Source organism: Syzygium oleosum, unplaced genomic scaffold (assembly GCF_021117445.2).
Source record: "Syzygium oleosum isolate NSW1041296 unplaced genomic scaffold, Sole_v2.1 Sole_v2.22, whole genome shotgun sequence".
Lineage (NCBI taxonomy): Eukaryota > Viridiplantae > Streptophyta > Magnoliopsida > Myrtales > Myrtaceae > Syzygium > Syzygium oleosum.
The window spans coordinates 992,874-1,064,962 of NW_026607506.1; the positions used below are offsets into that span (position 1 = coordinate 992,874).

Here is a 72,089-nt window from a genome sequence, read left to right on the forward strand (position 1 = left end):
GCAAAAGGCAATCAAATGCCTTTGATATTAAGTGCAATGAACGCGCCAAGGTTCTTTCGTTAAATCCACTAACCACTGGTCCGCTTGCAATGGGGAATGTATCTCTTGTTTTAGAGAAGTTAATAAGTGGGTCACGAGGAATGGAGATAGCACTTCTTACAAATGGGTAGGTTGTTTATGCATGGCTTAACGATATGTGAGGTTTCATGTGATTCCAACAATGATGCGTCTTTCGATGGCTAGAGACCGAAGCGAAAATACACTGTCTTTATCTTTGTGACTCGCATCGCAATTACATATCAGGTTTATGCGGTCTGTAACCTTGATTCCGCGATACTAAAACCCGCGTGGAATAGTGACACTTATGTGCTTTCTTTCTAAGCCCACACTTTAAGAATCGGGTGTCTTTTGATATGTATTCAACCAAAAGTTGAGATATTTTAGTTTACCAATTAGTGAAATTTAGATTGGAGCATATAAAAGATGACATGTGCTCCACTTTTGGTCTTCACTTCGATTATCTTCACCCTTGACATTAGCTAGTTATGACGAAATCTATCTAATATATTTCCTGCTATAAAGGAAATTTGCAGTATGTTAGTTCATATAATTTTTTCTTGTCAACAATTGAAAAATCTCACCTGCTTGTGTTGTACGTTTGTCTTATTTAGCTTTATATACTTCATCTATATGGCAAAGGGTCATTATTAACTTCTTTATCCTGAGTTCCAAACAAGATGAAAAAACAATTAAATAGATTCTTTAAAAAAAAAAAAAGATTAAGCATTTCTCAATTTTTATGTCATACCGTTGGACTTATGTCAAGAAGACCAATATATCATAGCCGCATATTGCCCGCATAATGTGTAAAACATTAAAAGTACATTTTTTTCGGGAAATTCGATTGCTAACGAAGATAAAGCAGTAGTTTTATGGCTCTTTAATGCTTTGATACGTGATGATCATCGCTATTCTTAAGGTATTATTTGCCCTCACTATTATTGCTGCCGAGTTTAAAATAAATATACCTCTAAGATATACACCAAAGCCAATGAGAAACGAGTTCAACAATTACTCAATTTCTCTCTTAGAATTTTACCTTTGAATGTATTGTGAAACTTGTGTGTGAAAAGTGAAGAAGAGAGAATGTTGTGTAGAATAGAGAGTTGTTATGAATAGTTATTTTTGAACAATTGTGATGAACAATATATGATTTGGTTTTATTTACATACAATCAATTAACACATCTCGTGTGATTAGGTACCTTATTCCCATCATCACCAATTTTCATGATCAATCATCACCACTTTTCATGATCAACAATCACTTCTTTTCATGTCAACAATCACTTCTTTTCATATCCAACAATTGCCTCTTTTCATGTTTAACAATCACTTCTTTTCAAGATAACAAATTATTTCAACACATCTTCCCTAGTCAATTAAGTTATAGTTTCAAACTATCGAATTGTTTTTCTATTTTGTTCCATCACTATGTGAGGGGCATATTACCCCTAATGTGAATGTACTTGCCATTTTCTATACGATAGATGGAAGATGCGACTCTCATCGCAACAAAATAATTATAATACCAAGTCATGAAAGTAATGAGAACTTTATTCCATAGAAAAAACTTACAAGTATGGCAAAAAATCTATCTTAGCCCTAGCCTCCCAAGGATTTATTGAATAAACGAAAAGTCTATCGTAGCCCTAGGCCCAAGGGTTTATTCAAGAACAAAATAATCATATGGAAATTCAATAAAGAAAAGACAAAGGTCAAATACTTCCCAACTTCAAACTACAAATCCAGCAACTATATGCGAGAAAAATTGCTTGTCCTCGACCATAATCACATCGGTGCATTGGCATGTCCATGAGGCGACCTTGCATGGCGAAGCTGTCTCTCTTGGGAGAGTAGTTTAGCAAACCTGCAACATATATCAAACGAAGTTACATTAGTCAAACCAACCTAAAATTGCCAAAAGTGATAAATCATAAAATCATCGTCGGGAAATTAAACATTCGTGATTGCTAATGCATATACCTTATCAAAGCCTCTTCGTTGGTCTCTTGGCTGGATGTGGGCTCGCACACCCCGGTCTCCAAATTAGCCCTAGAGACCGGCTTCTTCAACAATACCTCACCAGCTTTGACTAGGTCGTTCAGGTTCTTTTTCGTGGCCACATCCACGGATGACAAAACACCACTCAAGGTATCATCCTGAAAAATCAAGCCACGAAAATGCAATGATCAGCGTAGAACAACCCTGCGTGCGACATCATGTGGAAATAATCTTCGTCAGGGAATCTTTCACGCGAATATCTGTAGATATTAGATGTACCTGTATCCTAAGATAATTGTCGTGGAGTTGTAGGGCTTGAAACACGGCGGAGAGATGGTAGTCGACCATGTCTGCGCTGGCTTGACTGAAGACGTCGATCAATGGCGAACCGCCGCTGGTCAACCAACCCAGCACTCCCCACTTGGCTGCTTCATGTGCAGTGTATTTCCCCTCAGTCTTCCTTGTTCCTGTCCCGAGTGAGATCACCAAGAACCTCCGGTAATCCATTGGTTTTATAGGGAAGAAGTCTGAACTTCCTCCAATAATTGCCTTGGTCACCTCTCCCATCGCAACCAATGTCTACACAATGGGTATATCACATATAATTAGTTATTGTCAAACGTTATTTAAAAACAAACTCTCAATATTCAAGTACGATGTCATGGGAGGAAATTCATGTTTAAGATTTCATATACAAGGAGGCCTATATGATTATATTACCGGATTATTTGCAGCTACGCCACCATCGATGAGGTTAAATTCTCTCACTTTGCCCGTGGAGTCCTTGGTTTCAAATTGATGGGCCGGGAGATAAGTTGGTGCGGCCGAGGTCGAAATGCATATGTCCGAGAGCAAGGCATCCATGCTCGGATCTTTCTTCACCTGGCGACAATTTGACGAGAATAATGTTGATAATCCTTGTAATAGTTTATTGTCTACATATCCTCAAATCCCTAGAGCTATTCTTAAATTTCAAGAAGATGATGTAGACATGAATGACCTGATAGCTAGAGAAAATAGTTGGCTGAAGGCTCTTGATGTCGAACGTCGGTATCACGACGTTTGTCAATGTTTGGTGCAATCTTTTGTCTCCAAGCTCCTCCCTCACGACATTGTGAAGGTATTTTCCATCGTATTTGGGTCCCGCCATGGCTTTGATCATCTTTGTAACCGGTGTGAAAGGGCAACTGCAAAGTTTTAGGGACATTTATTAATTTCGATAAGTTAAGAGATAATCAAACCAGAAGAGAGATTAGCAACTCCTTTATGTATTTTCTTACCTGTCTTGGGGAAAGATTTTAGGGCAGTGATTGAGGTAGAAGTCTTTGATGTCTTTTGCGGCGAATACAGGGCGGTTGTTTTCATTGGGAGTGGTTAGCATGGCAGTAACGAGGCCGCCGGTGCTTGTTCCAGAAATAACGTCGAAGTAGTCCGCGATTCTTGCGTCTTCACCATCTAGTTTCTGCAAAATTCGTAAAACATATTTTGATCGAGATTGGTGTATCAAATATAAGTTACATAAAGATTGGTTGCATGTATTTTATATATATACAGAAAACAGTCTTGTCCTTTTAAAGTTTGCTTAGGACATGCATGCATAAAACCTTTTACATACACGCATGCATTACGAGAACTACATGCCAATCGTCTAGGTTTATATAAATCTAATGAAAATTGTTTTGCTCACTAAAATTGATATATATTTATGTTAACAAAATCTCTATGCACAAATTTGTAAAGGTTGTGAAGAATGCTAATATGCTAACAAGATCGGTGAAATATATTGATAACAGATGCGACAAAAAGTCATATACAGCGTGCTCACTTGAAGCTCCGACTCTAGAAAATTAAGAATGGTTCCAGGGATAAGCCCTCTTATCCCACCACCATCGATGCTCAGAATGGTGATCGAATTTCCATAAGTTGGAGGCTGAAGCGGTAAACACGCTGCTCTTTCCATTTGCAAGTCGGGTTGAATGAAACGGAAGGAAAGAAAGTACTAACAAGTATGTGATCTTGGTGCCTTTGGGAGTTGTCAGAGAGAGGGAAAAGAGGAAACTATTGGAACAAGTGTATCAAGTTTGGAGAAAGAGCTAGCTTGTGTGATGGCTTTACAATGCATGAGCCATGCGTATTTATGGTCTCTCATTCCCTCACATCTTCACTGTGTTTCCCGAAACGCAACAATTCAAATTTGACCGGAATCGTTCGAAATTTCTTGGAATCGTTTAGGTTGGACCCTGGATTCTTCATGTACGGGGATCATATTGAAGAGTCCAAATTGGAAAAGGCTTCGTCAATATTGTAATTTAATGGCTTTCGTGGAGGGTCGGAACTAGGTTTTTCTTTAATCAGTCTTCAGTCACCAACGAATGCGAAAATTTCGGGTATGAACACAGTTTGATAGCCATAATAGAGTGAACTTGTACTTGGCCATGATAGTGACTTATCGATCGACCAGTTACGTGTCCCACACTAAGGGCTCGATTTAGGTTAATTTTTTTTACACTATCTAAACAATTTGCTCTCGGGGTTAGTTTGTCTTCTTCATAACATCAAATCTACCTTGTATAAACAAGGGTTTGTGCATTGCTAAGATGGACCACATGGGAAAACCGTTCTAGCTCTAGTTTTCATTTAACTAAAGGTCCGCTATAGGCAGCGAATACTCAAGTCTTTTCGTGAAAGGCCCGGGACAATCAATGAATGCGATTCATCCATCTGAATTACTAAACCACCTGAGATCGATTGATGAAGACGGTTTTGAAATGCTCTGTCATGGAAATTTCAAGAGATGAGACATGGTCAGACCGAATCAAATTGCAAACCGAGTTCTCGATTCGCAGACAACGTTAGAGACAAGAGGACTCTTTTGGTTTCTGGAAGGAAGAAAATGAACACAAATAGGATTGAGTCAAAGACATAAGGGTCCTTCTCATGCGTTTGAATGCTCGTAAGCGAGACGTTGATTTTTACTTTCGATTAGTTTGTTTCCATTCCTGATTAATACCTACTACTTCGGCGTATTGTAATAATGACTATTAATTATAGGAGGATTGAGTCAAAGACATAAGTGTCCTTCTCATGCGTTTGAATGCTCGTAAGCGAGACGTTGACTTTTACTTTCGATTAGTTTGTTTCCATTTCCTGATTAATACCACCTACTTCGGCGTATTAGGAGGATTGAGTCAAAGACATAAGGGTCCTTCTCATGCGTTTGAATGCTCGTAAGCGAGACGTTGACTTTTACTTTCGAATAGTTTGTTTCCATTTCCTGATTAATACCAACTACTTCGGCGTATTGTAATAATGACTATTAATTATAGGAGTCGCAGCCTACTATGTCAAAGTAAAAAGGTGGAATAGTTCAAAAGAAATTAGCCGGCATTCTGCTTCTAGAAAATACGCAAAACATTTCTTTCTACAACTTAAGGAGGATTACCCGTAATTGATATCGACAATTTGTATAATCTTGAAAACATAATAGATTTTTCAAAACGGATGAAAGTAATTTGCAGAATGCAATGGTTATAGCTAGTTTTCTTTTATAATATGGACCTTAAGATTAGGTGGATGAATGGCCATTGAGCAGATGAAGTATCTCGCTATGCTCATGGACATAGCACGACGCGAGACGAATCCCGGTGTGTCGCTTAAACATCAATGAAATTCCTATTATTTTCTAACTTCGTAGCACGCAGAATTTGTCTTATCTAGAGTAGTAGTCTTGATGGTGGATCCAAGATACATGAAGAAATTCGGAATGAAAGGTTTAGATACGTGATTAAATTGGCACAATTGAAAGGTTTATGACTGAATTAGCTTCCGTACAATAGGTTTTTGACTTTTTTTTGCAATTTTCCCACCTGATATGTATTACTTCAACAACATATAATTTTCTCACAATGCTTTCTCACATTTTAAGTTCTGCATTTGTTTCTTCAAAGTACAATAGACATTTTTTTTCTTTTCTTTAGATTAATGTTATTGGTGAAAACCATAATATCGATAAGATTGTAAAAACATCAGTAAGATCGTAAGATTTCTAGTGCGTAAATTCACAAAAATAGCCTGTAAAAATACTCGGTAGTTTCGTGAAAGACCCGGGACAATTAATGAATGCAATACATCCATCTGAAGTAGGAAACCATCTGAGATCGATTGATGAAGACGCTTTCGAAATGCTCTGTCAACGAAATTTCAAAGAGATGAGACATGGTCAGACCGACACAATCAAATTGCAAACCGAGTTCTCGATTCTCAGAAAAAGTTTAAAGACGAGAGAAGACTTTTGGTTCCTGGAAGGAAGAAAATGAGGCAGGTGGGATTGAGTCAAACACATACGGGTCCTCCTCATGCGTTTGAATCCTCGTAAACGAGACGTTGATGTTTTTATTTTCGATCAGTCTGTTCCCATTTCTTGACGAAAACATCTACTTTGGCGTATTCTAATAATGACTATTAATTACAGGAGACGCAGCTTATTTTGTCAAAGTGTAAAGGTGGAATAGTTCATAAGAACATGCCGGTATTGTACTTCTAGAAGATCCACAAAACGATTCTTTCTAGTACTTGTTGAGAAAATTTCCTCATAGATTTTGAAGTTGACAAAACTATCCATGAGAATTGTGTAAGTCTGATATATGCTGTGCACTTTCTAAATCCAGGAAGTTTTAATCTGGAAATTCAGACATAATATGAATCAGAAGGAGAAGTTCAGATTCTATATCGCAAAGATAAAGTTCAAACTTTATAGACGGCAAATGAAGAATTTCATATTGGAATCGAAAGGTTCAAATTCTGTAGAACAACCCATCCTGACTTAAGTTTTGAAGGCAAGTCAAGAACTAGATTTTATCCAGACTTTGACACTAACTCAGAATGAATACAACGGTTAGTAATCTAGCTTAGATTTCACAAATGAAAAGTCTTGATTGATTCGATCTTAAAGGCTATATTGCAAAGGATATTTATATAGCAAAATATCTTAATATGATTGACAATCAACCCCAAGACAAGTTTCCTTTCTACACGAAGAAGCTCTTTTTATGGAAACCAAAGTTATGGTTATATGGGCAACCAGATTCAGCGGAATTCAGATTTTGTCACTCAACGGCTACTCAATCATTTTTATACAAATTTGTCCAAGATGAAGATTGGAAGATGATCCTCTAAAGATTATCCAATAGCTAGTTTGAAAATGGAGGAGTATAAAAGGAGACTTTTAGAGGATCAAAAGGGAGATGATATCCAGAATCATCCATTCCAAAGTCTGAGCAAACTCCAACCAGTGTTACTTGTCTTTCTTGAGCTAAAATATGTGATCTTGAGAGACTTATTGTAAGAGTGATTAAGTGAGATCGAGTGTCCCATCTTTCACAAGAGAATTATCACTCAAAATCTGTAATCTCTTAATTGATCATCTAGTGGAATCTAGCCAGTAGGCTGTTAGCTTGGGAGAGTGAACGTAGGCTTGATTTAAGCCGAACCACTATACATCTGTATGCAATTTTTCTCTTCCCTAAAACTCCTTTTATTTAGTTAATTGCACATTTACTTATTTGCTATTCAAAGATTGTTCAAAATCTGAACATTGTTCAGACTTTGCCCGTGATCAATTATTTCCGCTTTAAATTGATCAAAAAGTACTCAATTCACCTATTCACCCCCCTCTAGGTGATACTTGCTAGTCATTTTAGTACTTAGGGATGATTATCCGACAATCTTGAAAACATAATAGATTTTTCAAATTGGATGAAAATAATTTGCAGTATGCAATGCTTATAGATAGTTTTCTTTTGTAATGTGAACCTTAAGATTAGGTGTTCATGAATAACAATTGAGAAGATGAAGTATCTCACTATGTTCATGGACATAGCACGACGCAAGACAAATCTTGGTGTGTCGCTTAAACATCAATGAAACCCCTACCATTTCCTAACTCCGTAGAATGCGGAATTTGTCTTATCTAGAGCAGTCTTGATGGTGGATCCAAGTTACGTGTTCGAGCATATATATGTCATGTGTGGTTTTGTCAAAAAGTGACACAAGGTTACTCAATCACCAAATGAGAGAATATTGCAATTTCTAGTGTTACCGACTGCATTTGTATTTTGCACAATCAATACTCTGCAAATCGAACATTTTGTGATTAAGTATATTAAATTAGTACACTGAAGCGTTCGTTAATAAGATCCACACGTCTATGGACTCATGAAGTACCTAACAGTTTTCCTTCAATCAATCTTTTCACCTTGCCACCGGCCACTATATCCAAAAAAACATTATTTTGTCAAACAAATCTAATCAAATGCAAGGGACAGACCTTCTCTTTGTTTAAAACATGGAATTTATTGATTTTTTTTGTCTAGATTACTATCCCATTTAATTAATTAGGTGGATGACTTCTTCGATTCGACATGTATAACATTCGTCTAATTAAGTTTCTTTGTTCAACATTTTACTAGCGTAGACTTTTCTCGCTCTAGAACTCGAGAAAGGCAAGTCGATCTCTTAGGTGAAAACTCATTGGTTCTAGGGTTTGGAAGATTTCCCCTCGCACTTTGGGAAAGCCAACTCTCCAGAACGATCTTTCCCAGCTAAAGACAATGCTTTGAAGAATAAACTTTTCTTCATGGCTCCATGAATCTCTTCAACTTCATAGGTATTACTTCAACAATGTAGAATTTTCTAACAATGCTTCTGACATTTTAAGTTCTGCATTTGTTTCTTCAAAGTACAGTAGACAATCGTTTTCTTTTCTTCAGAGTGATGTTACTAGTGAAAATCGTAAGATGGGTAATACTGTAAATATCGTTGAGATCGTAAGATTTTATTATAGAACCTAAATTCACAAGCGCGTAAAAGTTTAATTTTGGGCCAGAATTAGTAAAGCTCAGCCTAGATAGGTTTAGCCCCAAACTCCAAATAAAGAGTTATGATTTTTTTTTTGGTAAAAAAGACTAAGGATATAGAACGATGAGTTTTGTCACCATTTGAAATCATACTTGTGGTAGCCTGGTTGTTGTGATAATGGCACTATAAAGCTATGATATAGTTTAAGCTTTGCTATAGTGAATTTTTCTAATTATAGACCTATTTGTAGTACTTCTAACTAGGGTTGTCAACAATTTGTATCAGGTTTTTATGATACCCGAACCAACTCGAAATATTTGGAATGTGTGTTTGCCACAACCCGAATCGAGACCCAAACTACATATAACCTAATCCGAAAATGTGGGCGGTTCGGTTCGAGTTTCGGTTTCTCCTCTTTTCTTTTCTGTTTTTGTTTGGATAACCGAAAACAATCGAGGTAGTCCAACCTGTTTTTCCAGAATCAGAAGATATGGGATCAATCAGCAACAATATCAATCTTCGGCAACAATCGCAATCGGTAGAATATATGCTCAAAACCATCATCAAACGCCATGAAGAAATCGTCGTCGCGAAACTCTGAGTCCTCCACCATCCCCGACTCCCCCGTCAAGTCCAAGTTCGGTGAACCTCGATAATCCTCCTCCGGACAACTCCATGGCCATCATTGCCGTCGACAAGCAAACCCAGTACTCCCTGTTCCATTTGCACCTTTCCGAGGTCTAGAAACTGCTGGAAAGTGCGAATCACAAGGCGTCGGCACCACCGCTTTGGATGGTGGAAAACAAGGCGGTGAAGGAGGAAGGTGTTCCTCCAGCAGCAGCGGTAGCGAAGGCCGGCGTGAGAGGAGGGAGGGAGGAGGGGCGATCGACTATGGTATCAACGAAGGAGGGAGAAGATGGTGGAGAATCTTCCACGTTTTCAAGAAGCCTTCAATTGTATAGAATAAGACGAGAAAATAAATTTTGGATGATGTGGGCTAATCTAAATTGGTTGCTAACGTATCATTCATGTCAGGGAACAAATTTACAAAAATTTAGAGGATCCCAATAGAAATATAGGAGTAGAAAATGGAGGAAATAACATGTATAGAATAAGACGAGAGAATACTAAAATTTTAACTCAATGACTTGTGTCGTAATAAGCAATTACATGGTAGGCAAACAGTTTTACGTAAAAATTCGGTAGGCTTTTGGTGCCAGGAAATGACTAATCTCTATTGTTACAAATATCGAATTGGTAAAGGAAATTATTATATTTGAGTTTCAATACATCAGGCATTTGAATGCACTACGTGATTATCTTCTTATTGGGTTAGGCCTTTTACTGTTATACATTAGCCTCGTTAAACAACTAGGGGTGAGCGGTTCTCGATCTGGTCCGGTCCCACCCAAGAACCGGGAACCGGTCCGATCCAGTTCCAATGGAACTAATCACTTATTCATTTATTAACCAAGGATATGAATTAATAACCAACTGCAATATGACAAAAGCGTTAATTATAGTGCTGCGGCAAAATCCAAGCTTGTTTCTTAATAGAATGTCTTAGGTAAAGCCTCAGAGGTGAGGGCAAGAGTGAATTGGAGAGAGCCACAGTGATAAGGGTTTCTATTTTTTAATCTCAGAGCATTGAACTGTCTTTTCTTTATGGGAAACAGAATGGACATTTGCCGCAGAGGTAAACTGGTAAAATGCTTTCTATTTTTTTCATAAATTTTAAAAAAGTAAATAAATATATATTTTCTGAGCAAAATAAATAAATATATATTTATCGGTCCGGTCCGGCCGGTCCGGTTCCCACCCTAGAACCGGGAACCGGACCGCCCGGAAACCGGTTCCACTTTTAGAAACCGAAAACCGGACCGATACTCCCGAGAACCGAACCAAGCTAGCCGGTCCGGTCCGATCCCGGTTCGTGCAGTCCATCATGCTCACCCCTATAAATAACAGAGACTGAAGGATAATCATAATTAGAGAAACAGAAGCAGTGAGAGTGTGATCGCTCGCGAAATTTCAAAAGAATAGGTGCACAACGGTTTGGAGCTTGGGTTTAGGGGTGGATCTGAGTTTTAAATATCATTTAACATGGCAAGGTTGGTGAAAGTTCATGAAGAAGTTTTAATATGTACCCAAAAGAAGTAAGGTTAAAAAGACTTGTCGCGACTTTCTTTTTTCGTCGGGAGAAAAAGAAACGAGTTTAGGGGTATTGCCTCGGGCTCTCCCAAGCCCATACCTTGCGTGACGTTGGATTTCATTTTAAAGTATTTTCGACTTAAGGTTTTTTTAAGGGTCACCACTAGCCATTTTGGGGTCAGCTAGAAACCAAACGGAGCGCGAGAGTGTCGTCTCATTTTCTACACAACTAGAGATTCTAGTTTGAGAACTTGATTACGTTAATATTTCTATTAATTCCATTTTGGTATCACTAACTTGGAAGTTGGTTATCTAAGTGGTCATACAATCTTGATTATCAATTATGATCCTAAAGGTAAAGTTTTTTTTTTTGGTCGGAACAACCAAGTATTGAAAGCACCTAAGTAAATGTCCAGAAATGTAAACCCGATACTTGCCGGTCAAAGAATATACATAGAGATGTTATAAGCCCCAAGACATGATCCCTCATAAGCTAAATGGAAATTTAAATATGCGTGAAATTACTTAAAATGCATGAATTTACGCTATATAATTCTAACCTACGCAAAAATGATTATTTACAAAAATGATTATAAAATAAAAAAAAAGAACTAAATTAGGAAAGTGACTCTAGAAAATTATAAATATTTTAAAAATGTCATTTCTGCCTTAATTTAGCATTGATCTACATTATTTTGATTTTTTTGGAAATTTCATGGTTTTTCATTTTTCATTTTGTTTTGAAAAATAATTTTAATTCATTAAATCGAACTATGCTTGATTCACATGAACATGGACCAACTTAGAACAGAAAAATCACATTAACCAAGCTCGAATCAACCAATTCAAAATTGAAACTTTGTTTGGGCATTTTGTTGAACACCTGGTGTGCATTATATTACCCAATCCAATTTCTCCGAGCCATGTTCATGGCTTTCAATCTCCACCTATAGACAATCTTAAGCAGAGCTAAAGCATCAAGGTTATACTAAAACATGTAGAGAACAAGATTAACTAAAAATATCATCCTAAAACAGACACTACCACGATTGAGATTAGCCTCAAATTTGCGGTTCTAACATATTTTCCAAATCTGGGTTTGAACCCAGGTCAGGCAAACAGGTTGCATGCCCAGATTCAAGCCCTGATACTTACCACATGTGAGACTTTCACAAACATCTAATCGATCCAAACGAAATTATGTAACATGGAGTTTCAAATTCAACAAGCATCTTGGAGAATGATCAACTACACACATATAAACGACCTCACCAATTAGTCTACTCGCATGGCCCTCACAGACCAGCCAAGAACCAATATGGATCGACTCAGTTTTTGGCTCAAGTTCTAAGCAGCCTCATGGTTCACACAGGAACTTAAAGACCACACTGAGCTGACCTAGGCATCATTTATACTCCCATATAACATTCATCAAGCTCACGAAAACAGGTAACGCATGAAAAGGGGCATAGCAAGTCAAACATGCAAGACTCTTGGAACTGGTTCACCACTTGGAAAAATTCCAGCCTAAAAAATCAGTTTTCTGGGTTGGTTTTTCTCTCGATTTTCCACTGTCAAACCATTGTCAAAATTGAGCAAAAACATATATAGGGTCCTTACCTTGCTTCCTAGTTTCTGTGTGAAGTGGCTCTTGACCGATGAAGTGAAGAAATTGTCTTTTGAATGTGCCTGGAAGTTGGGTTCTTCGAGCTAGAAAATGGGACCTGCAAAGCAAAACAACTAACAACGAAGGTTTTTGTTGGTCTTCAAGACCAGACTGTAGGACCTCGTTTGTCTGCTCCTTTCGCACCAACACTGAATAGATCTACTCAAATTTAACTCACAAATCTCTTTTTTCCTCAGATGTCCCTCATTTTTCTCAAAAACTTTCGCTTGACCAACTGGGCTCAACACCAGCAAAAAAATTTTGGGTTTTCTGAGATTGTTGGTTTACTCTGGTGCACTCTTCTCGGCTTAACTCGAACGAATCTAGAACTGATCAAGGGACAAAACCAAGCTATTCTTAAGCTAGAACATTCCTACTTTGACCCCCAGTAATTTTTTTGGTTCAACATTCTTTCATTTCTTTCAATAGTTCACTCTTTTCCCAACTCGCAACCAACCCTCCAACACCTCAGAAAAATATCAGGACTTTTTCCCTTGTCCGCCAAAAGGGTATTTTTCGAGGGGCATTAGGAGGTCTTCCCGATCTCCGTTAGGGACATGCCACATATGGTTGGAAAGATCTGTGAGTTTACTTTCACTCTCTAGTTGAAGGTTTTGGCTGGAAGTTTGTGAAAATTTTCACTTTTCTCTCAAAGGGTCAGTCTGAAATTTATGGGCTGAGTTAGTTTTTTTGAATTGTTTTTGGGGTCCTCGAGCACTCTCCGAGCTGCCTCTTGTCAACTTTTTATGTCCCAAAAGAGATTGCTTTAGAGAGCTTACCTACTGAACGAACCAGCTTGCGGTCGGTCCTTGCCCACACACCAAGGCTGTCAACTCAGCTGTTTTACCAACTCTCTGACTTTCTCAGAGTTTCAAGCTTGTACCGCTGCCGAGCTGGCTGATTTGGTTTAGATTTTCGCGCCTCTTCATCAATTTATCCGAGGAAACTGACCATGCCTCCCTAGATAACACTTTGCTTATTAAAACATTTTGCAAAGAGTCACCAGTTAGTTAAATGAATAGAAGAAGTAACAAAAAGGCATTGCCATCTTCATTGTCGTGATCTTTTGTCGGTGTTCGGAGATCGAGACTCTTGAAGTCTTCTTTCCTCGGAGAGTATTTTTGCAAACCTGCAACGCAAATGAAAGAGTTAGTTCTCGCACTGCCACCTATAGGTGGTCCACTTCCTCCTCTCCCAATTCAATCTCACAACTGCCATTACTCACAGACTCGGCACTCAAACTTGCCTCTCTCCACCTTCTCCATCAACCTTATCGAGCACCTCCGTGTCCAAATCCATTTCACCTTCCTCAAGCTCCCCTTCCTCCTCTCGGTCACCAAATTTAGCATCCCCTTTGTCCCCACTATCGTCAATCACGACTTACTCCGCTACCTTCGCCGCTCGCCCTTCTTCTCATTCTCGCCTTGCACCACCGTCGCATCAACTTACATCATAACAACCTCGCTTAACAGCTTCTTCTGCACCGCCCGTGCCGGAGCGACGTTGTGGCCCTTCTCAACCTGATACCTGTGAAAATCCCGCATCGTCCAAACCTTAGTCAACACCTCCTTTGTCTCCTTCACCTCTTGCTTGTTGAAGTTCTCCTCACTAATCTCCTCGATCGACGTCGCATCAGAAATCTCGCTTTCCTCCACATCCTCCACCAAGTTTTCCTCTTTCACCATCTGCAAAGCCCAATTCGGCAACCAAAAAGCAATAAATCTTCTGCGATCAATTCCAAGTAACAATCAATCACTTTAGTTCACCAAAACCTAACGAAATCCGCAACATTTACTTCACGAATTGATCTTTTGCAGAGTCCTAAAAATAATTTAAATAGATCCGATCTGATTTCGGTGGTTGTTCTTTTAAGATCTACGATCGGTCCATCATTAGCCTTGGTTTCATTTTTTCTTTGGAAGGAAGAAATTATTGTCCAATATCTGAGAATTTTTATAATAAGTGTAGAGAGATCTGCATAGATCATATTGGGCATAAGCAAAATCCTTCTTGTATATTGCTACAAAAACTTGAAATAATCTTGTCTTATTCCTCAATTAAAAAAAAAAGTTCTCATGGGAACTGTGAGTATAATGGCAAACGCATTCATCAATATTGACGGACCCACATGTAGAGCTGTGGGGACTCTTGATCCAAGTCAAAATTCTAAAATTTTTGGAATAGTCAGAGTTTTTAAATTATATTAAACTCTTTTGACCTAAAAGGTAAATTTTGTCACCATCAAATTTCTTAGAGATTTTATTTCATTTTGCCCCAACAAAGTGATAAAAAAACCTGATAAACAATTTTAGAATCATGAGAATGTGGTTGTTACAGACAAACAAAACCCACATCAATATCGATTTTGATCATCGCTTTTTGCATATAATATTACATCAATTACAAAAATAATTTTTAGACCAAAATTCGTCCTCACCAAAAAGTTTTCAAGATTTAAAGGAATGGTGAGGGAAAATGGTATGGAATCTGTGGATGAAAATTACACGGAAAGACTGCTTTTATTCAATTTTTATCATTAAATTTTGTGAAGAATATGTTTGTCAAATTGATGGAGACCTACAGGGTCAAAAACCCAAAATTATGGGTCAAAATTAATTTCGACCATTTTGTTGTACCATCAATGAAAAGTACATGGAATTTAGTGGGACCATCTCAATGGGGCTTCCCTTACCCATTTTTTTTATAGTCATTTAGGCTCCAATTATTTTGTGAAAAATCTTTTTCAAGAAAAAATTTTCTTTATTTTCCAACATTTGGATCACTCGGGAAAATGAGTCAATGAAAAATCTTTTCCTATTCAACCGCAAATCTATGCTAAAATTCAGGAAAATGAATCTTTATTAAAAACTTATAATTCATTTTCCAAAATATGACTAAATATCGGCACTTAGATTAAAAACTCTGTGCTTAGGCACAAAAACCCCAATATCAAATCTTGGGTCCTTAGTAAAGGGCTCACGTCTATAAGCCGAGGCCGAGTCCACGAGGCTGAGCCCGAGTGCAAAGAAGCCGGGCCCAAGACCCCAATGTCCATGTGCGATTCTTCGACGCTCAGGCCCGAGTCCATAAAAGGTCAGGCCTAGGACATTGGCACACTTGTATACAGGTCCATAGAGAATGGCCTTGGGACCCCAACGTCCCTGCCCAAGTGCACAGAGGCCAGGCCGAGGAACTTAATGCATAGGCTCGTGTCTTCGGGGCTCTGGTTCACAAAGGCTAAGCTAGGGACTCGGGCACCAGCACCGGGGTTCCGGGCTCCAGCACCGGGGTTCCGGGCTTGACCTCGATGGACTCGAGCCAAGGCTCTGGGAAGCCAGGCAAGTGGACCGAAGTCTCAAGCCTGGCTTCTGTGGATCTAGGATAGATGCCCGTGCCTAGATCCCTGATGCCCAAGCCTGGGTCCATCGAGGTAGGGTCCAAATCCACAGAGGCCAGGCTCGGGATCTAGGTGCCTAGTTCCCTGGCTACTCGTGTCCAAGTCACTAGCTCCTGTAGTGCATGTTTCTTCGGGAAAATAAAGTAGGTTTTCTTTTCTGAATGACGGAAAATAATTTCCTATTCATTTTCAAAATTTCAACCGAACATCGAAAAACATTGTTTCTTCCTGAAAAATGACTTCTTAGAAAACATTTTACAGAAAAATCAAATTATTTGCGAAATAAAAGGAGCCTAAAAATAGCCTAAAATTTTGACGTTTATGTGCTTTCTTTCTAACACCATGTTCCAACAAATCACGGGTATTTGAGCAAAAGTTGAGATAGTTAGTTTAAGAATTAAGTTGCGTTTATTTCACTAAAAAATGGCATGTACTCCGCTTGTTGGTTTCACTTCAATCATCTCCATTCATGACATTAGCCAGTTATGACCAAGTCTATCTAATATATTTCTTGCTAGAAAGGAAATTAGTTTAGTTTATATAAATTTTTTTTAACGTTTGAAAAATCTCCCCTGCTTGTGTTGTACGTTTGTCTATGGGTCATTATTGACTTCTTTATTTCTAAGTTCAAAACAAGATGAAAAAAAATATTAACTAGATTCTTATTATTTCGAAAAAGACTTAAGTTTTAGGTCATGCTATTGGACTTATGTTTAGAAGACCAATATATCATAGCCGCATGTTGCCCGCATAATGTGTAAAACCTTAAAAGCACATCTTCTTCCCATGTCAATGTATTGCCATTTTCTATACGACAGGATGGAAGATGTGACTCTCACGCATCAAAATAATTATAATACGAAGTCATGACAAGAATGAGAACTTTATTCCATATAAAAAGCTTACAAGTACCGCAGAAAATATATCTTAGCCCTAGCCTCCCAAGGAAATATTGAAAAAAACGAAAGGTCTATCTTAGCCCTAGGCCCAAGGGGTTTATTCAAGAATAAAAAATTAATAAGGAAAATCCAAAAGAAAAGACAAAGGTCAAATACTTTGTCCCAATCTTCAAATTACAAATTTAGCAAAAATATGCAAGAAAATCACTAATCCTCGACTATAATCATTTCAGTGTATTGGCATATCCACGAGGCGACCTTGCATGGCAACGCTGTCTCTCTTGAGAGAGTAGTTTAGCAAACCTACAGTATATATCAAACAAAGTTACATTAGTCAAACCAACCTAAAATTGCCAAAAGTGAAAGATCATAATATCATCGTGAAATTAAACGTTTTGTGATTGCTAATGCATATACCTTATCAAAGCCTCTTTGTTGGTCTCTAAATTAGACGTGGGCTCGCACATCCCGGTCTCCAAATTAACCCTAGAGACCGGCTTCTTCAACAATGCCTCACCAATTTTGATCAAGTCATTTAGGTTCTTTTTCGTGGCCCCATCTACGGATGATAAAACACCACTCAAATTATCATCCTGAAAAATCAAGCCCCGAAAATGCAATGATCAGCGTAAAACAACCCTGTGTGTGACATTATGTGGAAATAATTTTGTATTGGAATCTTTCACGTGAATATTTGAAACTATCATATGTACCTGTATCCTAAGATAATTGTCGTGGAGTTCTAGGGCTTGAAACACGGCGGAGAGATGGTGGTCGACCATGTCCGCGCTGGCTTGACTGAAGACGTCAATCAATGGGGAGCCACCGCTGGTCAACCAACCCAACACTCCCCACTTGGCTGCTTCACGTGCCGTGTATTTCCCCTCAATCTTCCGAGTACCGGTCCCGAGTGAGATCACCAAGAACCTCCGGTAATGCATTTGCTCTATAGGGAAGAAATCTGAACTTCCTCCCATGATTGTCTTGGTCACCTCGCCCATCGCAACCAATGTCTGCACAATCGAAATATCATATATATACTTAGTTGTTGCCCCGCATTATTTAAAAAAAACAAATTCTCGATATTCAAGTACTCTCTACGGAGATGATAGATTGATCCAATCAAGTTTAAGAACAATGTCATGGAAGGAAATTCAGGTTTGAGGTTTCATATTACAAGGACGACAATATAATTATGTACCGGATTATTTGCGGCTACGCCATCATCAATGAGGTTGAATTCTCTCACTTTGCCTGTGGGGCATTTGGTTTCAAACTTATAGGCCAGGAGATAAGTTGGTGCAGCCGAGGTCGAAATGCATATATCTGAGAGCAACGCATCTACGCTCGGATCTTTCATCACCTGGCGATAAATTGACGATAATGATGTTAATAATCCTTGTAAGAGTTCATTGTCTACATATCCTCAAAACCCTAGAGATATTTTTGAATTTCAAGAAGATGGTGAAGCGATGAAAGACCTGGTAGCTAGAGAAAATAGTTGGCTGAAGGCTCTTGATGTGGAACGTCGGTATTACGACGTTTGTCAATGTTTGGTGCAATCTTTTGTCCCCAAGCTTCTCCCTCACGAGCTTGTGAAGGTATTTTCCATCGTATTTGGGTGGCCCAATTCCCTAAAAAACCCTCAACTTTAGCTTTTGTCCCAATTATATCCCAAACTTTTTTTTGTCTCATAAAAAACCCCAAACTTTCACTTTTGTCCCAAATTTACCCCATTAACTTTTCGTCCAATTTTTTAATATTATTTTTAATTTTTTCGAATTTTTTTATTTTTCTTTTCTTTTCTTTTTCCTTTCCTTTTCCTTTTTTTTTTTGTTTCACCTTTAACCTCTGGTCGGTCGCCGGTCCGGCGACCGGCCAGAGGCGGGGGCCGCCGAGGTCGGCTCTCGCCGGCGTTGAGCGAGGCCGACCTCGCCAATGGCCGGCGGGGCCGAGCCTCGCCGCCACGGCGAGTGCCGGCCCCGCCAAAGAATTGGAGAGGCCGAACCTCGCGTTGCTAGGCGAGCCGACCTCGCCGGTTGCCGGCGGGGCCGAGCCTCGCCGGATCTGGCGAGGGCTCGGCCTCGCCGGCGTTGGGCGAGGTCGACCTCGCAAATAGCCGGCGGGGCCGAGCCTCGCCGTGGCGGCGAGGGTCGGCCCGCCGGCAACCGGCGAGGTCGGCCTCGCCCAAGAACGGCGACGCCGAGCCTCGCCAACGGCCGGCGGGGCCGACCCTAGCCAGCCACGGCGAGGACAGTCAGCGAGGGCTCGGCCCGCCGGCACCGGGCGAGGTCGGCTCGCCAAGAACGGCGAGGCCGGCCGAGGCCGAACCTCGTCGTTCCGGGCAAGGCCGACCTCGCCGGCCACGGCGGGGCCGAGCCCTTGCTAGATCCGGGCGAGGCTCGGCCACGCCGGCCGCTAGCGAGGCTCGGCTGTCACCGGCGTTGGGCGAGGCCGACCTCGCCATGCGGCGGGGCCGACCTCGCCAATAGCCGGCGGGGCCGAGCCTCGCCACCACGGCGAGGCAACCGGCGAGGTCGGCCTCGCCCAAAGAACGGTGAGGTTCGCCTCGCCGGTTGCCGGCGGGGCCGAGCCTCGCGTGGTCGGGCGAGGCTCCCGCCGCGGCTATTGGCGAGGTCGGCCTCGCCTAACGCCGGCGAGGCCGTGCCTCGCCAACGGCCGGGCGGGGCCGACCTCGCTGCCCGCTGCGGCTGTCGCCGGACCGGCGACCGGCCGAGGTTGAAGGTGAAACAAAAAAAAAAGGAAAGGAAAGGAAAAAGAAAAGAAAAGAAAAAATAAAAAAATTCGAAAAAATAAAAAATAATATTAAAAAATTGGACGAAAAGTTAATGGAATAGATTTGGGACAAAAGTGAAAGTTTGGGGTTTTTTATGAGACAAAAACAAGTTTGGGATATTGTCGCGACCGAACTCCCAAGCCCTCTTTTAAACAATATGCAAAAAAGGGGGGCTCGCCTGGTACGTGCTAAGTCTAGGTTCGGGACTTAACTCGGGCCCTCCCAAGCCCATACCATATCGCGACTTAGGGTTTAAGTATTTAACATGCAAGTGGTTTATATCAAGGAGTCGCCACTAATCGATTTGGGGTGGGTCGATTAAAAACCCAAATAGGGTGATGGGAGAATCACCATATTCCTACGAACCAGAGATTAAATGAGTTCGGGGACTTGGTTACACTAGTTGGATAACTAATGCCCTTTCGGTACCATTTTACCCTGTTTATTTCTGAAAACATTTGTCAGGCAATTTGGATTGATTTTAGGACCTTTCTCCTAACATGTGAAGTGATCAAGCGAGTGCATAATCAGAAACGATTAACAGTCAAGAACACAACAATTCATGCAGTCTAAGGTTCTAACCTTAACTAAGTCAGATGACATTCAAAAATACAACACTCATGCAATTGTATTAAAAACATGCATAATAATACAGCGATAATAAAAACTAACATGCAAAATACTACCGCGCAACCTCAGGCTTGTCTAATTCAAACAAGACAAAAAACATGCATAATAATACAATAAATTAAAACACTTAGATATAACATATAAAAAAAAATTTAAATAATTTTTTTTTAAAAAAAAATTTAAATTTTAAATTTTAAATTTTTTAAATAAAATAAAATAATAATATAATATTAACCGGGTCGGGTCGGATCCGACCCGGGTCAACAGATCCGACTCGGGCGTTGACCCGGGTCGGTTGGAACCGACCCGGGTCAACGGATCCGACCCGGGCGTTGACCCGGGTCGGAACTGTTAATCCGGGTCGGTCGGAACCGACCCGAGTCAACGGATCCGACCCGGGCGTTGACCCGGGTCGGATCTGTTGATTCGGGTCGAATCCGACCCGAACAAACAGACCCGTGGGGAGGGGGGCGCCGGCGAGGCCAAAATTGGCCGTCCGCCGGCTGACCCAGGCCAGCGCCGCCCCCAAGTCGCCCGACCAGGACCGCCTCTGGCTGTGCCACTCACCTGAGCCGCCGTTGGACCACCGTTCGCCGGCCGGCGATGAAACAAAAACCGGCGTGGTTGAGACATTTCGTCGAACGCCTGGCGGGCGCGTGGAAAAACGGGGGATTCCGACCTCCTCCGGCGGTCCGGTCTACTCCAGCGGCTTGGGTTCACCTCCGACGGCGACTAGGAGTCGGGACCGACGACGGTATGGGCCGGGATTCGCGCGAAACGGCCGGCGCGAGTCCCGGCCAAACCGAGCCAAAAATCGGGGAAAAGGGGAGCTTCGCGGCCGGGGGGGCTCACCGGTCGACGGCGCGTCCGGGCGGCTTCCGGCGGGTCCAGGCGGCGTCGACGACCGCCGCTGGTTCTTCTTTAGCTCCGGCGGACTCTCGGCTCCCTCCTCTCTCTTCTCTGTTTCACTCTCTATTCTCTCTCGGTCTCTTTCGGTTTCTCTCTCTCACTCTGTTTTTCTCTGAAAATCGCCGACCCACTCTCTCTCTCTCTCTGTCGCCGCCGTCGGCTCGGCGACGGGGATGGATGGCTGAGGCGCGGTGGCTGCCGGAGGCTTCCTGTCTCTCCCCGGCTCACGCTCTCACGCTCTCTCTGTATTTTTTCTAAAAATGGCCCCCCGTCTCTCTCTCTCTCTCTTCTCGTCTTTCATAGCCCACGACGACGACCGGGCCCGGCCGCGCGTCGGCGTGGCGATGGCCCGCACCGGCCTACCCGCCCCGCGACTTTCGCGGCCATGGCGAGCCGGTGCGAGCAGAGCGTTGGGGGCCGGTGCAGAGGAGGGTGCAGAGAGACGGGGCAGAGAGGAGAGAGAGCCTGGGAGATGGGGAAGACGGGACTGGCCTTAATGGCCAGTCCCTGTGGCGTGCCCGCCTGGGCCTCCTCTGATCGGATGACGACGATGAGGAGCGACGCCGCCGTGCGTCACGCCCGGTCGCGCACGGGGAGAACGGGGAGAGAGAGCGACGCCGCGCGGGGGAAGAAGAAGGAAGGAAGAAGGCGGGCCGGGCCCGGCCCAAGAATGCGGCGTGGGGAAAGAAGAAGAAAAGGAAGAAGGCTGGGCCGGGCCAGGGGGGAAAAAAGGAAAAAAGGAAAAAAGAAATGGGCCGGGTCGGCCCAGCTCCGACCCGGCCCGACTCGAATTTTTTTTTTTTTTTAAATTAAACTCTATAATAGACTCTATTAGTGCAAATGTACCTAATTTCTATATGCAATGCATTTAAATAGAAATATTTTTGTTTTAGGAATTAAATAAAATTAACTCCTAAATTTTGTGCAATTAATTTTGGGCAAATTAAAAATAGGTGTCAACAGATATAATTGGGATAAAGGCTAAAGTTGAGGGTTTTTTAGGGAATTGGGCCTATTTGGGTCCCGCCACGGCTTTGATTATCTTCGTGACCGCTTTGAAAGGGAAACTGTATAGTTTTAGGGACATTTATCAATTTCGATCAGTTAAGAAATAATTAAACCATGAAGAGAGATTAGAAACTCCTTTATGTTTTTTCTTTACCTGTCCTGGGGGAAGATTTTAGGGCAATGATTGAGGTAGAAGTCTTTGATGTCTTTTGCGGCGAATAGAGGGCGGTTGTTTTCATTGGGAGTGGCTAGCATGGCAGTAACGAGGCCGCCAGTGCTTGTTCCAGAAATAACATCGAAGTAGTCCGCGATTCTTGCATTTTTCCCATCTAGTTTCTGTAAAATTCAAAGAACATTTATAGCTCGAGATTGGTATATCAGATAAACATGTAACATAAAAGTCGGTATATGGGATCACTGTCAACTGTTCTAAAAATTTAAACTATTAGATGAAGGCATAATTTATTATTTAAATATTCTAACACTATTCGTCACGCATAGGCTGGACTATGGCCTTAGCCTAAATCATGGAAACATGTAATTGAAGAGAAAAATAGGGGCTTGGAAAAATTGACCTCATGACATCCTTGCTTTGATACCATATGAAATTTTATAGGACCACTGCCAATTGTTTTAAAATTTTTAATTATTAGATAAAGGCATTGTTGGATATTGAAATATTATAACATTAGATATACATAAAATAGTCTTATCCTTTTAAAGTTTGCTTAGGACATGCATGCCTATAACCTTTTATATGCATGCATGCATTACGAGAACTACATGCAAATGGTCCATGTGCATATGAATCCAATGAATGTTGTTTTGTTCACTATAATTGATAAGACTTTTCTTGTTAACAAAATCGCTATGCATAGATTGGTAAAGATTATGAAGCATGCTAATTTGCTGACAAGATCAGCGAAATATTTTGATAGCGGATATGACAAAAATCGTAACAAGCATGCTTACCTGAAGCTCAGACTCTAGAAAATTAAGAATGGTTCCGGGGATAATCCCTCTTATCCGGCCACCGTCAATGCTTAAAATGGTGATCAAATTTCCATAAGTCGGAGGCTGTAGGGGTACAATTGTGGTTCTTTCCATTTGCATATCGAGTTAAACGAAACGAAACGAAACGAAAGTAGTAACAAGTATGTGCTCTTGGTGCCTTTGAGAGTTGTTAGAGAGAGCGAAAAGAGGAATTTTTTTGAACAAGTGTATCGAGTTTGGAGAAAGAGCTAGCTTGTGTGATGGCTTTACAATGCATGAGCCATGCGTATTTATGATCTCTAATTCCCTCACATTTTCACTGTGTTTCACGAACCCTACGATTCAAATTTGCCCCGAATCGTTCGAAGTTGCTTGGAATCGTTTAGGTTGGACCCTAGATTCTTCGTGTACGGAGATCATATCGAAAAGTCCAAATTGGAAAAGGCTTCGTCAATATTGTAATTTAATGGCTTTCGGCGAGGGTCGGAATTCGGTCTTTCTTTAAGCAGTCTTCAGTCACCAACGCCGGCGGAGAATTTCTGGTGAGACTTTTAAGAGACTCGTAGGTTTGAACACAGCTTGAAAGCCGTATAGTAGAGTGAACTTGTACTTAGCCATGATAGTGACTAGCGATCGACCAGCTATGTGTCATATAACAAGGGCTCAATTTAGATTAATTTTTTTACACTATCCAAACAAACTTGCTGTCGGGGTTAGCTTTGTCGTCTTCACAAGGTTAAGTGGACGTTGCATGCACAATGATTGGTGCATTGCTCATTTGGACCACATGGTAAGACAATTGTACCTATAGTTTTGATTTAATCGAAGGTTCACAAATGGCGACGAATCTGCAGTCGTTTCAACGAAGGCGGCTTTGAAATTGGGAAACCATCGGAGATCAATTGATGAAGGCGGCTTTGAAATGGTTTGCTATGGAAATTTCAAGAGATGAGAAATGGTCAGACCCAATCAAATTGCGAGCCATGTTCTCAATTTTCCGTAAACCTTAAAGATGAGAGGGTTATCAAGAGAAGAGGCATTGAATTTTATTTTGGATTAGTTTGTCTCCATTTCCTGATAAATATCCACTTTGGCATATTTGAAAGGCCTTGGCCAAAGGAAAAGAGGAGAAACTTATAAATACTAATTCCTCTTCAAATTTATTAGTTCCCAACTTCGAAGCACACGGAACTAATCTTATTTAGAGCAGCAGCGTTGATGGTGGAATATATATATATTAAAAAGTACCTTCTGCTACTTGTTAAACCATCAAATAAGAATATATAACAATATCTAATGTCACTGACTATACTTTTAATATGTATAAGTAATGCTTTACAAATAATATATAACCCATTGGTTAAATGATTTCACTGATTGGAGTCCTTGGTTTCAAATCGATGGGCCAGGAGATAAGTTGGTGCGGCCAAGGTCGAAATGCATATGTCCGAGAGCAAGGCATCCATGCTCGGATCTTTCTTCACCTGGCAACAATTTGACGAGAATAATGTTGATTATCCTAGTAAGAGTTCATTGTGTACATATCCTCAAAACCCTAGAGATATTCTTAATTAATACACTGAATCACTTGTTAATAAGATCCATATATGTTTGGACTCATGAAGTACCTAATAGTTTGCCGGAATAAAAAAATACCTAATAGTTTTCCTTCAATCATTTATCATACCATTATTGACACGCCCTTTTATGGTGCATGGCAAATGCAATTTTCGAAAAAAAACGAAATTGGAATTAGTCTTTTCTTTGATTGGAGAAGTACTGACAATATAACTGTTTCGCCGGAATTTCTCCTACGATGAAATATCTTTCACCAAAAGTAGTTCTTTAGCTTTTTATATGAAGAGATAAAGGTCCTGCGCTAACTCCGGACAGAGAATATCTCATGCGAAAGGGAATCAACCTCTCCAATTCAAATAGCACTGCACAATCCCAAACCAAGCCAAAATTTAATCGACGACAAGGCTCGAAAATTACAGACTCGATGACATAACAGGATATAGGCGAACTATGTCAGAATCTAATCGACGACACAGCTTGGGAACAAAAAGATACTACACCGTAATTTAATCGACGACGCATCACCAAGATAAAGATACACGGAGGAATTTAATAGGCGACGCGAATCTAAAAGCTACAGCTAAGGAAATTTAAAGTGCAATGCAGAAAAAATAATTGAAAGATAACATTTAGTTTGATTTGTGCAAGGGGCTTTTCAAATGGACAACTGTGGTATTCATAATGGCTTATGGTAACTGCCTTCCGACTATTTTCGGCGGTTGTAATTTCCTCAGCAACTTTTGCCAGTTACCTCCACATTTCTAAATCTTACATGCACAAATTGCTCCATGATGTGGTTTCTTACAACAATGTGTGTCTCACGATCATGCTTTCAAGCGGCAGCTACTTCCTCCAAAAATTTGTGCCTTTGATCTCAACCAATTCGTCGAACAACTTGGTTTTTTAGGCGGTAACCGTTCCCTCAAAAAATGTGTGCCTTTGATCGAACGACCTGGTCTTCAAGCGGTAATCGTTCCCTCCTAGAATTGTGTGTATTCGATCTCAACTGCTTCATCGATCTCAAATTTCAAAGCAACTTATTAATACTCTTTTAATAAATATTCATTGCCAATATTCATATTAGCAACTACTAGTTATCTGTCGCCGTATTTTGATAATTGGACACGTGGCATCAATGAATACCACTATAAGTCGACATATGTTGATCCCTACACTTGTCGATAAGCTGGCACATTTGTATTAATACTCATGTGCTATGCACATGACTATCCATACTCGTCTCATGTGCTGTTCACGTGTTTGTGCCAGACAAACGATATTTTAAGTGTCAATATATATCCCCTTTTTAAAAGAATTAAAAGAAATTTCGATTCTTTTAAAATAATACCTTGATCGGACGCTTTCTTTTCTCATAGGGGGTATAGGGATCGTCCGTCTGCCACTTATACTCTGTGCGCAGTTAGCCAGCTCATAGTTCCCTATAATACTTCGACACGTTGCCCTGATCGCTTAAGGTCTGTGAATCTTCGCTATTATGGACCGTACCTATGGAGTCTAATGGGTCTTCCCCCGTTTATAGAAGTTGACGAATCTAATTTACACACCTGCCCATACTTCCGCAACCCATCTTGTTTGGACCTTCCTTATGAAGCTTTAATCGACAAGTTTGCCAAATTACAAGGGGAGATTACCTCCGAGGAACACACTGCTTTCCTTCTTTGCTGGCTCTCACGGTATGTTTTTTGTCATCTTTCTTTGATCGTGTCTCATGAGTTCATCGACATACATTAATATTTTCTCATCTTCTGTATCATCTAGATATACAACCAATTAAAGGTTTAATTATACATAATTTATTTTGGGCCAAGATGGTCTCACATATAGCTCGATCCCTCTGCTGTGTCGTCTATCATTAAGCATGCCTAATTATAGTTTCTTTTTTGGGCCAAGATGGTCTCAATATAGCTCGATCCCTCCACTGCGTCGTCTATCATTAAGCATGCCTAACTATAGAGTATTCAAATGTTGTTAAAGCCACGATTTCATCTATCATCATCTCAACTTATTTTTGCCTGAATAAGGAGTGGTCTTGATGATCAAAAGCATATAACTCATGGTGCACAAATCAAAAGCCTAACTTTTTTACACGCAATTACATAGACAAAGTATACTTAAGATTTGAGAGAGAGAGAGAGAGAGAGAGAGAGAGAGAGAGAGAGAGAGAGAGAGAGAGAGAGAGAGAGAGCTCACAGGAGGAGGAGGAGAAGTTTTTGTGTTTCATGGTTTGGAGTTGGAGTTGGAGTCCACCTTGCCGTCTCCTAAATTTCTCTCTCAGCTCAAAATCTTCATCGTTCATTGCGACAAGTAGTGAAATTTTCAATATATAAGCAATAATTTCATTGATAAGTAATATCGCAGGCACTTATTTAAGTAATTAGACAAGAAATTTTTTTAGGTAAGTCCCATAATGTAATTGTTAAATTATGATATGTATGAATTAAAATCTTAAAATCGTGAATCATGGATAAAGAGTCGAATCTTAAAATGTGCGAAGCGCATAACTAAAATGAGTACTTTGGGTCATACGAAAATTTAGAAATTATCACAATATAAAAAATTCAGAGTGAGATCCATGACTGATGAGACAAATTTAGAATTTCAAGGACAATGCATATCGCTTGGTTGTTACTCATTGTTTTATTAGCACGAGAATTACATTTAGGCATAAATTACAAATATTTGCACGGCATTTCATCTAAATTGCATTATAAAGTACGAAACTCGGGTAATTATTCTACAATTATCATATAAAACATGCATCATCAAATGCGACAAAAGTCACATTACTTGATAGATTATATATTAGAACTAATTACGAATAATAGATCTGCTTTGTAATTCAAGAGATTGCAAATTCCGGGTGTGGTGTATACCGAATCGAAGTATAAAATACAGATTGATTATGACAATAATGTCGTGGATATGAATTTCGTTCGTCAATGGGCAGACCTTGGAAATGTCCTACAATTCCAAATGGCCCTAGAGAGAGCGCGAGAAGCACGCTTCGTCGTCCACCGGGAAAAGACAGGACCAAGATACGCTTAGACCTAACTAAAGAAAAGTTAAAACAGCGACTGTCCATTTTCCAAGTTTGATTATTATGCTTACACACCTGCATCGAGACAGAACTCAACCTACCACCACATCTACGCGTTCAAAGCAAAGATCCTCACGGTGACATTAGAGAGAATGGAGACGACGACTTTTTCCTTGACTCAAGACCATTACACAAAATGACACCACAATTGGCGGTCTGTACTAGGTGGCAAAATGATCTTTGTCCTCTGTTTTGTGCCACGATGGAAAATTTTGGGAAGGTGGACTTGACAAGAGATACCTCGGCCTAACTGTTGAGATACATGTGTCAGTTGTGTTAGAATAGTTTCACATCGAATAATTGGTATATGGTGTTGAGCAGTTAATGTATCACAGTTAGCCATAAAACATTGGCTTAACCTTTTAAGTGAAAGTGGGTTCAACTGGTCATGTTAACGGGCTTGGGACTTGGGCTTCCTCTTGGTGATCTCCCCGCGTAAAGGTATGAGGATTTTGCTGCGCGCTTCCAACACTAACTCGCTCCTATTTTATTTAAATATTTAAGCTATTAGATAATAAGCCTGATTTATTATTTGAAAACTCTACCAGATGCATATAATAACATCATGAACAAATTCGGGACGAAGGAACTTGGATAAACAATAACGGTTTTACATTTTTTTTTTTTGCAAAAATTCTTTTGCAGAATGTCACAATGGAAAAAGTGATATATCATAAGCACCTTGAATATAAGTAGAGATGTGTTTAGATCATAATGGGCATAAGCAAACCCCTTTTTGTATAAGGCTTAAGCAACTTGAAATAATCTTGTCATACTATAAAGAAAAAGGCTTTCATAAAAAAAAACTGTGAGTATAATGGCAAACACATTCATCATGTTGACGGAACCACATGTAGAGCTCCGGGGCCTCTTGCTCCAAGGAGCAACTTGAAATTTTAAAATTCCATATATTTAGAGATTTTAAAATTATGTTAAACTATTTTGACCTAAAAATTAACTTTTGTCCCCATCAAATTTCTTAGAGATATACAACTAAGTATGTAGTAACTGTTTTCATTTCATTTTGCCCCCACAAGGTGCAAAAAAAACTTAATAAACAATTTTAGAATCATGAGAATGTGGTTGTTATAGACAAACAAAACCCACATTAATATCGATTTTGATCATCACTTTAGTCATATAATATTACATCAATTACTCAAAAAAATTTTGACCAAATTTTGTCCTCATTAGAAAATTTTTCAGATTTGTACTGCTGAAGAATGACGAAAAGAAAGAGGACAGAGGAAAGTTCTTCTTTTTGGGGGTTTCGGTGGTGGGGGAGGGAGATGGTGATGGGAAAGCGATATGGAATCTGTGGATGAAAAATTACGTGCAATGACTGCTTTTACTCAATTTTTATCAATAAATTTTGTGAGAAATATGTTTGTCAAATTGATGGAGACCTACAGGGTCAAAAACCTAAAAACATTATGGGGTCAAATTTAATTTCGACCATTTTAACGCACCACAAATGAAAAGTTCATCCAATATAGGGGTACCATCTCAATGTGGCTTCCCTTTCCCATTTTCTATGATAGTCATTTAGTACTCAGTTTTTATACCATGGAATCGAGTTATGCAAACAGCAATGCTATGGCCAATATCGATATAGATATTAGTAAACCCTTCTTTCGATTTAAAGGAAAAGCTTGTCCTCTCACCACATTTTCGTTAGACCTATTATCAATGGAAATCTCGAATCACTTTTTCTAAAGAAAGTATGAAAAACACATGAAGTTATGGGGATATTTAGAGTGGTAACATTTTGCATGTCTGAACCATAGGATAGGAAGAAATCTCATATTTTTGGCGAGCATCTTTTGGATGAGGACCAACTCTGAAACGGTTTTTCATCGGGCGGTCAGATATTCAAATCGTTTGAGTCCGAAAATTGAACTCTAAACCAAATTACTCTTAAGGAGCTTATATCTAATTAACATTTTTGGTGGGATAATAGTGACGGGCTGATCCGTTTTAGGAGAACATCTCCAATGATCAGTATGCGACTCTAGTGCACAGTAATTTGGTGATATACGATATCGCACTCAGTAGACTCGTAGTGGAACATTCTTTGGCAATGTATGGAGTCGCTCTGGCTACTTCAGGCAGACCTTTCACCCTTATATTATTCGTAAAAAAAAAGGGGGGGAAATCTAACGACATAAAACGAGTGGGAAGAATTGAAATTAAGAGTGTGCAAAACGGACCGCCCACACCGGGAACTGCCCAGACTAGATCGAACCTGTCGGTTGGGTCCGATTCCCAGGAGTGTCAATCCGGTTATCAGTTCCTAAAAGTGGTCCGGTTCTCGGTTCCAAGGGAAAATCGGACCGACTAAACTGGAACGACTACCAATATTTTTTTTTATTTCTTTAAAAAATTAGTAAAATGTGAACTAAACCATAAGTGAACTTCATTCAAAAAAATTAGTAAAATGTGAATTAAACCCAATGTGACCGGTTCCCAGTCCTAGGATCAACCGGTCCGGTCCCCGATTCCTGGTTCCACCTTAGAATCGGATCAGACCGAGAACCGATCACCCCTAATTGAAACCATGATTTCCTTCTTCGTACTAGCCTCGTCCATTAATGGGCTAGGCCATGCCCATGCTCAAATTTTCCTGGAATGATTTTTCGGCTTTATACTATTTTATATTTCAGGCATGGGTTGGGCTTTTTGGGCCTTAATAAGTGTAGCCCAATATAGCTCGGCCCAAAATAAAATTTTAGTTTTTAAATATATTTTTTGTACTTCTAGTTATATATCCTAGATGAACAAAACTAAAATTTTACAGTTGAACTAATCTTTCTATAATAACGTAGATTGTTGTTTCAATATTCGTAATATGTCAAAAATTGAACACACTTTGGAAATCAAATGACATGAATTAATTACTCGAGAGTGCCGACGTTTAAATTTTCAATTGAACTTGCTGTTCCATTGAACTAATAAAAGAAGAAAAAACATGAGAAATAGCAAGAAAAATGAGCCATCAATCCTCATAAACGTGAATGGTCCAAATTGGAATTAATTCAAAATCAGAATTTGCATTGCATTCAACATTGGCACTTAAATAGACATGTATTATCTCCTTAAAAGAATAGGGAAAAGTGTCAAAAAAGTCATAAATATATTGCATTAATGACAATTTAGTATTAAACCTTTTTTTATGCCAATTCAATCATAAACCTTTTGTCTTGTGCCAATTCAATCCTTCCAACTAATTTTGGCCGGATATTGCTGACGTGAACACCTACCAGCCTACGTGGCACCGCCGACGATGACGTGGATAACTTTTAAAAATATTATAATAATTTTCTAATTTTTTATTTAGTTTTAAAAATTTTCTTTTCTTTCTTTTTTTTTCTTTCCGTTTCTTCTTCCTCTAGCCAGTCGCCGAACCGGCGACCGGCTGGAGGCCAAGGTCGGCGAAGGCGAGCACCGGATCTGGTGAGTTCGAGCCTCACCCATGGTCGACGAGTCTCGACCCTCACCAGCCCAGCGCGAGGCCGCCCTCGCAGCCATCCAGCTAGGCTTGAGCCCACGCCAGTGGCCCTCACCAGCCCAGCGCGAGGCCACCCTCGTGGCGATCCGACTAGGCTTGAGCCCACGCTAGCGGACACGAAAGCCTCACCAGCGACTGGGTGAGGCACAACCTCGTGGCCACTAGCAAGGGTGAGGGACCTTGCCGGCCCTGGCCTCCAGCCGGTTGTCGGTCCGGCGATCGGCTAGAGGAAAAAGAAAGGGAAAAAAGAAAAAAAGAAAAATAATAGAATTTAAAAAAAAATAATTCGGAAAAATATTAAAATATTATTAAAAGTTGTCAATGTCATTGCTCGCGGTGCTACGTAGGCCGACCGACGTCCACGTCAGCAATATCCTGCCAAAATTAGCTACAATGATTGAATTGGAATAAAGACAAAAGGTTTAAGACTGAATTTGCACCAAATAAAGGTTTATGACTAAATTGGCACTAATGCAATAGGTTTAGGACCTTTCTGACACTTCTCCCTAACAGAATAGGTATGTCGAATTCTTTTGTGGAACTTATTGTTTCGTTGTATTCTAATGTTTGCTCCATTAGATATCAATTTCGTGCCTAGCATAATGTGGTATTGTTTATGCATATGCATGATTACTACTTATATGAAAGAAAGTCCTTAGCTATGAATTTTGTTGGCGTTATGGCTTTTCCCTTATTTCCTTTACGAGATTCCTCATCGTACTTAACATTTTAAGTGTGCAACAGACGAGAGGACGTAGCGAAAACGGGTAGTCACGAGTTGTAACTCGCAAAACAGATGCTCGAAGCGTACACGCACAAAGTGCACGGAAAGAAGTCTCTCGATTTTTCTGGTGTTTCTGAAAAGAGGCAAAACTTAGTTACATGAAAGCAAAGCGCATATTCATACGTGTAAACCTCTACTCCAATGAATCATTTACTAAACTGTCGCGACTCGCCTTCGGAAGAAGGAAGGCGTCTACACTGGATACGCTAAGTCTAGGTCTGAAACTTAGCTCGATCGTTCCCAAGCCCATATCATATCGTGATTTGTGATTTAGATTTTTAACCTGTAAGTGATTTTTATCTAGGAGTTGCTACTAATTAGAGTTGCCTTACTTTTGCGAACTAGAAATTAAATGAGTTCGGAGACTTGGTTACACTAGTTGAGTAACTAGTTCTCTTTCAGTACCTTTGATTCTTTTTAATTTCAGAAAAATATTTATCAGGTAGTTTGGATTGATTTTACGACATATCTTCTAATATGTGAGGTGAACAAGCGAGTGCACAATCATTAAATATTAGCAATCAAGATAAATATGCAGCCTAGGATTCTAAACCTAAGTAAGGATACAACATTCAATACTTGGCAATTTATGCAATTATATGCTAATTAGAAATAACTTGCATAATGATAATATAATAGTAGTAAAAATAACATGCAAAATCCTACCGTATAACCCTATAGGCTTATCCGATTTAGACATGATTATTAATCTATTTAGACATGATTATTAATCGATTTAGAAGAATATTTAAAAGTACTAGTTTCTGTACTATTTTCTAATTTTAAAAGAAATTAAAAAAACGAAATTTTTTATTCTTTTATTCTTTTTAAAATAATTTTTTTATCAAAAATAATTTAACATTAATATAATATCCAGGTCGGGTCGGCGGATCCGGATCGGGACCGACCCGAGTCCACGCGAGACTGGGCCTTGAGAATGAGCCCATTCTAGCAAAACCAAAAACGAATTAAGACGAATACAAGCCCAAAGCTTATTTTCTATGAACTAAAGCCCAGCCCACTTTTCTATTTCCTAGAATAGCACAGAGAAACAACTGGAAATCGGTCTGGCTCCTTCACCCGATCCGGGCTCCGATCCTCCCACTCGACAGACCCGACAAAGTCAACCTCAACGCCACCGTGACGGTCTCCTGTGCAACCACGACAGGATTGGCCGAGACGAGCGGCGTCGGCCCGTCCATGCCCGAGCTCCGGCGGCCGTGTGCCTCTCGAAACGGCTAATGACAGACTCGACTTTTACTTCAAACCGCGGCAAAATCGACCCATCCTCTGGTCAAGCATTACGTTACAGTAGCGTCGGCCTACGCGGCTGCGAACAAGTGGAGGAGTCACGTTCGGCCAAGTCGGCCTCGGGCCTTCATGAGCGTCGCCCCTCCACGAAACCTGACGAGGCACGAGCAAAGAACAAGCAAAACAAACGAACAAAAATCCAGCAACAACCCAAACTCAGAGAACCTGCTTACGGATCTCACTTAGGTATTTCAACAAACACATGGCGGGCGCTTCAAAAACGAAGCATTCTCGGCTCCACGGAGGCTCGGCTCCGAGCCAGAACTTTCGACACACGACGTATGAGGTCGCGGGGGAGGCGTGAAGGCGACGCGGGCCGGAATTTGTGCGAACGGAACAATCGCGTGCTCTTGTCCGAGACGCCCAAAACAGAGCAAACAGGGGCCCGACAGAACAGGGGACACCGGCTGCGGGAGAGAAACAGGGGCGTCGACCGCGAGCTGTCCCTACCCGGCTTGGCGACGGCGACTTGGAGGCAAGCCCGAGACGAGTGGGGCCATGGCCGGCCGCCTTGAGGCCGTCAAACCGGGATCCTTGGGAAAAAACGATCCCCAAACCAATCAAAATGAAAACTAGCGAACGGGAACCTACCGAGATTTGGCGACGGCGGAGGGGCGACAACCACGAGTTGCCGACCGCGATACGAGCACGGCAGTCGCCGGAAAAACTCTCTGGCCCTCTGTCTCGCTCAATCTCTCTCTGGTACTCTCTCTACATCTCTCTCGGTCTCCCCAGAACCGAACTCCCTTTTCTCTCTCCTCTTCGCCGGCTTTTTATGGTCGACGGTCACTTGCCCTCTACCCTCCTATCCTCTCCATTAACTGCTCTGCACCGGGCTGCCCTCTTTCCTTGACTTTGGTGGCCATTTTTGCGCAGTGGAGCGGGTTATCCGCTCTTCTGGGCGGCGGCCAATGCTCGGCTGTTCTGCGTCCACCGCAAAGGAGAGAGGAAAGGGGGAGAGAGAAGCTGGGTCGGGCAAAGAAGAAAGGAGGAAGGGCTGGGCGGGAAAAGAAAAAGAGATGGAAAAAAAGGGAGTTGGGCCAAGCCCAACCAGGGGAAGGAATAGGGGGCCGGGTCGACCCGGCCCGGTTCCGCTCCATTTTTTTTTTTAAGAAAGAAAGAAAAAAAATGTTCTAATAAACCCTAATATTGCAAATGTACCTATTATCTATATGTCATGCAATTTAATAGAAAATATTTTTATTTTAGGAATTAAGGACATTAACCCCTAAATTTTTGTATAATTAATTTTGGGCAATAAAAAATAGGTGTCAACATAAACATAACAAAATCTTAGCTAACGCTATATCCTACGGTATTTCCCAATCAAAGATAAGATATCTTGACAAATTTAAACATAGTAAAATGATGGAAACAATAAATTCAGGCATTCTTATACTAAATAAATATCATACATTAACTTAATTAAAGCAGAAAATATCAAAATCCTAGCTCTACCAAATAAATTATGTAAATTCAATCGTGATGTGCTCCGCATCACGACATCATAGCATTAAGATAAACATCAACTGCTAGAATTTAGCTAGAAAGCAGCAAAGTCCACGGAAGAGAGAGTTGTGATGGAGGTGTATCGCAAACCGAATCAGAACGATCACGTAGAGAATAGAAGAAAATTAAATGATGCACGAGTTTACCCAGGTTCGCCCCAAAATAGGGTTACGTCCTGTAAAAGGATTCCACTATGATTTAGGTTTACAACCACAGCCACTCGTTTCAATGATTTTTCATACGAGTACAATATATATAAGACTTAAAATGGGCCCAAAGCCCAAGCCTATCCAAATCCCTTTAATTCCACAACAAGCGGGGCCGCCGTCCGCTCACCGGGGAGCAGAACCCCCGCCTGCTGCCCGTTCAGCGGGACCCCCGTGTCGAGGGCGCTGCCCTCGAACTCCCGCATTCCGTGGACATGAGTCACATGTCGTCGGATCATACTTCGGTTTCCCTAAGCTCATATGAGCATGCCCAGTATGAGAAATAAGGGTCCCCGAAGTATTCACCAACTCCAACATTCTCCCACTTGGTGGATACTTCGCGCAAATGAGAGCCTTTCCAACATCACTCCTCTTCAATCCAATCGCAGCAGAGCACCATTCAAACTTCGCAACCGTGACGGCTTTAGTAAGGAAGTCTGAACTATTTTTCACAGTGTCGATCTTTTCAAGCTGAACCACTTTCTTCTCCACCTTCTCTCGAATAAAGTGATATTGAATGTCGATGTGCTTTGTACGTGAGTGAAACGCTAGATTCTTAGCTAAATAAATAGACCCTTGATTGTCGCATCTCACCTCCACGGCACCTTGCTCAAAACCAAGCTCCAAGCACAACCGTCGTAACCATATGGCCTCTTTTCCGGCATGAGTAAGAGCCATGTACTCAGCCTCTGTAGAAGAGAGCGCTACCACGCTTTGCCTCCTACTCATCCAACTCACCGCAGCCTCAAATAATGTGAAAACATACCCGCTAGTAGATCGTCTACTATCAATATCTCCACCCCAATCTGCATCTACATGGCCTACGATATCGAGGATATTTCCATTCCTTGTACCTTCAAAACATAAAGAAAAATTCCAAGTTCCACGAAGATACCTGAAAACCCTTTTTATTGCATTCCAATGTTCTCTACCCGGGTTGGACATATATCGGCTCAAGACTCCCACTGCTTGGGCTATATCCGGACGCGTGCACACCATAACGTACATCAAGCTACCCACTGCACTTGCGTACAGAACTCGGGCCATCTCTTCAGTCTCCTCATCCGTTTTAGGGCACTGTTCCGCAGATAATTTGGTCCCTAAAGGTATGGGGGTACCAACAAGCTTGCAGTCCGTCATGTTGAATTTCTTCAACATTTCTTTGATGTATTTCTCTTGCCCTAGCCATAGCTTCCGTTTCCCGCTGTCCCTCGTAATCTGCATACCCAAAATAAAATTTACAGGCCCCAAATCTTTCATATCGAACTTCCTAGCCAACAAAATTTTCACGGATTTCACCATCTTCACGCTATTCCTGATTAAAAGCATATCATCCACGTATAGCGTGAGAATGACAAACTGATCACCCGCCCTCTTCACATAAACGCAGTGGTCAGAATTTGAACGCACAAAATCAAGCTGGAGCATGTACGTGTCAAACTTCTGGTACCACATCCTCGGTGACTGTTTTAGCCCGAAGAGAGACTTTTTCAGTTTGCATACCTGATTCTCCTTTCCTTTTGCTTCAAAGCCTTCTGGTTGCCTCATATAAATCTCCTCCTCCAAATTCCCATGAAGGAAAGCTGTTTTTACATCCATCTGTTCCACCTCAAGATCGTATGCAGCTGCTACGGACAGAACAAACCGTGTCGAGGTCAATTTCGCCATAGGAGAGAAAACCTTGTCATAGTGAATTCCCTCGATCTGAGAATACCCCTTGGGCACGAGCCTTGCCTTGTACTTCTCCACAGTCCCATCCGGTTTCAGCTTTCGCTTGAACACCCATTTGCACCCAATTGCCTTTCTATCCTTGGGCAATTTACATATGCTCCATGTCTCGTTTTGATCAAACGACTGCATCTCATCTATCATTGCGAGCTCCCACTGATTCACGTCATCCATGGATCTCGCCTCTTTTACAGAACTAGGATCATCTCCGGTAATGCTTAAGGCATGAAACGTACTCAATGCACTAAGTGAGTACCGAAGTGGTTTCTGCCTTTCCCGTGTTGATCTCCCGAGAGCCGGCATGCTATTGGTGTCCAGGTCTTCATCCGAATCTGCATCCTCGACTTCATTAACCAAGTCCCCTTGTTCCGGATCAGAATTAGACTCTGCTCGTATATCTTGTGGAGCCATCTCTACAGTTTCAGTCTTAGGACTTTCTTCAAGCATTACCACTTTCTTGGGCTCATCACTTTTTTGTATACCTGCCTGGGATTGTGTTTCACGAAAGACAACATCCCTGCTGTATACGATGATCTTTGATTTTGGATTCCACAGCTTATAGCCCTTGACCCCTTCCTTGTATCCAACGAATATGTTCTTCTCAGACTTATTGTCAAGCTTACCCCTTTTCTCCTTGGGTACATGAACAAACGCGTCACACCCAAACATCCGAACATGTGATAGATTCGGCTTCTTCCCAAACGCTGCCTCGTATGGTGTACGGTCCTTCACTGATGAGGTCGGTGACCGGTTCTTCAAATAACTGGCCGTGGCTACAGCTTCTGCCCAAAATTCAGGATCCAGACCTGCCCAACTCAACATGCATCTTGCCTTTTCTATGAGTGACCGATTTAATCTTTCGGCCACCCCATTCTATTGAGGCGTATATGGGGTCGTTTTCTGCCTCGCGATACCATTATCCACACAAAACTGCTCAAACTTGTCCGAACATAATTCACCTCCGTTATCTGTACGAAGTATCTTGATTTTCTTGCCCAATTGGTTTTCAACCAAAGCCTTAAATTCTCGAAATTTTTCGAATACATCTGATTTACTTTTAATAAAATAAATCCAACTATATCTCGAAAAATCATCTATGAACGATACATAGTACCTGGATCCTCCAATAAATGGAGTCGAAGTAGGCCCGAAAACATCACTGTGAATCAGCTCTAGAATCTCTGTTGCTCTCGTGCCGGTGTGTTGGAAACTAACTCGGTTCTCTTTTTCATGAAGACAGTGTTCACAGAACCCGAAACCCATAGAGCAATCTGGTACTCCCTCTACCATTTGACTCGAAGCTAAGGTAGACAAGCTCTTTTCACCAATATGCCCTAGCCTCTGATCCCACAACATGGACGTGTCATATCCATCTTCCTTTGCCTTTTCAAAGACGAACCCGCCGCCAACAATCACCGTTTCCCCGAGCAGCTTGTACAACGTTCCATAACGAACTCCTCGTGCAATCACAATAGAACCCCAAGTCATTTTGCACGAATTTTTATCACAGCTGAAAGTAACCCCTGAATCGGCCATCGTACCGACTGATAACAAGTTTCTACTCATCGAGGGTATATGCATTACGTCTGGAAGAGTCTTCACTATGCCATTACTCATCCTCAGCTTCACCCTGCCACGCCCGACAATCTGAACTGCAGTATCATCTCCGAGCACGACATCTCCACCATCATATTTCTCATATTCATAAAACCAGTGTCTATGAGGCGTCATGTGGTATGAAGCACCGGTGTCGACGAACCAAATATCCTTGTCTGACTACGCCATACATGCAGCAGCCACATACATATCTCCTATCTTGTCCTCCTTCTTTCCTGAGGATGATTTAGCTTCTTTCTTAGAAACGGGCTTGTTTTTACAATCTCGCTTCACATGGCCCCACTCTTGACATCTCCAGCACTATACCCTCCTCTCCTTACTCTTCAATCACCCATGAGATTTGGATCTGGACCCTTTCCGATTTAAAGCCTTCTCTGCTGGCCTACCCCTAGCAGCCAGCGCCTCTTTACTAGAATTCCCTGACCCCTTTCTTCGTGTCTCCTCTGATAACAAGGCTGAACACACATTATCATACAACAATTCCTTGTCCCCACCACCGATTACCACAATTAGGTTATCCCATGAATCCGGCAATGAACAGAGTAGTGTTATCGCCTTATCATCATTCTGAAACTTAACACCGATTGATACGAGTTGACTTATCAACGTGTTAAAGTTATACAGATGTGCAGAAAACAAATCGCCCCCATGCATCCGAAGATTATATAGTTTCTTCCTTAAGAACAACTTATTTACCAGTGACTTACTTTGGTACAACGACTCTAGTTTCTGCCATAAATCTCTGGCTGTAGGTTCGTTCATCATGTTCGTCAGAATGGAATCTTCGAGACAAAGCCGGATCAAACCCTTTGCTTTCCGATCGATCCGATCCCAGTCCTCAATCTTCTTTGGATTTGGCTGTTTGGAAGTTGCATCCGCTTCCTTGCCAATCACGACACTAGCCGTCGCAACAACCGGCATTTCCCTTACTATTGCTGACCAGAGATCTCGATCACCAAGTAGATCCTCCGTCTTCATCTTCCACAGGTCGAACCGCGTCCCATCGAATTTTTCTATCTCAATCCGTGACCCTCCTGACATCTCAGATAAACCCTAATTCCTCGACCTTGGCTCTGATACCAATTGATGGGGGGTGTGTTGCAAACCGAATCAGAACGATCACGCAGAGAATAGAAGAAAATTAAATGATGCACGAGTTTACCCAGGTTCACCCTAGAATAGGGCTACGTCCTGCAAAGGGATTCCACTGTGATTTAGGTTTACAGCCATAGCCACTCGTTTCAATGATCTCTCATACGAGTACAATATATATATATATATATATATATATATATATATATATATATATATATAGGACTTAAAATGGGCCCAAAGCCCAAGCCTATCCAAATCCCTTTGATCTCACAACAAGCGGGGCCGCCGTTCGCTCACCGGGGAGCGGAATCCCCGCCCGCTGTCCGGTTACCGGGACTCCCGTGTCGGGGGTGTTGCCCCCGAACCCCCGCATTCCATGTGCAGGAGTCACATGTCGTCGGATCATACTTCAATTTCCCTAAGCTCATATGGGCGTGCGCGGTATGAGAAATAAGGGTCCCCGAAGTATTCGCCAACTCCAACAAGTTGGACATTGTCTCTTCAGATGACAAAGTGACTTGTGTGAGCTTCTTACAGTGACTGGAACCAAACATTCCCCACATCATTTGTATATCCTAATTACATCGCCTTCTTTCTACTGTACGTCACGTTTTTGTGTTTTGGGATATATGTTACATCAATATCCGAATAGATCGACATTTCATTGAGTTTTTCGAAAAGATGATAAGGGTATCGGAGATTTTGCTAAACTAGTAAGTAGAAAATGGAAAATGAAAAATATAATAGCGCGAGAACATATGAGGGGCAGAGATGGAGAAGAAGGCAGAGCAGTGACAACGGCTGGCGGCTACACGTCGCAAGATGCAGCAATGGCCGGTCTTAAGGCATAGCATCGATGGCTTTGACGGTGGTGACAACGAGCCAAGGTGAAGCGGTTGCGCATGGAGGTTGCTAGGGGAGGGAGGATGAAGAGAGAGAGAGAGAGAGAGAGAGAGAGAGAGAGAGAGAGAGAGAGAGAGAGAGAGAAAATTAGGGTTATGTGCAATGTGGATGGGATGTGGACAAGATCTAGAAATAGGTGGACATGTGTCGCAATCCCAAGACGGAGATGACAGATGGGCTCACGACAGGGATCAACTGATGAGCATCCATTTTTGGAGTCTTGGACTCATGTTCACAGCCCACAATTAGGACTGTATTGTGAAAGAAGTCCGAAATTGTACTAGTCCAATCACAGCTTTATAATGATATATAACCATTTCCTTCTTTTCTCTTTAGAAAATCACAAAAATTTATTAGTTTATGTCTAAAACTATTAATACCCTTAAAATCCTTCAATTTTAGCTTTTATCCCAATTTTACATTTATCTTATACAAAACCTCTCACTTTAGGTCCAGTCCCAGTTCTACTATAAACTTTTTTTTATCTCATAAAAAACCTTCAACTTTAGGTCATATCACAATTCTTACTAAACTTTTTTTGTCCTATGAAAAACCCCCAATTTTATATCTTGTCCCAATTTTATCATTAAGTCCCAATTTTACCCTAAAATTCTTACAGTCTCGTAAAAAATTACAAATTTTTACATGAGTCACAAATCTGCCCTCATTAATCGTCCGTCCAAAATTTCTCATTAACAACCGAGAGATGAAAAACTCCCAAGCACGAGCTGTTTGAGCATCTCGAGCACGAGCTGTTCGAGCGTCCTGAGCACGAGTTCTCCGACTACGAGAGATGGAACATTCCCAAACATGAGAGATCAACGAGCACAGAATCCCCAATAGCGATTTTGACAGAGGGTTAATGGAGAGAAGATTTGTGACTCAATTAAAAGTTGGTGATCTTTTATGAGACAAAAAAATTAGAGTGAAATTAAAACTGGACTTAAAGTTGGGATTTTTTTTATGAGACAAAAAAGTTTAGATAGAATTGGTACTGGATCTAAAGTTGAAGGTTTTTTATGAAACAAAAAAAAGTTTAAAGTAGAATTGAGACTGGACCTAAAGTTGGGAGTTTTTATGAGACAAAAAAAAGTTTAGATTAGAATTGAGACATGACATAAAGTTGGAGATTTTTTATAAGACAAAAGGTAGGATTGGAATAAGAGCTAAAGTTGGAGGTTTTTTAAAGTATTAAGCCGTTTATTTTTACGCACTTATAAATTACAATTAGTGTTGGCAAGAAACAACGTTTGGGAGCTTGGACACGTGTTGCGCGAGGCTAATATCTGTTCGGATCTGTTGGTGAAAATCGGAAGAAACAATGATGCTGCTATATAGTTTTGTCCATGTATCTGTTCCTGCGGACGTCCTTCACGTTTTTAACCACGACCTTAATGGTGGCTTTCTGTCTCGGACTGTAATTTCCGATGAACAGAAGTCTATTTCATTTTATTGCATGTTGTGTTACCGAAAGAAAACAGATGGTAGTAGGATCTTCATTCCTTTCCTCGTGACATCTGTTCACAATTCACAAGAAATAATTTGGGATGATTTCTAAAGTTTAGAATGAAAATCACTGTTTTCCCTACAATTTCGCTAACAAGGGAGGTGCGAGGTGATAACTACGTAAAAATAGACAATAGTTAAGCTTTGAAATTGGCAGCTACTTATAAGAAGAAAACTTAATAGGATAAATATGTTTCATAACAATAATTATTCTATTTATATTTTATAAAATTAATCAATACATCAGGAATTTTAGTTTTGGCCTCTATATAACATGCATATCAGCATAGCTCAGTGTTTGATTAAGTCTTACAAAATGATAGGGCCTAATTCCAAAAAAAAAGAAGGCGAATTTTAGGTTCAATCCCAATTTTACCCCGAATTCTTTTTTGTCTAAAAACATCATCAACTTTTAATACAGTTCAAAATATGCTCACGCATCTAAAATCGCCACTAGTTTTCGTAAAATTATCAATATTTGGGCCAATTAGAGGTTTATTATCAGAATATGAGTTTTCATCAACACTCTCACCTTCATATTAGATGACGGCAATCTCCCAATGTTGATAATCTTGAAGAAACAAGTGGCAATTTCTGGACGCGTGGGCAAATTTGGGATTAGAGCGAAAGTTTGGGGTTTCTTTTAAGACATAAAAAGGTTCAAGACGGGATGGAGATTAAACATAAAATTGAGGGTCTTTTAGAGAAGGGAAAATGACACAAACATCCCCTAAACTTTGGCCCAATATAAAATGTGATCCCTGAATTTTTAATACGTGTTCAATTTAGTTCATGATCTATATGAAAATATTTAATATAGTCCTTCCATTAATTCAAGTTTAGAGACTACATTAAACATGTACCAAAAGTTTAGGGATCACATTACACAAATTAAAAGTTCATGGATCATATTGAACAAATAAAATGTTAAATGTTTCGACATTATTAATTGACATACTGAAAGTCGTAGTGGTTAGACATCGCCATTTCTTTGCGATTGGGGATGTCTCATGATGTCAAAGAAACTAAGTTGGCTGTAAACTAATCCACACTCCTTAAATTGAGATTCATGCTAATTTTTCCATTTTTGCAGAGCTTACGGATTTGGGAGCATTTACTTCTCTCTCTGGATAAGTAATGTTGTAATTTAAGGTTCTATTTGTTTCGCGAAAAAAAATGAATGATTTTAAAAAATATTTTTCAATAAATAATCACATTGCAAAAAAAAATCCAAGAACATTTCTAGTTGGCGGATCTTATAGAATCCGAGATGGTAATAATTCCAAAGCCCTCGTACCAAAAAAACAGAATAAAAATTCCAAAGCCCATGATGAGGAGGAATTATGTGGATGCCAGTTGTGTACAAACCAATCATTACGCTTCGAATTCGGACACTACCAATATGTACATAGGAAACTTAATTTGGTAAGTATAGTTTATAATATTGATAAATCTACTTATATATAATGTAATTACAATCACGATATTTTACTGCAATGAGCATTCTAAATTTCAAATGATACCGAACATGCTAATTCGAAAATAACTTTTTCAATTAGTTTTATATTGCTCTCTCCCTCTCTTGCTCCCCTCTCTCCCGTCCAAGCGCGCCACTTCTTCTCCCTGTCTCTATAACCCCGTGCAACTTCTTGCGCACGTTACGTTCAACACAAGCTCGAATGACCTCAGGTTGAGATTGCTAGCGGCAACCTTGATCTGAGGATGCCATGTTGGTACTCACCGGCGTCGAAATTAACAAAAGTACAAGAACAAAACTCAGGAGCGTGTTATTTTTGCGACACTTGAAAAACAGAACATATTTTTGTCTCAAGGATTAAAGTGGGGGTTTGTTTTACGGGGAAAACCCATCGGAAAACAAGAAAATTGGCTAAGTGGTTAGAGAGATAAGTGGAAGCTCTCCATTTATGATTTTCCCATCAATTCCCTGCACTCCATTTTTGATTTTCCCATCAATTCCCTGCATCTTCGAAAGATTGAAAATGTCTTTCTTTCCTTGAAAACGGCCATCAAATGACGGCTGCTCTCGTCCGAACCATTGGTTTGGTATAATTTGACCTTTTGACTTTCAACACCATGGAGATTCAATGCCTTTTACGATACGCTTCCGACCGCTTTTCCGTAGCTTGAGGAGCCAACCATTTTCTCATGATGAGAGAGAGAGAGAGAGAGAGAGAGAGAGAGGAAGAAGCTTTGAAAATCTCAACCTCTCATCATGACAGCTTGAGAAAGAAAGAGCAAACTTTAGAAATCCCAACTTTGGAATAGTCGGAGTGCAGTGTGATTGGGATTTACAGTTTCTTAATATTTTGAAGTCATGCGGAGAAAAAGCGATCAAGATCTTCTAATCCCCACTGAGAATAGCCATTGTTGGTCAATCGGACTGAACGACTTAAAATTTACGGGGTAAGAAGTGTGCCTTGAGGGGGTAAAGACAAAAGCAATGTAAAGTTTTGGAATTGATGTGCTTTTATTCTGGTGTAAGAGGTGAAAGTTTAGATGTTGGAGAGGGGTGAAGTTGAATTTTCTCTTTTGCTCAGTTTGTTTATCGAATTTTTTTTGACATTTCTGGAAAATGTATACTGGAAAGTCATTTTCCAGAAAAAAGGACGATATTTTCCTATATTTGGCCAAAATATGAAAATGAATTGGAAATTATTTTTCGTCATATGGTAAGGAAAAATTTCTTGTTTTTTTTCCCTAAATAGACCTGCACTTTTTTTGATTTAAAGACTACACAAGCAATACATTAAATTTTAAATAAAATTTTATCGAGTTAAATTTTCCTCCAAAAAATTCTTTTATGGATTGTTAACAATTTATTTTTTCTCTTTTGGAATCGGGGCCGGGGTGCTTAGGTCTTGTGCCCAGCCTTGGGGTACTTAGGCTTGGGCACCGAGGTCCTGGACCAAGCCATTGGTGGCTCGACCTCAACCAACGAGGTCTCAGGACTTGGACACAATTACCAAAGACACAGGCACGAGCGCAAGGTCTTAAGCTTGGCCTTCAGGGACCCTGGCCCAACCAACAAGGTACTGCACTCGAGTGTCAAGGACTTCGGCTTGGCCGTCGGGGACTAGGCGCCAACCTTGAGGGACTCAGGCTAGGCCGATAGGGTCCCTAAGCCTAAGCACTGGGGTCCCAGTTGCAATTTTCAAGGCTTCTTGGGCCAAGCCATTAGGAACTCGAGCACAAGCGCCGAGGGCCCAAGCTCCACCTCGATGGACTCAAGTCTATGCGTGGGTGACTTGAGCGTGGGAGTCGACTATCTGGGCAAGGGCGCCAAGGTCTTGGGCACAGTTTTCGAGGCCTCTGGCCTGACCTCAAGGGACCTAGACCTAGTGCCTGTGGACTTAGGCCTAGACTTTGGTGACTTGGGCACGAGAGTTGGGTACCCGAGCCTAGCCTTAAGGGAGCCGACCTCGGGTCCACTAGGCCCCTAGGACTCAAGCCTAGCTGCTGGGGACTTGGGCATTAGCATTGGAGTTGCTGTACCCAGGCGGCGAGATTTCTAATCTAAAAAACCGATGTCTAGTTTTATTGTGAAAAATGATTTTTGTTTAAAAGAGGAAATCATTTTCCTGAAATTAAGCATAAGTTTTCCGATGACTATGAAAAGATTTTCCGTTGACTTGTTTTACTAAGCGATCCAAACGCCATAAAACAAGAAAAATGTATTCCGACAAAAAATTTCCGCGAAACAAATAGAGCTAACTATGCTTATTTTCACCTCAAGGAAATCAAACTTAAATTTATTTTGCCAATCACTATAGCACGCTAAAAAGAAAAACTTTGAGAAGGGCTTATGTTAACATTAGATAGGTCAACTTTTTCTTCGTTGAAATAATTATACCCGTAGCAATTGGGACCCTATTGGATTTTGAAAATTGCCCCTGTGGGGCTTTAATAGCTAAAGGCCTTTCTTTTCGCAGAGTGGCGAGCACTGAGTCAAGATTCTTTCCACTTATGGTGAACATGAGAATCATGACATTATTTGCTATGTGCTCCATTAAACCTTGTTTCATTTTTGAATGCTAACCATGGACATTATGTCACCCATTTTGTCTAAGAAACAAAGATGGACCGACCTTTCCTTTGGTGATCTGGTGATCACCAAATCACGCGTATCATTTTGGGTGTCCTCAAAGATTTGTCCACCAAAATAATCAATCCATGTACTCAAGTCAGATACTCAACAATTAAACTATCAATCTCATTGAATAATTGTTAACATCCTATTCCGCACCCTCACCAAATTTTAGATTACTTATAAAGCGCCTAATATCCCGAAAAAGCGGTAACTATGCATCTTCTGTGTTAAATAGCTCGTACTTTAATATCAAGATATCAAATCTCACTTTTTCGTTTCAAAAGTACCCTCACATGGCTCAGCAATCCCACACGAAGGGCACCCGGGCCCCGCTTGTTGGTGTCATTATCCTGAAAATTTATCGTAATACAGTATGAAACTAAGAAATGGTTAAGAACTAAGAAAAAAATTACTGATGTGGGGCAAACTGTTTAAACATGACTTGAGCTAGAACAAACTAGTTTGCACCGTGGCTTGAATATAGAAAACAAACCATGTAAACATGTCCTTATAAAGATTAAACAAGTCTGTAGAGTCCGATACATGCTCTTTCTCCCTCTTTATTTTACCTATACAGGTCTGGGTGACCAGGTAATTCCATACATGTCTGTCTGTCGCACACTACCTATTTCGGGGTGAGACACTTGTACTGGGAAACATGAGCACGTGGGATTCCACAGTCATTGGAGAGCAAGTTGCGATCCAGATTGTAACTTGTAAGGGCCAAACTCTCGAACCTGTTGGATTCGTACCGGAAACGTCTCTTCTGTCAAACCCAAAATGAAAAAGGAAAACCTAAAACTCTGTGGGATTGCTTTGAGAGAGCCATCCATATCAGCCCGCATTCCTGTTCTGGCGACGACTCCCTCGAACGTGGAGCCGCTGTTGCTTCAGCCACAATGACAAATGTCTAGTTGCATGGGACATGCAAATTTTTCTACAACAAGCTCTCATCCCGACAATGGTGAAGCAGAGAATACACCCCCGTCCACCTTCAAGTCCACTCCAATCCCACCCAAGAGAGAATCTTTGGGAACATAATTATGGCACTTCGCAGGATATTCACGTGTCGTACTTAGCTTGTAGTGCTAGGTATCAACGGTGGACCGAGATTCTTGAATTGGTAAGTATTTTGCAATGAAATTATTATACCATTGGCAAAACTTGAATTGGTAGCCCATCCTCCTTTTTATGGCACCTCTCAGAAAGTTTTTTAGCAAAAACTTTGGTATTCTAGCATTATACCATCCGCACATATGCTGGGGACTGAAACTGAGGCTACGGTGTGGCTTGTGTACCATTGGGCCAGCTTCCACGGGTCTATATAAACACCTTAGTGAGGCTTCACTGGCTATCATATTCGCATTCCATTCAATTACGTTCTGATCTTTCCCTTCTTGAACATATTTTCTCACATCACATCTCTCGAAATTATGGCGGCCAAAACTGGTAGATTCTTCTGCCCAGGTCTTCTTCTTGTTGCTTTACTCCTTTGGAGTGAAGTTGATTCTGCCAAGGGAAGGACTCTATGGCCAAGGAAGTTGGAAAAGAATGGAGACTATGTGAAGTCAAACGATGGAACAGGTGGTTTCACTCTTGGCATGGGTCATCGCCACATTTCGATACATAAAACAGATTCCGAATCCACCGATCCGGGTCACAGTCCCGGCGTAGGACATCTCGCAAGCGAAAGCGAAGATCAGTGGTCCACGGAACCGGGTCATAGCCCCGGCGCTGGCCATTCCACTGGTCCCGAAGGACAAAATCCAAATCCATAGACTAATAATTGATGATGATACAGTATAGATTATCCTTATAAGATGAAGATCCTCTACTTCGCGAGGTGCTCACCTTGCTTTATCAGCCCTATTGGTTGAAATACTGAAGGAAGCACTATATGGATCAAGGATGCGCGTCCTTCCGCTTAGATATGATTTGCGTCCACCTATATGTTTAGGTGTGTAGATAAGCGTGTGTCTATTCCATTGTTTCTGTACCTGGCCATTGTAGTAGTGTGGATGCTCTAATGAGCTCGCATATCCTACCAACATGATTGTGTAAAGTGCATTAGCTGTATTGAAAGTTAACTATAATTGGCTTATATATGTCTTACTTTGTGTTCTTGATTTGCCCCAGTTCTCTCTCCTTCGTTGTCAAGATTAGATGCTAGATATTATTGTGATCGTGATATGTCCGCTACGATGATAATATGTCCCGTTTTGCTCAAGTAACCACTGCCTTCGATTGACCGGGCAGATAGCGGCTGCTGCGGGAGCCACCGCCACCACCACCACCAGGCCAAAACATTGTCCAACCTCTTTCCCTTCCACTCTCTCTATCTCTCTCTTCTTCCTTCTGAATTTCTCTTTCTTTTTCACCCTTTCCTCCAAATAAAACAACTTTTTTAACTGTAACATAATCAATTTATATGACCAAAATATATCTTTCAATAAACTAATGGAGAGTGATTGGCAATTTGCAAATGCAAATTGCCTTATATATTTCCTATTGTTAATTCAAGGATAAGTTGTCTAACAAGAGAACAAATGCATATCTGAATCTAGAAAGCCTTAAAATTTATAAGTTTTTTTTTTGGGGTCAAAAAAATTTGTAAATTTAACTACTAGGAATTGAAACAAATCACCTAACATTCTAACATTCGTTCCTAAAATAATTAAAAAGATGAGGACACAAACTATATGATGATCGGAGAAAATATTGCTCAGTGCTTTTTCCTCCCACTCTCAGAAGATCTACTACGACGAGTTACTTTGACTGCTCCAATGGATAATCAAGTCCGAAGACTTATGTTTTGTATTTTCTTTTCTTTTCTTAATCAAGTGTATCGATATATTTTCCTTGTTAAATAAGTGTAAAAATTAGAAGTACCGAGAAGTTTTTGTATGATATATTTCGAAACATGGAAAGAGAAGATAACAAAAGAAAATCTCACCTCTTTTGTCATTTTGACTTTCCAAAAAAGAAATTAGATTTCTTCCTTCCGTGGAAGATGGATTTGACTAGACCTGGAACCACGTGGATTGGGTCTATCACGGCTCTTCATTATGGGAGACCCATTTGAATGTCACAATGAAAATTGTCCAAAAAGTTTAAACCTGTTGCACTTTTACCGATTCAATCTTGAATTTATTAATCGTGTCAATTGAGTTATAAACCGTTTTGATAATAGAATCCATCGAGCCAATTTTGACCGGAAATCACTGACATGGACGTCGCCATCCTATGTGATATGACCAGCGCTGACATTAACAATTTTTAATAAATATTTTAATACTTTTTTTGAATTTTTTATTTTTCCTTTTTGTTCTTTTCTTCTCTTCTCCTTCTTTACTTTTTTTATTTTTTATTTTTTTCCTTTTCTCTTCTCTTCTTTTTTCTTTTTTATTTTTCCGTTTTTCCCTCCGCCAGCCATCACTGGGCCTCGTCAATGGCCAACAGAGGTCGTCGGCCTTGGGCAAGGGATGCCCGAGCTTGGGCTAGCTACGGCAAACCCTTGCCCTATTTGGCGCAGGGCTGCCCTTGCTTGACGTCAACAACCTCCGCCGGCCATCAACGAGGCCCGACTAATTATGGTCAAAAGGAACCAAATCACGTTGGAGACGTTGCTGGTAAGTGAATCCGACAATCTCTTTTGACCTCCTACACTAAAGCTTGGCATTTGTGCGCGATGCGTGATTTCCTCTAGGAAAGAATTCAAACGGTGGTAAGATATGAGAGATTCAATTTTCACTTTGAAAAGTAACTACACATGTAAATGTAGGGTTATTTCAAAATTATCTAGACTATTTAAAGTTTGATTGATCCATTTTGTCATGGCATGTTACTATAATACATCGTAATGAATGATATTGGCGTTTCATTAGATTTAAATGGTAGTATTAGATTTCATATGCATTAAAATCCTAATTCTTCAGATTGATGTTTCCTTGATGATTACTTAATGTCCTTAGCAAATTTCTTACTGATGCCGGAGACACTCGATGATGACGATTCAAGCATTCTTATCAAAGTTTCAGGTGCGAAGATAAAGACAATATATACTTCATATCCTCTCGGATCATACGATTCATGACTGAGGTGAGTGATGGATTGTAGAGTTGATAGGGAAAATTGATATTAAAGCTGTGAGCTTTTACTACTAATGGCATACATCATGAGATGATCGGTTCAATAGTAAAGACTTTGGTTTTTGGAAGATGCAGATCGAGGATCTGCTGTATCAGAAGATTTGCATTATTTCCCTCTGCCGGGAGGAAAACCAGATTCGATCAAGAAAGGAAAGTAGGAATTGTTAAGTCGGCAATCTCTGGGTGCGATTCGTCTCACATTGGCACGGAACATTGCCTTCTTCTCCAACGAGAAGACAATGGCGAACTTGATGAAGCCGTTGTCCAACATATAGAGAAGCCTGCTACATCAAACAAGATATATTTAATACGCCGTCCTTTCAATCTGAAGATGGACAAAGAAAAACTTGTAGGAAAACATGACTCGTATAATAAATCCATATATTATGGATACATGGTTCGAGAGATTTTCCCAGCTCTCCCACCACTTATCCTTTTTGCATGCCATTGCGTGATCCTTCCGATTAGAGATCCTGATGGAGCACGAATTCAAGAACATTGAACACACATAATAAAAAGAAGGCTGAAGCTCCCTATCTCTTTCCCTTTTATTCTTTCTTACAAATAAAACAATTTTTAAGTGTAATATAATTGGTTCATATAAGCAAAGTATTTATCTGGATTTTGTATTTTATCTTACGAAATTAGCATTTACAACTCTTTCGATATACTAAAGGAGACTGACTGACAAGAGATCGAATGAATTTCTACATCTAGAAAGCTTTAAAATTGTAAGCTTAATTTAAGAAATTGATAAATTAATAAAGTAGAAAATTTTATCCTCCTAAATCTTAAACATAAACTCACCTCTTTTGTCAAAAAAAAATTTTTTTTTTATATGAAGAAAGTTTAGGAGGAGGGTAGGTTACCTCATGCCATGGGCATACCACGTGCCTAGAAGGACTTACAGTGAATTTATGGATCGCCTACCAAAGGGGATTGCTAGCAGTGGGATTCAAACCTGGACATGCGTGGGGAGAGTTCGAACCTTACCAGTTAAGCCAACCCACTTTGGCACCTCTTCTGTCATTTATACTTCCAAAAAAGAAATTAGGTTTCTTCCTTCCATGGAAATGAACTGGACTAGACCTGGTTTCACATTAATCGGGTCTATCATGGTCCTTCATTATGATAGACTCATTTGGACTCATAAAAGTTGATGGCTGTGATTCCAACTATGGACCATAGTTCATGCCCCAGAAAGAGAGAGAGAGGCATAAAAGTAGAACAATTAATTATTCATGGGGCGAACAGAATGAAATGATCGATCGATCTCCATAAGAATATTAACAAATCAACCAACGCTACACTGAAAGAAACATTCACAGCTGGTCAGGTGCGCGCATTTTCCCGTAGCAGGTTGTTCGTACATAGCCCTGCACTTGAGGTTGCAAAGGGTGTCGTTGCAAGAGGAATCTGGGAAGGTCAAGTGGCACAATTTTTCGGGGATCGGCCCTGCAGAAACCATCTGCTGATTGAGTTCAAAGCGAGGCCGAACAAGATGGCGGCGATGGCGATTGAGTTCTTCATTGTCAGGTGGCTTGAGTTTTTTCCTTGATGACTTAGACTGTATGGAAATCTAGATTGCTAAGTCGATTGAATATAAATAGAGTAATTATAAGACATTCTGTTAATCGGTCGTGATATCATTTCCTGTGTAAATATTGAGCAATCAGGTCCAATTAATTATAGTCAAACGAAACCAAATCATAGTAAAGACGTTGGTGGTAAGTGAATCTGATTTTCAATTTAACCCCTACAATGAAGCTTGCCATTTGTGGGAGATGTGGGTTTTCAGCAATGTAGTAACTATTGGCAAATGAAGGAAAAAGAGAGAAAACGTTTAAAGATGCAAGTTCCTTTGGGAAAAAGAAGAAGAAGATATGATAGATACAAATTTGATTTTGAAAAGTAATATATACATATATATTTGATTACTTCATAATTATGTAGACTGTTTACATTCAATTTTATCCATTTTGTCATGGCATGTTTCTATATCACATCGTAATGAATGATATTGGCATGTCACGAAATTTTGGCTAAAAGCTGGATGCTGAAAATGAGTACACAAAAAAATTCTATCCTCGTCGCAAGAATTGTTGTACAACTTATCAACACTGCGGTAGACAGGAAACAGCTCATAACAACAGCATTCACATGTATTGTGGCACGTTCGCAATAACTTTTAGTTGCAATCGCAATTTAAGGATCAAATCGCGGTAATAAATGGTGCATGAAAAGAAAAGGTGAATATGTTTTGCGCTGTGATAAGCTGTCAAATACTGATTTAGAGCAACAATAAATAAAGAAATACGGATTAATGTGATGCACCGTATGGATGTTTCGTTAAGACAAATGATGCATTTAGTTGCTTAAGTATGTATCGGCAGCAAGCTACAACCTAAATGGCCGATGCAATTGAAATAGAGTTGTGGATGCGAAATGTGTTCACGGTTATACAGAAAAGGACATAAAGTATGGTTTTATCTTGGAAAATGCGCTGCAATTTGCTCGCTGCATTTTCATGCTGTGGGGCTTCTTTGGCACTTGGACAGAGGCAGCCTTCTGGCTTTGTTTTCTGATGTCTTGGGCACTTCTGTGGATTTTCCCAAGTGTTGTTTTTCGTGTAATCATGCATCTTGTACCTTCCCCTACCGCAAATACAGAGTTCTCAAGTACTTGTAGTTTCCTTTACATGCTCAATTCATTCTCGGTCATTGAACCTCTTCGCACAAGAGACTTTCAAAATGTGTTTAACACTCGAGAACATTGTTAGAATTTAATTAGTGCCCGTCTCATGGTTTTCTGTGTATTTCTAACCCCGAGGATGTTGAAGTTCCACATGGCCATTGTGAAGCAAAGTGTTGAACTACTGCAACTCTTATGATCCTAATTAACAGTACAAATTCCCAACTTGAATGTATTTGATGTCACAAGCATTCCAAACCTGTTTTTCAGATTACGGTTTCCTTATACTTAATGTCCATAACTAATTTCTTACTGATGCTGGAGACACTCGATGATGACGATTCAAGTAATTTTAGCAAAGTTTCAGGCGTGAAGATATGAAAAGTAGATACTTCTATCTTCTTCCCTTTTTGTATCATATGGTTCGTGACTGAGGCACCAATTTGTGTGTTACTTTTGCAGTTATGGTTTGGAAGGATGTTTTGTTTGGTACAGTCAACGGGAGATATTGATGTACTCGGGAATGAATATGTCTACCAATAAAATGTTCTAAGGTTGACGCAATTGATAATGACATGTGATACTATAACAGACGTTAGTCTTTTCAGCTATCTAGTATTGTATATCTGGAATAATGTCAAGGGATCCTATAAGACATTCTTAGAGCTTACATTAGTAATTTGAAATTGCATTATCACGCCGCTTAACATAGACAGTTCATACATACAAAATCAGGTGGAAAACTATTAAGATATCCCTGTTGTAGTGAATGTCAAGTAAACATAGACAGTAGCTTCGATAGAGTATAAGATTGTTTCCCAAGAGATATTAGTAATTTGAAATTGCATTATCACCCCGCTTAACATTATCCCCCGAGGACGTTCTTTCCACCCTTCCACGACAGGGCCCATTCAAAAAGGGATCATATATTTTAGGCAGTGTTGGGCAGGATGGAAGTATAGTGATTGAACAAGTAGGTGTAAAACGGGGTCAAAGTTATGGACATGAAATAGAGAATAACAATGGCATGAGGATGAGTGAGTAGAGATGGCTATTGAGTATTCATCTACCTAATTTCTTAACAAAAGGCCAAATAGGTAACTTATTCAATTGACTTTAACTAGCATCCTTGGAATGCATCATCGAAAGGATGATAGGAGGGGTAATATATCATTTACGGTCAATCGGGCATAATTAAATCCTCTATACTTTCAATTCAAAAAACGCCATCTTTTTGTATTCTGACCGTTCAACATCATCTGAGTGCAGTCTTACATTCTTCTTGAATTACATCTTGTGAAATCTTCGAGGTGAAACATCGTAGGTCTCCCATAGCTCCATATCCAAGAGATAAACATCTCGAAGATAGAGCTAGCACATTTGATCCTCGAGGTCATTGAGTTTAGGACAAATAGAATATTTCAAATAGGAATTACAAATTATGACACTAAACTTAGGCAACTTATGAAGATAACAAGTATATCGTTTGTAGTCAAATGATAAGCTTGTCATTTATGATATAACCATATTAACCAGTCTAATTGCACTTAAACACGCCAAGTTGAGCTACTTAACAGATCGTTCATGCTACATCATGTTTCCAATAAGCTATTTATTTTGGTCTAAATGTTTAACATTTACATACGAAAATTTCTTTTTTTAATATAGTTAATATGCGCGTCAAAAAAACATTAGTCGTGTTAGATTACTTTAATAAATTTAATATGAAAGTACCAATGTAGACTTGGAGAAATAAATAGTTAAGTTTACATTTATATACTTGTGTGCGCAAGTGGAGCGTGTGTATGGCTTGCATGTAGTTAGTGTGTGTATGTTGTGGAAAATTGTCCAAAAAGTCCTAAACATATTTCACATTTGCCAATTTAATCCTAAATGTTTCAATTTTGCCAATTAAGTTCTAAATATTTTCACTTTTTACCAATTGAGTCAATCTAGTCAATTTTGATAAAAAAAATTGTTGACATGGACTCTGGCCGTCCTAGGCAGCACGATTGGGTTGATAAGGATAATTTTTAATAATATTTTAATATTTTTCTAATTTTTAATTTTTTTCGTTTCTTTTTTTTTTACTATTCTTTTTGTGTGGCTTGCAAATGGCCACCAGCCAAACGCCATGGCAAGGGCTAGCCTCACCAAATTTGGCTAGGCTGACCCTCGCCCAGGCTACGACGGCCTAGCCCGACGTCAGGCAAGGAGTCCGGCAAGGTGAACAAGATCGCGATGGCCTAGACAAGGGTCGGCCTCCCTAGATCTGGCGAGGCTAGCCCTCGCCCACCTCGCTCAGAGTAGCGTGGCCCAAGGTGATGCCTAGAGAGCAGCTGAGGGCTAGCCTCGCCAGATTTGGGGAGGCCGCCGTGGCTTGGGCGAGGGTTGGCCTCCCATAATCTGGCGAGGCTAGCCCTCAACTGCCCTCGCCCTCGCTGACCACTAGAAAAAAGAATAGGGAACAAAAAGGAAAGGAAAAAAAATCATAAAAATTACAAATAAATTCAAATAAACATTAAAATATTATTAAACATTGTTCACGTTAACGCCGGCCTTATCAAGTAGGATAGCCGGTATCCACGTCAGCGATTTTCGGCCAAAATTGGCCGAATTGACTCAATTGGCAAAAAGTGAAAATGTTTAAGACTCAATAGATAAAATTAAAAGGTTTAAGACTAAATTGGTAAAAGTACAATAGATTTATGACTTATTGGACAATTTTTCCCTTTGAAATCTTATCAATCACCCATCTTAACATTGACACAGTTCATACATATGCCTTTCAAGAGGCTATCTAGTATTATTTGTGGAACTATTTACTAAATCATATAGAAGTGCAACCAAGTAAACACATATTGTGCCTTTGATAGTATGTAAGATGGTTTCCTAGGAGATTGGAGGAAGTAGTCCCCGAAGGAAAGCCGAAATCAAGTTCAGCGCTCGCTCTACTTCATAGGTTGGAACAGTCTGTCCAACGCCTCTGACTGTAGTTATTGTCACACGTTTGCATCCAGCTACATATTCGCCCACCTGCCAAATAATGCAAAGTAACATCATCAATTGAGAGAGCAAATATGTCTCTTGTACGTGTCTTGCCATTAGAATTCCATGGACGTTAAGCTGTTTCAACCGGAAGGTGCAAGGCATCTTATAGAAAATCTGGAAGATATCAATGGAACTCGCCCATTAATGTCGCCACTATAGTTATGGTTATGCAATTAGAAATGATGATTAATACTTGGTTCAGAGAGACTAGTAATATTTCTCTTGAAGTCAATGATTTTGATGTCGCTTCTTTGTTACCTTTACTGAATTTCATCTTGATGATTCTAAATTATTGGTATCACAAAATAATTGGGTCTTTAGCGGTATTTAACCTATATACCCGTATATCGATGCCACTTGCTTTGAGCTTTTGGATTGTTGGTAGAATGGTTGTCGGACTGTCCGTCCAAGCAAAGTCACTGTAGGCACACAAAAGGTTATAAGTATAAACTTTGAAATATAGACATGGGAAACCACACTTCATGCGGTCATGAAACATTGAAAATTTTCAATCTTAATTTTCTTGGGCTAGATAGGGAGGACACAATCCCACACTTCATGTGGTTATGATGTTATGAATTTGAAATTCACAATTTATTCTCAGTCTCTCGTGCAAGAGGACCATTGTGTAGGTTTTGCATAAAAAACTACCTGGACGATTCAGATATGAGTCAAATTCGTGAACCCACAAATAGAGAACGTGAATGGCATAAGTGAGCGGATGACTAGTTCTCTAATATTTTCCAAGAGATCAAATGTATTACTAGCTATTTCAGTTGGCTTTTACATGGTATTTTCACATACATCATTGAAATGATGATAGGAGGGATAACTTATCATTAGTTTTCCATCTTGAGCAATACGATTCATGGATGATCTAAAACGCAAAAATCTATATTGTCTATGTAAACCAGGCCGTATTCAACTTGATTTCAGATATTCTGCTTGTTCAAATTCGTCTGATCTAATCTAAAATTTCTCCCCCGTCATGTGTTTTTATCTTGTTTTGCATCCCATGAAAGCTTGGAAGTGATCACTTACAGAACCGGATGAGCTGGATTTAAGTCCTAATGGATTGCAGAGTGGGGCATAAATTTTGTAGATATCTACATCACCGGGCTCTTGATCACCTCAATTTTTATATTCATCAAAAGATTGAAAAATTCCGGAAAACAAAATCACAATTCTTCATTATTCTCACGTGTCTTAACACATTTGTCATGTTAAATTAGTTTAAAAAAATTTAATATGAAAAACTGTATTCGGGTATGGAGGAATAAATAGTTAAGTTCACACTTATATAGTCGTGTGTGCAGGTGGAGCATGTGTATGGCTTGCAGTGGCTAGTGTGTGTTGTGTGAAAAATGTGCACACGTCGTGCACATGACGTGCATGTCACGTGACGTGCCCATGCACCTAATCATATATTATTTTCGAAGTTAAGAAGCATGCATATCTCATTAAGAATATGACAATTTTGTAATTCTTTTCCGTCATCATTTCTAGTAATAAAAACTTAACATAGTTTTCATTTTTCCATAAGCAAGCACGGAGAGTAAAATGGTTGTAATCAATGACATAATTGATCTTCTTCAAGTCTTAATGAGGCTAGATCAACACAGGCAAAAATCTTGTTTATAAAATTAAAACTCTTTTCTGGACAGTTCGTGAGGAATTAGGCGATCAATCAATCGAAAATGATCAATGACTTCTTCACTACACAAAACCAGAGACTTAGTTCAACGTTCCATATATTACTAATCCTCCTACCGTCAGGATTTAGAAGGACATATCTACATTGTTCTAGCATGGAGTTGTAACATGTACCTCAAAGATAGTTCCACTAGTTATTGTCAAGTTTTATATATATATATATATGATGGAGAGCAAGTTGAGAAGACGGACGTGTTAATTACCTCCATTAAACCCCAGCAGCAGAGACTTGGTGGAAGAATTTTGAGGAGACTCCACGAAATAATAGAACAGTGTGCTTTCGGCCTTCGAATCGACAGTGACATATCTTGTTGAGGAAAACTCCTATTAATTTTGAAGTTGACAAAACCTTCCACATAATTATAAGTCTGATACTTATTCTGAACTAATTTATTCCAGGTATTTATATTTTGGAAACTTAGAAGGAAGTTATTCAGACTTTACAAACTGTCAAGTATGTTTTTGAAGACCCACATAATCTAGGTTCTGAGATTCAGACGCAGAAGTTATTCAGATGCAGATGCAGACGCAGAAATAATTCAGATGCATAATTCAGAACGAAACACAACAGCTAGTGATCTGGCATGGATTTCATAGAAGGAATGTTCTGATTGTCTCAATCTCAATCAAATTGATTAACAATCAAACATTACGACAAGAATGCATTACAACAGACAAAGCTCTACTTATGGAAACCAAGATTCTGATTGTATGGGCGACCAGAATCAGCGGGATTCAGAATCTGTCATCCAACGGCTACTCAATCCTTATTATACAAATCTGTCCAAGGTGAAGATTGGAAGATGATCCTCTGAAAGCTGTCCAACGGCTAGTAGAGGAGTATTTAAGGAGATCAATGAGCAGCAGAAGGAAGTACAGAATCAAGAATCAACAAGTCCAAAGTCTGAGCATACTCCAATCATTTCTCTTGTCGTTCTGAGCCAAATATTAAGATCTTGAGGGACACTTTGTAAGAGTGATTGTGTGAGATAGAGAGTCTTATCATACACAAGAGTGTTAACACTCAGAAGTTGTAATTCCTTTTGATTACATAGTGAAATCCAGCCGGTAAGCTGTAAGCGTGGGAGAGTGGACGTAGGCTTGCTATAAGCCGAACCACTATAAACTTGTGTGCAGATTCTCTATCCCTTATCTCTTACTTTACATTTTGCACATCAAGATCACCGTCTATATAATCTGTCTTGAATCTGAATTTTATTCAGACTCTTCTGTGATTTATTTTGTTTCCGCATAAATTATCAAAAATTGTTAAAGATCACCTATTCACCCCCTCTAGGTGATCCTTGCTAGCTACATCAATTGGTATCAGAGCAGGTTGCTCATTTATTGAAGTGTCTTACTTCTGAGGTAACGATCTACATGGCTAGCTATGGTGCTCCAGGGCTCATTGAAGGACAGAGCAACAACAGACCACCATATTTCGATGGCAAGGAATATAGTGTCCGGAAGAATAAGATGAAGGCATTCATAAAGTCAATTGATCACATGCAATGGGATGTCATCATCAGAGGAGTCAATCCAAAATCTTCTGATTCAAAAGAAAAGGCAGATGCAAGCAAAGCAGCAGATCCTCCATTATCTCAAATTGAGATATCCAAAAGAGAAACTTTAGATTCCAAAGCAATTTATTCTCTCTATTGTGCTTTATCACCTATTGAATATAAAAAAATTGCTGCTTGTGAATCAGCTAAGGAAATCTGGGATACTCTCCTTATTACTTATGAAGGAACAGATCGAGCCAAGAAAACTCAAATCAATCTTTTGCTTGGTCAATATGAATCCTTCAAAATGAAGCTTGGAGAATCAATTGCTGATTTGTATGACAGGTTTACTGATATAGTAAACGGTCTTGCTTATCAAGGACAACCAGTTCCAGATGCAATGAAAGTCAACTAACTTCTGAGAGGACTGACAAATCGGTGAGATAACATCAAAACATCTCTTCGAGAGACACAAAGGATCAAGCCTCTATCAGTGAATGAGTTAATTGGAACTCTTCAATCATATGAGACTGATAAACGGAATGAGGAGAATGAATCTAGAGGTAATAAGTCAATTGCTTTGAAGACTAACATTGATTCTGATGCAGATTCTGAAGATGAAGATGTTGACGATGAAGAACTAGCTCTCTTTATAAAGAGTATAAGAAAATGAAGATCAAAGGAAGAAACCTCAAAGGTAAGAAGCCTTTTGAGAAGAAGAAGTCTTTCGATGAAATAGAGAGATCAAAGGATGTTATATGCTTTCACTGTAAGAAATGTGGACTTATCAAGCCAAATTGTCCACTTCTAAAAAAGAAGACCAAGTTTGAGCAAGCAAAGAAGGCCTTAAAAGCAGAAATCTGGAGTGATACAGAGTGTGAAGACAGTGATGAAGATATCTCAAATTTCTGTCTAATGGCTAAGTCAGACTCAGACTCAGATTCAGATTTAGATTCTGATCCTAAAGTGGAGATTGAGGTAAAACATTCTGACATGCCTATTGAAGTATTAAATTACATTGATGAATTATGCTTTGAATTTAAGACTGCTCTTAAATGCATCTCTTCTTTGAAAAAGGAAAATTCATCACTGAGGCAACAGGATGTTTCACAAAAAGAAAAAATCGATTTCCTTCAAAAAGAATTTCATCAAATCAAGGAAAGTCGAGATTTTCTTTCCAAAGAAAATGCTGTTTTAAAAAAACAAGTTTCAGAAATTACTTCCAAGTTTTCAAATAGTTCAGAAACCTTGAAGCATATCCTTTCTATCCAAATTCCTTACTACAACAAATCTGGTCTCGGATTTGTGAAGGAAAGTGATAGCTTAATTGATTTTCCAAAGGTCAAGGAGAGATTAAGACAAAGACCTCCTCGACAAGCTTATAAAAACCATTTCAAAAGGAATTTTGTAAAACCTGTTGGCCGAAGTGCACTCAGGTACTCAAAATGTGGAGATCCACAACATTTTGAGAATGAATGTCCTAAGGTCTGGAGACCTGTTCGAAGAGATTTTGTTAAGACAGCCTATACTCATGCTCAAGGACCCAAACAAATTTGGGTACCAAAGAAAACTTGAGATGTTGTGATTTTTGCAGGTTACCACAAAGAGAAAAAGGAAGTGGTACCTAGACAGTGGATGCTCTAGACATATGACAGGAGATCCAAGCATATTCGTTGATCTACACAGTCTGAATGGTGGAATAGTTTCCTTTGGAGGAAATACCAAAGGAAAAATCGTTGGCAAAGGAACAGTTGAAATTGGAAGACTTACAATCAATGATGTCTCTTTGGTGAAAGGACTCAACTACAACTTGATAAGCATAAGCCAACTATGTGATACAGGTTTCAGAATCAACTTTCAAGAAAATACATGCTCAGGGACAAGCAAAGATTCTTTTCAAACATTTACAGGAAGAAGACATGGCAATATCTATCTTCTAGATGTCAATCCAAACTCCACTCATTGCTTGATCTCAATCAAAGAGGATGAAGATCTATGGCATAGAAGATTGGGGCATATCAGTATGAAACAAATCTCAAAGATCTCAAACAAGAAACTGGTTCGAGGTCTACCGGATTTGAAATACAAGAAAACAGAATTATGCAATGCCTGCACTCTAGGAAAACAAGTAAGAAGTTCTTTCAAGTCTATACATCATGTTTCCACTAATCGTGCTTTGCAGCTTCTTCATATGGATCTATTTGGACCAACCAGAACATAAAGTATTGGTGGTAAGAAATATTATTTAGTTATTGTTGATGCTTCACAAGATTTACTTGGGTGTTCTTCCTTGCTCATAAAAATGAAGCATTTTCATATTTTTCAAAATTTGCAAAAAGAGTTCAGAATAAAAAGGGCTATTCCATTTCCTCCATTAAAACTGATCATGGGGGAGAATTTGAAAATCAAAGTTTTTCAGAATTCTGTGAGGAAAATGGTTTTCAACGCAATTTTTCTACTCCTTATACACCAGAACAAAATGGTGTTGTGGAAAGGAAAAATCGTTCTTTGCAAGAAATGGCAAGAACTTTGTTGATTAAAACCAAGATTCCTTTTCATTTCTGGGCAGATGCAGTTTTTACAGCATGTTATATCATTAACAGAGCTTTTCTCAGACTCATTCTTGAGAAAACCCCCTATGAGCTTTACAAAGGTAGAAAGCCCAATATATCATATTTTCGTGTGTTTGGTTGTAAATGCTTTATTCTCAAAAATCCAAATGATCGCCCTGGTAAGTTTGATGAGAAAGCAGATGAAGGATTTTTCCTTGGATATTCTACTACAAGTAAAGCATACAGAGTCTTCAACAAGAACTCTCAGACTGTGGAAGAATCAATGAATGTAAGGTTTGAAGAAAATATTCAGACTCGAAGAGATGAATCTGAACCATCTCCCAACACTCAAGAGTTATTAGAAGATCATCAACAATTAGTATCAGAAGGAAAAGAAGGAAAATAAGATACAATACAGACTCAACCAGAAAGTTCAGAGTCTGCAGATATTCACAAAGAAAGATTTGACAAAAACTGGAAACATAAATCCAGTCATCCGAAGAACCTCATCATTGGAGAAGTAGAAGATGGTATCAAGACTAGATCCAAACACAAGGAGAACATCAGCAACTTGGCATTGATATCAGAAATATAACCAAAAGAAGTTGGTGAAGCTTTATCAGATGAAAGCAGGATCGATGCTATGCAGGAGGAACTTCAGCAGTTCAGAATCAATAAAGTATGGGAGCTTGTGCCAAGACCCAAAAATCATCCAGTAATTGGAACAAAATGGGTATTCAGAAACAAACTGGATGACAAAGGGAAAGTTACAAGAAACAAAGCAAGACTGGTTGCAAAAGGCTATTCTCAAGAAGAAGGCATAGATTATGATGAAACATATGCACCAGTTGCAAGGTTAGAAGCCATTCGGCTACTATTAGCTTATGCTTGTTTCCATAACTTTAAATTGTTTCAGATAGACGTGAAAAGTGCCTTTCTGAATGGATATATCAAAGAAGAAGTATATGTGGAACAACCACCTGGTTTCGAAGAACCAAGGAAGACTGATTATGTCTACAGACTCAAAAAGGCTCTTTACGGTCTGAAACAAGCACCCAGAGCTTGGTACGAAAGGTTAAGTAACTTCCTTCTGCAAAATGATTTCACCAAAGGTAAGGTTGATACAACTTTATCTGTTAAGAGAAACGGTAAGGATTTCCTACTTGTTCAAATTTATGTTAATGATATAATCTTTGGATCCTCTAACGAATTGCTTTGCAAGGAATTCTCAAAGAATATGCAGAATGAATTCGAGATGAGTATGATGGGAGAATTAACATTCTTTCTTAGCCTTCAAGTGAAACAAACCAAAGATGGTACATTTATTTGCCAAGGGAAGTATGCAAAAGAGATTATCAAGAAGTTTGGATTACAGAATTGCAAGAAGACAGACATCCCCATGTCTCATTCATCCAAACCGGACAAAGATGAAAATGGTAAAAAGGTTGATCGAAGGTATATAGAAGCATGATAGGTTCATTATTGTATCTAACTCGCATCTAGACCGACATTCTTTTTAGTGTACGTATGTGTGCGAGATTTCAATCAGACCCAAGGGAATCTCATTTTTCTGCAGTAAAGAGAATAATCAAATACATTGGAACATATCCAATGTTAGGCCTTTGGTATTCCAAAGATTCAGATTTTACTCTTACTGGATATTCTGATGCTAATTTAGCTGGATGTAAAGTGGACAGGAAAAGTACTTCAGGTACATGTCAACTGCTTGGGAATATGTTGGTATCCTGGTACTCAAAGAAGCAAAATACAGTTGCACTTTCTACAGCAGAAGCAGAATATGTAGCATTGGGAAGTTGCTGTGCACAGATTTTGTGGATGAAGCAGCAATTACAAGACTTTGCTATTGAAGAATCAAGTGTTGCAATCAAATGTGACAACACAAGTGCAATCAATTTGACAAAGAACCCCATTCTTCATTCTCGAGCTAAGCATATTGAAATCAAGCATCACTTTATTCGAGATCATGTTCAAAATGGTGATGTGAATATTCAATTAATTGATTCTAAGAATCAATTAGCTGATATATTTACAAAACCTCTTGATAAATCTTCATTTGAATTCATAAGAAACAAACTGTGCATCACTTATCCATTTTCTTGAAGTGTTTGATAGACAGGAATTTTTCAGACTCAAATATTCTCAGTCTGAAAATTTTTCAGACTCATAAAGAAAGGTACGTTCCTTATTCAAATTTTGGCGGGTATATTTTTGGCAGGATAGTTTTATAATCGTTACTTTTGGAAGCAAATCAAGTATGTATTCTAATTTATCTGATAAATTGTGCTTAATATATTATTATGATGTCATCATGTTTGATTAAGCTTCAAAGAGTATATTTTCTTCCTACTTGTTTGGGATATCTTTTTATTTTTTAAAAGTAACTTTTCCTTCCAAAGCCTATCCACCTCCTTTATAAACCCGTCATCTTCTTTTCAAAATCCTATCAGTACGATCTTTTACTCTCAAAACCTTTCCGATATTCAGAGACTCTCCTCTTCTTCCTCCAAAGATCGAAACTTTCCTCTCCAAAAGTGATCAAAATGTCGTTCAAGATGGTGGCCCGTAGAAGATCTTCACGTATTCTCGACCAAGACTCCAAGTCTACAGCACCGGCGGAATATTTGGAGGTTTTAGACTCAGAATCCGACCATTATGAAGACCCTTCTGAAGCGACACCTCCCCAGCGATTGTCACCACAAAAATCGTCGGGTAAAACAAATTTTCGTTTTCGAAGTATCAAGCTTGCATGGAATGCTTATCAGCGGTTAAAGAGAAGCAATGCCTCTGAATCGGTTCTGCGTGACTGTCTTAAAGACAATAATTTACTCTCTGAAGAACATCTCACTGAAACCTACTCTCAGTTTTGTAGTAAAACTGACAATGTTCCAGCCAGCTCTACCCCAAAAGAATCTTCTTCCAAAAAGGGCAAAGAAAAAGTCGGAGAAACTTCCACTCCTTCTGAAAAGAAATCTGTTTATATAAGCCTAAGTCCACAAGTGCCTCGAAATTTGTTGTTCCTGATGATGATGCACGATATTTTGATACTTTTGAGATAAAGGTGGGAATAGCATCTGGTGTGCCTGGAACAGGACGTTTGTTCAGAAGCACTGAGCATAATATGTGCTACAAGTTATTACTTGCTCGAGGGGTAATGAACAATAGGACTGTGGATTTCGACTACCTAGAGAAGACTGGCATATCTGTAAAGCACCTGTTTGAGAAGTTAAGGTTTTATGAATTTTGCCTTCAATCTGCCAATACTTATGCTGAATTAACTACCTACTTCTATTCCAATCTTTTAATTCTGTCACCAAATTGGATTCAGTTCACTGTTAGTGACAAGAAGGTTGACTTAAAAGCGCATGAGTTGGCAAGGATAATTGGAGCCACACACTCCAATTTTACTCCGTTGGCAGTGAATCTTGAAGAAGCTTCACAGGTGGCTTCTGAAAATCCAAACTTTGCTCAAGTATCCAAGCGCCATCTCTCCTATTCTGACTTGTCCAGACGATCTGTGATCTTGCATAAGATCATAATCAATTGTTTGAAGCCCAAAGATGCCTAAAAAACTGACCTATCAAAATCAGAAATCAAGCTCATTTGGGCTATCTTAAAAGGTCAATCCTTCTCTCTCCCTCACATCATCATATTCCATATGTACAGAGCATTACAGAAGGATAAGGGTCATCTTCCATATGGTGCACTTATCACTAGAATCTTCATGTTTTTAAGAATATCTATTCCTGATGAGTTGCGCGAAACCATGCTACCTCTTATGTTTGTTGGAGAAAGAATGCTCTCCAAAATGAAGAAATTTGAAGATGTAAGGGACAGAGTAAGAGGAAAAGAGGCTCAACAGTCGGAGACTAAATCTGTTGGAAAGAAAATTGAGAAAGAAAAAGAGCAAAAGAAAAGAACTAGTTCAACCAGCAAGCAGCCTGATTCTCCTACCCCAATAAAAGTGTACAGCAAGAAACGAAGAATTCTTCTGCATGATGAAAATGATGAAGCAGAAGCATAACACTTTGAAACAGGAGGCCCAGAACATATTCCTGAACCAGCTTCCAAGATTTCAGAACCAATTCATGAAGAACATGTTTCTGAAGATCAAGCACCTATTCAGGAGGAGATTCCACCAGAATCAGCCACAGGGTACAATCAGTCTGAGGAAGCTAATGTCCAAGGCCAGCCATCTGAAAATCAGAACATCCTTTCTATTCTGCTCGAGATTAAAGACAAGCAAGCTGCTCTAGAACAAAATATGAAGAATCTACAGAGAATTGTTGAGGAAAACAACAAGGCTCAACAACTTCAGGCAGCAGTAGATAAAGCAGCATTAGAGGAAGCCATTACTATGTGCTCATCCAACATGGATAAGGCCATAGGTCAATGCAGTTCGAAGATTGAGGAGGCTGTCTCAATATTGGAAAATTTTCAATTGATTCGTACTCCTAAAAAATAGCCTGTTTTTCAACATTTCTATCCAACTCATCTTATTTTCATTTGGTCTGTAAATATCACTAACATTTCTTGTTAGACTGGTTGATTGTTTAATATCTACGATTTATTCTCTCTATTGTTTTTTTTTTGCTGATGACAAAAAGGGGGAGAAATTATATGCAGATTTACAGGTTATATACAAAGGAAGAAAAAGACACAGATATCAGAGTTTGCTCTTTCAATCTGTGCTTCATGAGCTTAATATGTTTATTTACTTTAAAATCAATTTCAAAATAATTCAATCTGCAGGAAAGTTTTGTCACCATAAAAAAGGGGGAGATTGTTGAGGAAAACTCCTATTAATTTTGAAGTTGACAAAACCTTCCACATAATTATAAGTCTGATACTTATTCTGAACTTAATTTATTCCAGGTATTTATATTCTGGAAACTTAGAAGGAAGTTATTCAGACTTTACAAACTGTCAAGTATGTTTTTGAAGACCCACATAATCTAGGTTCTAAGATTCAGACGCAGAAGTTATTCAGATGCAGACGCAGACGCAGACGCAGAATTTCTTCAGACGCATAATTCAGAACGAAACACAACAGCTAGTGATCTAGCATGGATTTCACAGAAGGAATGTTCTGATTGTCTCAATCTCAATCAAATTGATTGACAATCAAACATTACGACAAGAATGCATTACAACGGACAAAGCTCTACTTATGGAAACCAAGATTCTGATTGTATGGGCGACCAGAATCAGCGGGATTCAGAATCTGTCATCCAACGGCTACTCAATCCTTATTATACAAATCTGTCCAAGGTGAAGATTGGAAGATGATCCTCTGAAAGCTGTCCAACGGCTAGTAGAGGAGTATTTAAGGAGATCAACGAGCAGCAGAAGGAAGTACAGAATCAAGAATCAACAAGTCCAAAGTCTGAGCATACTCCAATCATTTCTCTTGTCGTTCTGAGCCAAACATTAAGATCTTGAGGGACACTTTGTAAGAGTGATTATGTGAGATAGAGAGTCCTATCATACACAAGAGTGTTAACACTCAGAAGTTGTAATTCCTCTTGATTACATAGTGAAAATCTAGCCGGTAGGCTGTAAGCGTGGGAGAGTGGACGTAGGCTTGCTATAAGCCGAACCACTATAAACTTGTGTGCAGATTCTCTATCCCTTATCTCTTACTTTACATTCTGCACATCAAGAGCACCGTCTATATAATCTGTCTTGAATCTGAATTTTATTCAGACTCTTCTGTGATTTATTTTGTTTCCGCATAAATTATCAAAAAATGTTTAAGATCACCTATTCACCCCCCTCTAGGTGATCCTTGCTAGCTACATCATATCTGACTTACTAATCAAAATCAACTCTCGTTGGTTGTCCGGGCAAATTGGTGATCTTGTCTGCTTCCATCAGTCCTTCCTGTGGTCCGACATAAACTCGCAAAGCCTTCTCAAAGTTCCATGGCTCCGAATCAGGAGGGTTCCAAGATGTCCGGGAGTCGATCAACTTTTAAGGTTGTCTATTTGGTTGGCTCTGCAAGAGATTGGAAGAGCCAGTTGGCAGAGAGCGAAGATCACAAGCAACTTTGTGAAGGTTAAGAGCGTCATATTTTCGGAAGCTGATCAGTAAGAACAGAAAAGAAGAAGCACTAATTAAGTGCATCTATAACATTTAGCAATGTTATTCTTATAAAAATATTACTCTTCTGATTCTCGTATTTCACTTGTATGGTATTTTTAAATGCATGTGCTTTCTTCATGGTTTTCTCCATTATTCTCTCAACGGGAGAATTTTTGTAGATATCTAGATCACCAGGCTCTTGATCACCTCAATCTTTATATTAATCAAGCAATTGAAAACTTCCGGTAAACAAAATCACAATTCTTTAGTATTTTTGCATGTCTAAATACATTTGTCACGTTAGATTAGTTATGAAACTATATCCGGATATGTAGAAATGAATAGTTAAGTTCACATTTATATACTTGTGTAGGCAGCTTGAGCATGTGGCAAGTGGCTAGGGTGTGCAAGTTGTGTGAAAAGCATGCACACGTCGTGCATGTCACGTGTGCACATCGTGCATTCCACGTGACGTGTGCATAAATTTATTCATCTAAGACATTTAAATGGAGAAAGACTAATAAATTCATAATTACCTTAGAAATTATAATTCAAATTGATGCAATTAGAAATGGCATATTCCATATCTGGTAAATTCATTTAATAATATCAAATAGTTGGTGAGGTACAAATTATCTATTTGTTACTTTTGCAATTTCGTGATTTGGGAGAATGTATTCAAGAGCAGTCATTATCGAGAATGACTCATACGTATATCTCAATGTCTTCTCAACTATGTAGTATTTTATGTCTGAAATGACGTCATGGGAGACTAAAAGACATTCTTAGAGCATATATCATCCTCTAAAATTACATCAATTGCCCATCTTAACATTGATAAAGTTCATACAAATGCCTTCCAAGAGGCTATCTAGAGTCATGTATGGAACTATTCATGCTATTCATATTGAAGTGCAACCAAGTAATCACATATTGTGGCCTTGATAGAGTGTAAGATGGTTTCCTAAGAGACTGGAGGAAGTTGTCCCTGAAGGAAAGCCGAAATGAAGGTCAGTGCTCGCTCTGGTTCGTAGCTTGGAACTGTGTGTCCAGCACCTCGGATTGTAGTTAATGTCACCCCTTTATATCCAACTACATATCCTCCGACCTGCCAAATAAGGAAAATTAACAAAGATAAATATACATCAACAATTAGAGAGCACAAATTTGTCTCTTGTATGTGTCTTACCTCGCCATTGGTATACCATGGACGCCAAGCTGTTTCAACTGGAAGGTTTAAGGCATTCACAGAGTATCTAGATGATGTCACTGGAACTCGCCCATCAATGTCGCCACTGTGGTTGTGGTTATGCAATTAGATATGATGCTTATTACTTGGTTAAGAAAGACTAGCACTGTCTATCTTAAAGTGAATGAATTTGATGTGGCTTCTTTGTAAAATTTTCCTACTGTCATCTTGATGACCATTAAACTACCAGTATAATGAAACCATTTGGGTTTTTAGTGGTATTTACCTATATACCCATATATGAATTCCGCTTGCTATGAGTTGTTGGATTGTTGGTAGAATGGTTGCCGGGCTGTCTGTCCAAGGAAAGTCACTGGAGACATGCAAAAATGAATAAGAACACATATTGAAATTATGGACATGGGAAACCTTGCATGTTAATGCAGGTAATAAATTTTCGATCTCGATTTTCATCAGCTTTGTAAGGATGATATCATCCACACTTCATGTGGTTATGATGTAATGAATTTGAAATTCACAATTTATTCTCAAGCTTACCCGCAAAAGGACCATTGTGTAGGTTTTGCATGAAGAGCCAATTGAACTTCCGGACGATTTAGATACGAGTCGACATAATCATCAGAACAAGGGTCAAAGTCATGAACCTGCAATAGAGAACACGAAACTCATAAGTGAGCAGATGACTAGTTCTCTAATATTTTCCAAATGATCAAATGTATTACTTACTATTTCAATTGGCTTTTACCGAGTATTGTCACGTACATCATTGAAATGATGACGGGATAACTTATCACTAGTTTTCGATTTTAGCAATACGATTCACGCATGAATTAGAATGCAAAAAATCTGTTTCTTTAATTAACCAGGCCTTTGACTAGTTAAAAAATATTCTTATTGTTCAAATTCATCCGATCTAGTCTAAAATTTCTCTCGCCATATGTTTTTATCTTGTGTAGCATTCAATGAAAGCTTGGGAGGGATCACTTACAGAATCGGATGACCTAGATTTAGGTCCCGTTGGGTTGCAGAATGGGGCATAAATGTTGTAGATATCTAGATCACCATGCTCTTGATGACCTCTATTTTGATATTCCTCACAGGCGATTGAAAATTTCCCGGCAACAAAATCACAATTCTTCATTATTCCCGCGTGTGTTTCATCTGAGTTCAAGGCATGTGTCCAGAAATACTCATACATTCCCTTCAGGCACGTATTGTCGTCTACCCATGCATTTCCGATCTGCAACAACCATTAAATATACACACACACTTAGATAGCATACTAAACTTTCTTTCGAATTGACAGAGGCCAAGTAATGATTTTATTGAACATACTGCGATGCCTTTAAGGTTGATGCGCATTTGATTCGGATTCTTATTCCTTGAGACAATCGTATAAGCAAGTTGAGGCACGTAGTGACCCGCATAGCTCTCCCCAGTAATGTAGAAATCTCGGGTTTTGTACTGGGGGAACCTCTCAAGCCAATTCACAAGGAACGTATAGGAGTCGTCTGCAGTGCTATTGTCCCCTGTTTTTGCATAGTCGGAGGACGTGTTTGAATATGAAAACCCGACTCCGGCGGGGGACTCCAAGAAGATCACATTTGCCACTGCACATTTCGTAAGGTACCGGGTTAGGGATTGCGATACTTGACTGTACATCCCTCATTGCCAAAAGAGCAAGTGTGAAGAGATCGGTCATATATCTTATTACAGTAACCTCCATAGGTTTCGGAATGGAGTTACAAATTACCATTGCTCCAGGCATAGTCGTTTCGGTAAAGAGTCTTCCCGTCACTGTGGACTCTGAAAGGTCCTAGTTCTTCCATAGCTCCATAGCCGAGGGATGAGCATCCGGGACCTGCGCAGGACGCGCCTATCATAATCTGATCCTTCATATGTCCTAATTTGGTTTCTACACTTATAATGACTAAGGATGACACAATGACCATATCTCAGGAACGATTTATCAGGAAGATTCATCCGGTTACCGACATGACAGAGACGACCAATAAAAAAATATTGTGACTTAGTTTTGTCTTTAGGCCTTAGTTTATGCCTGAATAGCTGTGACGAAAGCAAATAAGTGGGGCTTCTGAAAGGAAAGAGCACTAGGACTTTGTTGGTGACAAGTAAAAGTGGACCAATATAGGCTTGTACTCCTGGTTGGCTGGTCATGGTAATTTCAGGTATACACTTCTGTGCATCAGACTTTTTATAATCTTGGCAGTTCATCATTGGGAGTGGCATGAGTTTGAGTGGGAAACGTCTCCTGTGGGGACAATGTGCGCGTCCACTGAGGTTGCCGGAGCACTACACTGACTTATACTGACGCTGAGTGAAGATGTGGTTGGTTTTTGCTTGCCAAATTGAGTGGGGAAACCTGGGACATACATTATGCGCGCATGTAGTGCTTCCTCCACAGGAATTGTGCGTTCATGAGTTGTGGCAGGAGATGGATCCGAGCGTTTGGTGACTAAAGAAAAGAAACAATGTGTTTGGACTGAAGGGTGCGTATCTCATTAAGAATATGAAAATCTTGTAAAATACTGTTTTATTTCATCATTTTCTAGTAAGGAAAACTGAACACAGCTTTCTTTTGCAATAAATGACAAACGAAAAATAAAAAAAAAACTGCACCTTTTGTCTTGTACCAAACCCACCCTTCGTTTTTTCCCTAAGCAAGCGCGGAGAGTGAAACGGTGGGAATCATTGATGGTAATGATCTTCAAGCTTAAGGAGGATAAATCAATCGACAATCATTGTCACTGACAAGTAAAG

General features: G+C 39.7%; 3 protein-coding genes, 1 long non-coding RNA gene and 1 pseudogene across 7 annotated transcripts in view; all 5 read right to left on the reverse strand.

Moving 5' to 3' along the window:
- Window positions 1–1,790: 1,790 nt before the first annotated feature.
- Window positions 1,791–4,153, reverse strand: LOC115675825 (patatin-like protein 2). Its single transcript, XM_030598609.2, has 7 exons — window positions 3,889–4,153; window positions 3,344–3,525; window positions 3,064–3,250; window positions 2,784–2,945; window positions 2,343–2,642; window positions 2,046–2,221; window positions 1,791–1,929 (listed from the first exon to the last, which is right to left on the reverse strand). Exons 1-7 carry the CDS (start codon window positions 4,021–4,023, stop codon window positions 1,851–1,853), a joined length of 1,221 nt encoding a protein of 406 aa, XP_030454469.1. The 5' UTR covers window positions 4,024–4,153; the 3' UTR covers window positions 1,791–1,850.
- Window positions 4,154–17,014: 12,861 nt separating this feature from the next.
- On the reverse strand, window positions 17,015–23,612 carry LOC115675685 (patatin-like protein 2). Its single transcript, XM_056321329.1, has 8 exons — window positions 23,348–23,612; window positions 22,530–22,711; window positions 22,390–22,434; window positions 18,513–18,654; window positions 18,233–18,394; window positions 17,745–18,044; window positions 17,449–17,624; window positions 17,015–17,334 (listed from the first exon to the last, which is right to left on the reverse strand). The coding sequence occupies exons 1-8, from the start codon at window positions 23,486–23,488 to the stop codon at window positions 17,256–17,258; spliced, it is 1,227 nt and encodes a 408-aa protein (XP_056177304.1). The 5' UTR covers window positions 23,489–23,612; the 3' UTR covers window positions 17,015–17,255.
- A 9,773-nt stretch (window positions 23,613–33,385) lies between these two features.
- LOC130140803 (uncharacterized) lies at window positions 33,386–34,588 on the reverse strand. Of its 3 annotated transcripts, none has more exons than XR_008818815.1 (2): window positions 33,850–34,588; window positions 33,386–33,760 (listed from the first exon to the last, which is right to left on the reverse strand). It is a non-coding gene; the product is annotated as an uncharacterized LOC130140803 (long non-coding RNA). The 3 variants fall into 3 exon arrangements; XR_008818813.1 differs by having other exon boundaries at window positions 33,841–34,588; XR_008818814.1 differs by having other exon boundaries at window positions 33,833–34,588.
- A 21,482-nt stretch (window positions 34,589–56,070) lies between these two features.
- On the reverse strand, window positions 56,071–57,421 carry LOC115675748 (serine carboxypeptidase 1-like; annotated as a pseudogene).
- Window positions 57,422–68,898: 11,477 nt separating this feature from the next.
- LOC115675746 (serine carboxypeptidase 1-like) overlaps window positions 68,899–72,089 on the reverse strand; it is a 9,639-nt gene continuing 6,448 nt past the window's right edge. The window contains exons 1-8 of one of the 2 annotated variants that reach the window (XM_056321147.1): window positions 71,258–71,380; window positions 71,062–71,169; window positions 70,644–70,918; window positions 70,297–70,548; window positions 69,846–69,952; window positions 69,574–69,660; window positions 69,288–69,393; window positions 68,899–69,206 (exon numbers count right to left, since the gene is read on the reverse strand). In XM_056321147.1, coding sequence (XP_056177122.1) covers window positions 69,063–69,206; window positions 69,288–69,393; window positions 69,574–69,660; window positions 69,846–69,952; window positions 70,297–70,548; window positions 70,644–70,918; window positions 71,062–71,169; window positions 71,258–71,291 — 1,113 coding nt within the window. In that variant the 5' untranslated portion in view covers window positions 71,292–71,380 and the 3' untranslated portion in view covers window positions 68,899–69,062. Of the gene's footprint in view, window positions 69,207–69,287; window positions 69,394–69,573; window positions 69,661–69,845; window positions 69,953–70,296; window positions 70,549–70,643; window positions 70,919–71,061; window positions 71,170–71,257; window positions 71,381–72,089 lie in introns of those variants that run through there. The other variant, XM_030598503.2, reaches the window with a different exon arrangement.

Bases quoted from the DNA above. Each gene is read 5' to 3' on its own strand.
- LOC115675685 (XM_056321329.1), bottom strand. From the start codon at position 23,488: ATGCAAATGGAAAGAACCACAATTGTACCCCTACAGCCTCCGACTTAT. The intron at 22,435-22,529 runs GTAAAGAAAAAA...AAAACTATACAG, and splicing joins AAAATCTTCCCCCAGGACAG to TTTCCCTTTCAAAGCGGTCA. The intron at 18,395-18,512 runs GTCTTTCATCGC...ATTTATCGCCAG, and splicing joins CTATTTTCTCTAGCTACCAG to GTGATGAAAGATCCGAGCGT.
- LOC115675825 (XM_030598609.2), bottom strand. From the start codon at position 4,023: ATGGAAAGAGCAGCGTGTTTACCGCTTCAGCCTCCAACTTATGGAAAT. The intron at 2,222-2,342 runs GTACATCTAATA...TTGATTTTTCAG, and splicing joins ACAATTATCTTAGGATACAG to GATGATACCTTGAGTGGTGT. The intron at 1,930-2,045 runs GTATATGCATTA...TATATGTTGCAG, and splicing joins AACGAAGAGGCTTTGATAAG to GTTTGCTAAACTACTCTCCC.